Below are 72,089 nucleotides of genomic sequence, written 5' to 3'. Positions count from 1 at the left end.
TTAGACATCACCAGAGTGAATTTGGAAAACATTATTGCAATTCTGAATAAAACAGAGGCAGGTCACAGATTTCGGTAAGCTGTTTTACTGTCTACCAGATTGTGTGACCCTGCTGTATGTGTGTAAATGTTAACATCAGGTCAAAATGCATTTGATGATATATTACAGATGAGATTAGACATCACCAGAGTGAATTTCTGTAACATTATTGCAATTCTGAATGAAACAGAGGCAGGTCACAGATTTCGGTAAGCTGTTTTTACTGTCTACCAGATTGTGTGACCCTGCTGTATGTGTGTCAGTGTTTACATCAGGTCAAAATGCATTTGATGATATATTACAGATGAGATTAGACATCACCAGAGTGAATTTGGGAAACATTATTGCAATTCTGTATGAAACAGAGGCAGGTCACAGATTTCGGTAGGCTATTTTTACTGTCTACCAGATTGGGTGACCCTGCTGTATGTGTGTAAATGTTAACATCAGGTCAAAATGCATTTGATGATATATTACAGATGAGATTAGACATCACCAGAGTGAATTTCTGTAACATTATTGCAATTCTGAATGAAACAGAGGCTGGTCACAGATTTCGGTAAGCTGTTTTTACTGTCTACCAGATTGTGTGACCCTGCTGTATGTGTGCTACTGTTAACATCAGGTCAAAATGCATTTGATGATATATAACAGATGAGCTTAGACATCACCAGAGTGAATTTGGGAAACATTATTGCAATTCTGAATGAAACAGAGGCAGGTCACAGATTTCGGTAGGCTATTTTTACTGTCTACCAGATTGGGTGACCCTGCTGTATGTGTGTAAATGTTAACATCAGGTCAAAATGCATTTGATGATATATTACAGATGAGATTAGACATCACCGGAGTGAATTTGGGAAACATTATTTCAATTCTGAATGAAACAGAGGCAAGTCACAGATTTCGGTAAGCTGTTTTTACTGTTTACCAGATTGTGTGACCCTGCTGTATGTGTGTAAGTGTTAACATCAGGTCAAAATGCATTTGATGATATATTACAGATGAGATTAGACATCACCAGAGTGAATTTGAGTAACATTATTGCAATTCTGAATGAAACAGAGGCAGGTCACAGATTTCGGTAGGCTGTTTTTACTGTCTACCAGATTGTGTGACCCTGCTGTATGTGTGTAAATGTTAACATCAGGTCAAAATGCATTTGATGATATATTACAGATGAGATTAGAAATCACCAGAGTGAATTTGAGTAACATTATTGCAATTCTGAATGAAACAGAGGCAGGTCACAGATTTCGGTAAGCTGTTACTCTCTACCAGATTGTGTGTGTAACATTAAATGGCAACAGCCCCAAGTAAAAAACAAAACATTTGTGATGTTCTGGTATTTTAGAACCTATTTCGCGTTATTTTAATCGTCGCGTTCGTTTCTCACGAAGTCTGACTGCTTCATTCATACGATAGACTAGAGCGAGCGAATATCGTTAGAAACTCCCTTGCCGCGCTCACGATAATGTGCATGGGCGCTCGGTGCGGTCTCGTGTGAAAAAATTGCTAAACAGCGACCTCTGGTCACAGAATTCGATAGGTCACAGAATTCGGCACGACCGTTCGCGTGCAGCCCAAAATTTGAGACCGCTCGGACAGTGCGCGTTCAGTCCGCGTACAACAGCGCATGCACATGAAAATATTTAGACAGGACACTCCACTACAAACACTTATACAAAGGAAATAGACAGCATTTGCACACACACTATCGTTTATCTTCTTTAACTTTGACTTCTTCCAAGAACATTAAGCTGTGGAGCATGTTTGTTACCATAATGTTTGATTCCTGTTCTTTGTTGTCTTGTTGTGTGTTCTAAACTGTGTTTGCAGTGCTAATGTTTTTATGTACTGTAAATGTCGCCAAATCAGTGCTGCCCTGACGGCCTGTTAGACTAAGTATTTGAATAAGAAATCATTTGTATTACGTATATTGTCGAACGCGGCCATCCGCGTGTAGCCGCGGGGAGTATACTTCCGCAAGCCGGACGCGAAAAAAATAAGGTATACCCCGGCCTTTAGAAGGTAAATACATAGCACCTAGACCTTCATTATGATAATAAAAGCCGGAAAATTATTTATATTTTCTTTACTCTTAGTATTTGTTTTATAGGACACTGTTAAGATAGGAACTCCATTTACCCAATTATTTTGTCTAAATTAGGGACTTCCCAAAACTTGTGAACTCAGAAAATTAACTAAAATTAACTTTTCAAGAACTTTACCCAACACTGAATGCAAAGGTTAATCTAAATTAGAATTAATAAACAAAAACATAATACCAATGTACCTTAACATATCTTTGAGCAAGATAATTGTGAAGATTTAACTTTTTCCTTAGGTTCCATCCATGAACATGGATAGTGATCATATCTGTGTGTGCTGAGAAAAAAAGAACAGATCCATTTTAAATATTGCACATATTTAACAATGACTTTAATTAAACCCAACAACTCACCAGATTTGGTCATATATTTTGTTGTCAATGCAGCACGAGACATAAATGAATTGACTGCTTCCACTTCCTCCCCAACAGTCAAACCTGCATTATTAGGAAATATAAAAAATGTTAAGGAACAGATCCATCGGGGTACGAGTGGCATAGTGGTCAAAGTTGCTGCAATTAAATTACGATATGGACATTTAACCTGTCTATGAGAATAATCCAATTGCAGGTTTATCAGTAGATAATCTAAAGCAGGGGTCTCAAACCAGTTCCACAGGGAGCTTAGTGTATGTTTGTTTTTGGTATTTCCCTTCAATTAGTGACCAATTAAGATCCTAACCAATTAGTGACCTACTCAGTCTGGTACAAGGTAAAAGAGAAAACTTGCATACACTAGGCCCTCAATGGAACAGGTTTGAGACCACTGCAGTTAAAACTCACCAGCTCCCTCTTGGTTGCGTCCACCCCACTCCACCTGTTATGCATAATCATTGCAGCATTGTATCAAAATTACTCATATAATAATCATTATGTATTTAGAATTAAAAATAAATATATAATCAATACAATTACCTCACATTTGGTTGAATGACCTTTTGCATGCATAACTAATAAGAATGGTCGCATTTGCAAAAGATACTCTAGATCAGGAAAGGCCACACACACTCTTTTTAAGTATTGGTAATATTTGCACATTACATCAGTGCAGACAAACTCAGTCTTTTGTCTTGCCAAGCTCTTTTTGAAGATAAAGAGGGTATGCAAACACAAACTTCTCCATGGTACATCTGTAGTCCTGTTACAAAAGAGTTCAGAATTCTAGTATAATCAAAGACAAGAAAGTCTTGGTTAGCTTGGGTTCATCAGACTGCTGAACCTACATTCTTGTTAGACTCACTACCAGCTTTAAAGTGTGAGTTTCCACAAATGGGTCAGCCTGGTGACAATTATTATTGTTGTTAAATCATCATCATAGATCACCATAGATGACCTGTAAGTTGTACATGATAAAATTGTCTCTTATAACTGAAGCATTAATTGATCATATTTTTCCATAACTTACAGTTTTGATTTTGTCTCTAATAGTTTGCAAAAACTCTGCAACCTCTTCATTTTTGGCAAAGAAGGTTCCGTCAAAATATGGATTTTCATTTATCCTACAAAAATACAAAAAACACTGAATGGACTCTGACAGGTTTAGGTTTTGTCTTTTAAAAGATAAATTATTTTGTTAACTTACCGTTGCAATTAAACCTGTACATGTTCCTGTTCCCATCAAGAGACACTGCCACCATATCCTGACTGCAAGCTGGACAGGAGAAATGGTCATCTCCAAGAAGTGTTTCCATCTCATGTGTACAGTACGTCCATTCCAGAAAACAGCTGAAAACAGTCCACTGATATTGTACCAACCTAGTAAACATAAAATAGACTAGTTATGGTGAGAGTTGCTTAAGAAGTAACATATACATTTTTGCATTGTACTTATACAGTACAACCTGACTTCTCCTAATCATGATTCCACAACATTTCCTTTCCTTGGACATCTAGCCACAACTTTCTTATTAATAAAACAAACCTTTGTCAATGGCTATAACCCCCCTCACCCATTTATCCTCTACATTATTACATTTTGTTTAAATCTGACTTACTCTGCCAGAGCGCATTTGAGCGGCTTTGCAGCATTCTCACAAAGGCCTGTCTGGATAGGCCAGGTGCTGTGACTTTAAAGTCTTCAAAGGTACTGAACAGGTCGACAGTGTAAACTGTTTGAAACTCACTGGTTCCAGGCCAGTACCCATTTAATATAAGGTCTTTGACCTCAGGTGTCCACGATTTTAGGCAAGACTTACAGGTTACCAAAGGAAGGGAGAGATCATAGCGACCTGTTGGGTCAAAAAAAGATATTCATCACAACCATACATTCAACTATACAAAGCCTTTGTACTTGCTCTACACATTTTATAAGCACCTTTAATATTTATGAAGATAATGGCACGACCAGCATTCACTGAAACATCTTCAGCACCACAACAGCAAATCTTGTTGGGCAAAGCGATCAGTAGGAGACAATCTGGAAAAACAGACATCAATATTAATTGTAACAGTTTACACTTGATATGTAATGTAATTCAATCCATATAGCGGTCACATACCTTGCTCACTAACTACATGTTCACCAGTGCTGTCTTTTGGAACGATGCATTTCGGTGACATGGCTTTGTAAAAGCCTCCGACAAATGACTCCCTGTTGTGTAGAACATACTGGTGATGCACTGACACATCACAGTTACTACAATACAGTTCTTGGGGAGGCAGTCTCTGCATTGAATTACAGCCTCTTCCACATGACACTGTTGGCAAGCTTGTTGAGGTGTCCTTCCGCTTGTTAACATGGCTTGTAAAAGATGTGGGGCCTCATGTATAAAACTGTGTGTAGGATTCTTACTAAAAGTCTACATACGCACAAAAGCCAAAAATGGCATACACCAAAAATTATGAAGACTTTTAAAACAAAGCAATGTTCCCTTTATAAATCACAGATCACCTGCAAGTGTGCGTACATGAATCATCCTAATATCCCACCCTGCAAGCCCATTCTCCCATCAAGTTTGTTTTTTTATAAATCACAACCTTTGCGTGGAAACTTGCATGCTTTATACATGAGGCCCCTGGTCTTGATTTTTGCCACTTTTCGTCACATAGTTCATGCCGGAAACCCCTGGTCTGTATGTTGTAAGTTTCTGATGGATAAATGTCTGGGCTGTCTAAGCTCTCCTTGAGTTCTTGAATATTTTTGTCTTTAGAGGAGAGGGATAAATGGAGTTAAAGTATTTCACAGTTTTTTCCAGCCCTGTACTAAATGGCGTCAGCCATAGAATTTTCATATCCTGTAAAATACAAAATTAGTTATGTACATATATTGTATCTGACATTGTCTCTTACCAATCAATTGAAGTGTCTCCTCAAACCGTCGAGGTGAAGTGCCTGTGTAGGAATACATACAACAGGTACACAATACAATCAGCAAGAATACATGCAGTGCTAAAATGTACAACAGTTGTGCATGTTGTTAGTTATAAAAATTAATAATAGTACATTCTCACCATCTGTTGCATCAGCAACGTCTTGTGATGAATCTTCATATTGAGGTCGTGTCGACCTCATTCGACATTCAGATGTGACTGGACAATCATATGAAAACTTTAGAGAATGTCTAAAAATTCATGACAATTTAGAGGAATGCCGCTTATAATTGACATAACACTATCTATCTCTTGAGGGAGTTCGATTCTCAATAGTCAACCGTCCCAACTGGTCCCTCTTTCTCCACCGCACTGAATCAATGTTCTTGCTCTTACATTTATCCTTACATGGATCCTTCTGGAATATATGTACGGATTAATAAATTGCAGCCAAATAAAATTGTACTCATTGAATTGTATAGTCTAGTATGGAAATAAATGGCTACAGTTATCATTTTTATAATTGCATCCGTTTTGAGAATGTGTCTAGTTACATTTATTTATATTTGAGTAAATCCAGTTCATATTTGGGTTCAGATGGGTAACTTAAATCTATGCTTAAAAGCATTTCTCAAGAATATATCTGTAAAGGTTATTCATTGGAGTCTACTAAAAATAACAAAAATTGATATCTCACTAGAAAGTTGTTCCCATCATTTTTATGTGACTGTAGCCAAAGTACCTCTTAAGTACCCTAATATTAATATGCCTACGGGTTTTGAATTATGGGCCTACAGCTGTTTGTGAAACACTGATCTAAAACGCTTATAAATTGTTATTTTGGCTACCAATCTGTTTCTGTAGTCTTTTCCTTCTTGCCATGTCACGTCTACTCCAGAAATACGCAATATTTTACGTTTGCTTATTTTTAGATGTTGTCTATTCAATATATCGTTCAACTGGTTTACCTCTGGGATTAAACGCACAGTGGTGTATCTTCATATATGCCGCCCGCGTCATAGATAGATATGGCCCGCGTAATTTGCGTGTAAACCCTACTTCCGGAAAATTAGGGTTCAGGTTCAAATGGCACCATTACAAACTTATTTCGTTTCATTGAATAGCTAGATTTCTATTCTTCCAGTATTGTACAAAACATATATATATATAAAAAAACTTATGTACATTGTACAAAACACCTTACATTTACCTGTGATAAGCAAATAGGTATATTTTACAATTGCATAATTTAAATTGCGAACTGTCAACGAAACTGCTGAGTAACATCCTGGCCTGACAACAGATTACTCTGTGGTGTGTCTTCAGCCTGTTAAATCCTCATTAGTTTTTGTTGTTGCTGTAGTTTTTGGTGTTTTATTTAAAGAAGACAACCCCCTTACAAAAAACACATGAATTTCACATGTGAACGCATGTGATCACATGTGGATGCATGTGAAGTTTATAAAAACCACATGTAATTTATTGTGACATATTGCTATATTTCAACATGTGAAATCATGAATCACATGTGAACGCACATGTGAATCATAGGCTTAATTTAACCCCCCCACCCCCCGTAAATAATCAAAACTGGCCAGTGCAACCCCCCCCAAAAATAAAATAAAAATCTTATCATAATGATGAATGAAAATTATTAACTTAGATCTCAGCCCCCCCAATGTGGAACCCAAAGTGAACACGGGTGTGAATGTGAAGTGACTAAAAACCGCATGTGATCACATGTGCTTTTTCACATGTAAAATGCATTTGTTTGTTTTTTCCTGTAAGGGGCAGTTTTGTCCTCAGGCCTCTTGCCTGGAAAATCTGTCTGTTGCTAAAGCCAAACCTTCAATGGGTGCTGCCTGCTAACCCTAAGCATTGAACAATAAAGTGCATGCACAATCATGTTTATTGTAGATGATGTGCACATCGCTTCCTAAATATAAAGGAACTGGACAATATATTTGTGAGGTATTTTGGAAGTTACTCAAATTTCACTATTTTTATTGGTTTGCTAAAATGTTCAGACACAAATGAATGTGTATCTTCAGTACTGGTCACTCCGACTGAATGAAATGCATCAACTTCTGTGTTGGAGAGAACAGACGTATTCTGTAGCAGGTTGGTGGAGTTTTATGCACACCATTGTATTTCAAGATGCTAAATATCTCACTGGTAGAGGAACATTGTAGAGTTTTCCTCATTCCTCAACTAACTTCTAGAAGACTTTGTTGGCTGTTAGGTTGAGGATTATATAAATTAAAAACAGAACACAACCAATGTGAATACATATGCAGAGTGTCCACGCATAGTGGTTGAAAATACAGTATTGTTCAAAATAATAGCAGTACAATGTGACTAACCAGAATAATCAAGGTTTTTAGTATATTTTATATTGCTACGTGGCAAACAAGTTACCAGTAGGTTCAGTAGATTCTCAGGAAACAAATGAGACCCAGCATTCATGATATGCACGCTCTTAAGGCTGTGCAATTGGGCAATTAGTTGAAAGGGGTGTGTTCAAAAAAATAGCAGTGTGGCATTCAATCACTGAGGTCATCAATTTTGTGAAGAAACAGGTGTGAATCAGGTGGCCCCTATTTAAGGATGAAGCCAACACTTGTTGGAAAATGGGTCGTTCAAGACATTGTTCAGAAGAACAGCGTACTTTGATTAAAAAGTTGATTGGAGAGGGGAAAACCTATAAAGAGGTGCAAAAAATGATAGGCTGTTCAGATAAAATGATCTCCAATGCCTTAAAATGGAGAGCAAAACCAGAGAGACGTGGAAGAAAACGGAAGACAACCATCAAAATGGATAGAAGAATAACCAGAATGGCAAAGGCTCAGCCAATGATCACCTCCAGGATGATCAAAGTCAGTCTGTGACAGTTAGAAGACGTCTGTGTGAAGCTAATCGATTTTCAAGAATCCCCCGCAAAGTCCCTCTGTTAAAAAAAAGGCATGTGCAGAAGAGGTTACAATTTGCCAAAGAACACATCAACTGGCCTAAAGAGAAATGGAGGAACATTTTGTGGACTGATGAGAGTAAAATTGTTCTTTTTGGGTCCAAGGGCCACAGGCAGTTTGTGAGACGACCCCCAAACTCTGAATTCAAGCCACAGTACACAGTGAAGACAGTGAAGCATGGAGGTGCAAGCATCATGATATGGGCATGTTTCTCCTACTATGGTGTTGGGCCTATTTATCGCATACCAGGGATCATGGATCAGTTTGCATATGTTAAAATACTTGAAGAGGTCATGTTGCCCTATGCTGAAGAGGACGTGCCCTTGAAATGGTTGTTTCAACAAGACAATGACCCAAAACACACTAGTAAACGGGCAAAGTCTTGGTTCCAAACCAACAAAATTAATGTTATGGAGTGGCCAGCCCAATCTCCAGACCTTAATCCAATTGAGAACTTGTGGGGTGATATCAAAAATGCTGTTTCTGAAGCAAAACCAAGAAATGTGAATGAATTGTGGAATGTTGTTAAAGAATCATGGAGTGGAATAACAGCTGAGAGGTGCCACAAGTTGGTTGACTCCATGCCACACAGATGTCAAGCAGTTTTAAAAAACTGTGGTCATACAACTAAATATTAGTTTAGTGATTCACAGGATTGCTAAATCCCAGAAAAAAAAATGTTTGTACAAAATAGTTTTGAGTTTGTACAGTCAAAGGTAGACACTGCTATTTTTTTGAACACACCCCTTTCAACTAATTGCCCAATTGCACAGCCTTAAGAGCGTGCATATCATGAATGCTGGGTCTTGTTTGTTTTCTGAGAATCTACTGAACCTACTGGTAACTTGTTTGCCACGTAGCAATAAAAAATATACTAAAAACCTTGATTATTCTGGTTAGTCACATTGTACTGCTATTATTTTGAACAATACTGTATATATATATATTCCCCATTTATTTTAGTTTTAAAAAATCCCAAACAAAGCTACAGCAGAACTTAAAATAAATAAATAATCAATTTATTATGTTGGATAATAGTTGGGAGCTAATGTAACATTAGCCTAATAGGCTACTTAAACTTGAATTCAATAACGTAAGCTGCACATTTGGTGCAGAAAGCTATATTTTTATAATTTCTTCTATCATTTATCGGCATAAGAAATGGCCACCTTACAAATCTAAAGTTTCTAAACACAACTTATTGTCCTGACTCAACAGTTTTTAATCAAACCTCCGACACGTTATCCTATGACAAGAAAACGCTAAAACTGCCATGCGTCTTAGAGCGTTGTTAAACTCACCTTTTAATGTCGTTTTTTTGGATCTATTATGTTCAGGACAAACGTAATAGCACTGCAATAAATTGGCTATATTAGGTTAAGGACAAACGTAATAGCACTGCTTATATTAGGTTAAGGACCAACGTAATAGCACTGCTTTTATGTTGGCATGTAACGTAATTGCGATTTGCAAAATAGTTTCCTCAGAACGTATTTCATGTGATACAGGGTTGGACAAAAGCATAATACATTTACACTGAGGCCGTACTGACGTGAGTCCAATGTCATTGTTAAGTCTGACCGCGCAATGGATAGACTCTGATATTAGTTTGAAAAAAGCTGTGTTGCATACCTGAGAGTTACGTGGCTCTCACACAGGGAATTCTTTTACAGCAGCATTTGAGGAGATGTTGCGTGAATGGAAGATTGATAAAAACAAAGTCCATGTAGTTTTAAGGGACAATGCAACAAACGAAGAAGGGCATGGATCAACTTGGGGTTGCAAGTTTAGGATGCTTCGCGCACACACTGCAGCTAATTGTATACGAGGGACTGTTGTCGCAGCGTAAGTGATGCATTGTCCAATTCGAGAAAAATTGCAGGCCACTTTAAACACTCATCGCTTGCCTATTCACACTTAGAAGACATCCAAGTGGAGCTAAATATGCCACCTAAACGTCTGCAGCAGGACGTCCGAACTAGATGGAACAGCACCCAGTACATGATTGAAAGCCTAATTGCGCAAAAACTTCCAATATCTGCATATGCAGCTGGATACGACCTGCCAGCCACACTGACAGCAAACCAGTGGGGGCCTTTGGAGAAGGTTTCCACGGTTCTGGCCCCTTTTGAGGAGATGACAGAAAGGTGAGTGCCTCCTCGGCATCTGTAGCTGATGTCATCCCCATTGTGTGTGTCCTGAAACGTGTTCTCAGTCTGGAAAATGAGGCTGATCAGGGGATTAAGACAATAAAAAATACCCTCCTTGACACAGTCAACAGACCTTTTAATGATGTGGAATCTGAGCCGTTATACTCGGTGGCTACTCTGCTGGATCCATGTTATAAAGACAGGTAGGGGATTTGTGTGTGTGTGCATGCGTGTGTGTGTGTGTGTAACAAATCCCTTATACCTCTGTATAGAATTTGCACTACCATTTCGTTATTTTCACAAATCACATGTCAAGTATAAGTCTTCCGAGCTGACAAATAACTAGAGAAATTAAATAAAAGATTATTAATTAATATTTGATATATTTTATCATACCAGGTAGGTCACAAATGCAGACACTTTGAGACTTGGAAAGGAAGTATTAATGGTGGAGGTAGGAAAGGTGGAGGAAGTGTTGAAAACTACATATGAAACTACAGCCTCTGAACCAGCAGACAAAACTCCACGGATGGAGGCATTAGGCACAAGTACCAGCAGCCTTGGCAGCATCTTTAATGAAATCCTGGAGGAAAGCCAAGTATTACCTGTTCCTAGGATAACCACAAGTGCAGAAATTCTAGTGAAAACCTACCGAAGTGAGACAAATGTTCCACGATCAGACAATCCCTTGATTTACTGGAAAGTAAACCAAGCTCGACTACCCTCACTGGTAGCCACGGCAGCTAAGTTTATCTGTGCTCCCTGCACAAGTGTAGAGAGTGAGAGGCTCTTTAGCACAGCCTCAAATATTATTGATGAAAGAAGAAGCAGGCTGACGTCAGAGACCGCTGGAAAACTAATCTTCCTTAACTAGAATCTGCCCCTCATGGTTATGTGAGCATAAATACGTAAAACATGTTAAAGAGCTTGTTACAGAGAAACGGCACCTGTGAAAGTGATTTTTTTATTTTTATAATTGTTAAAAATAAAGCAGCTAGGTCAGTTAAGTTAAGGTTTAAACTGTTAGGGGCGGTTTCCCGGACCAGGATTAGCTTAATCCAGGACTAGGCCTTAGTTTAATTAGGAAATATAACTAGTTTTAACAAACATGCCTTACTAAAACATTACCTGTGTGCATTTTGAGGTAAAACAAAGGGCACTGATGTATTTTAAGATATGTCAGTGCAAGTTGTTTTCAGTTTGGAGAGCTCTTAAAAGTGTTTAAGTCTAGGACTAGTCTAATCCCTGTCCGGGAAACCGCCCCTTAAAGTTCAAGGTAAGGTTTAAATTGTTTGTCAATGTTATGTTCTTTATTTGGAAGGTTATACATATGTCTTTCAGTGTAACTACTGTGAATTGCACATAGATGCCCTGTGAGGGATAGTTTTGTATTTATTTTTGTTTATAATACTGAATGTTGCGGTTCAAATTGTTTTAACTTTGAACCTGTTGATAGCTTTAAGTACTGAAGTACTTATATTTTTATTTATTTATTTTTAATTATTTTGTATAGTTTGAATAAAATGTGGCAGTCTTTCACTATCAACTGTTGTTGTGGGCTATATTCTGGAGAAGTATTTGTTCTCCATTTGAGTGAGATGTTTTTTGGTGTCTAATTGAGCAATGTGTTTCCATTTATTTCATTATTATTAGTAGTAGTATTAGTTCAAGAATAAAATAAAAATATCGGATTGATATCGGAATCAGCAGCCAAACTGTGGCATCGGTATTGGAAGTGAAAAAGTGGGATCGGGACATCCCTAGTTAGAACTTCAATCGGTGATGTGGGGAAAGATGCAGAACCTAAACCTATTTTTTGCACTTTTAGTGGTAGAGGCAAAGGATGGTGATGCAACACCAGTAAAAACACAGGCTCTAAGGTCTTACGCCTGTGATCTTTACATGTCCAAGCAGGCCCCACACCTGCTTCCAGTACAATGCATTATTTGCAAACATGAGAAGTATAAGGTTCAGACACACAGCAGGAAAGGGGTAAAAGAAAAGTTAACACAGTGTGAAACACTCCACAACAGGGAATTGGTGGCTAGTGAAGCACGGTATCAATTCACCTGCGATCGAGATTATACCCGGTACCTCGCCACACACAAAAATGAGAGAACAGAAACTAACATAAATGCAAATGGATACAAGCACTTCTGCAAAACAGTAATTGAGGAGAGGCTGTTAAAACAATGTGAAGTACTTCGACTGTCAAAGCTGATTTTTTTTCCAAAAAATTGGAAGAAACATTGGAGTGGAGTGAACATTGCAGCTCATACAGCACACTCACTAAAGGCAAGACTTCACAAGTCTCATCCCTTCTTGAAATTCCTGAAGGCATCCACAACCTATCTTGTATATGTGGACAATCTGTCGACTGATGAGATTGTGCATGAAGGTGCTGTCTCCTCTGCTTTATATTACAATTGTTATGTTGACTAAAATCAAATAATTCAAAATTAAAATTATTTTCATTTTCATTGCAGTCAGCCTAAAAGTTAAAAATGTTTCTTGACATTTTATCAAGCAGCTTCCTGATGTCCCGCCATAAGATGCCATTTAAACAGTATTGAATGAATTCTCTGGGCTCTACTGGCTTCTTTTTCTTCATTCTTGAGTCATTCAGTACTAAAATAGCATTGTTAGATTTTTAATGAAAGTTAAAACAAATGAAAGCTGTATGTTGGCACAATTATATTTTTGAAAACTAATATGAAAATTACTATGTTTGTTCATTTATATTTTGTCTCAAAAAGGTAAGTGTCCACATTTAGATTTAAAGATTTAAAAGATCATGGTATCTGTTATTGTTTAAAATAATTTAAGAGATGCATGTCTTTATTCTATAGTAAACTATACTTTCTGTCCTAGCTTTTCTTCTTTACAGGTTCCTGTTTTACTGTGCTAATACATCAGTGAAGCAGAACAAAGACAACAGGGTTTTATTTTGTGGCCTGTAAATAAAAATATACATGTGTGTCACAATCAATTTATAAAAAAAAGTTAACAAAGCTGAAGCCAGACGTAACAGTTAACAGTATAGAATGGTTCAATCTTTTATTACATGCTGATTAATTAGACATTTTCTGATATAAATATGTGAGAGCCAAATAGGGAGACATTGTATTTGAGATATAAAAAGCCACCTGACAGCAGTGATTACCTTAATGAGCTTAAGGTCTTGTAACTGTGTGAGTTTTATTTGGTTTAAGGTGACATATGTGCATGCTAAGGACTATACCCAAATCCTTTCTAATCTTTTCAGCTGCTCATCCTCTAGACAATACAGAGGGACACTACATCAGACAAACAGCTTGACAATACTTTAAAGGAAATGCAAACCATTCATGGAATACTATTTTTGTTTGGATTTCACCTGAAAAAGATACAAATTCTTTGGCACTTAACAACATTCGTTTTACCTATAAAATGCTTATAACAGTGATTTCCTAGGATACACAGAGACATACATAATGAAAAGCATAGCTGGTGGCTAAGGCTCTGAAACAACCTGGTATAAGATGAAGCATTCTTCCTTTTCGTCTGTGCTGGACTGTATTTTTATGGTGTAACAGCTGGTGAACTGCAATTGCTTTAAAATGGGCTGCACTCCATCACGAGGGAACAGTCTCCAAACAGAACACGGTCCATTCCGAAAGGGGAGAACTCTACTGCCAGTGACGCAGGAAAGCCCAGCAGAATCTCAGTCTGATGACATAGGAAATGAAGGATGTTGTGGAAGTGACATTTATAACTCAACAGGTCAGAACAACATAAGTTCCACACTGATAGGAAGGAAATCTTTGGCAGAGCCAGAAAATGCTAGGGGTGCTTCTGCCAAACTAGGCACAAATGAGATTACAGTCAATATATTATCTCAAGCCAAAGACAAACAAGAATTAAAACAAGAGGCTTTGGGAAAAAAATGTGCAAAGAAATCAAAGAAAAGTGTAAAATTAAACAAGAAAAGAAAGGAAAGATGTTCTGTCGAAGAAAAAGTAGACTTTCCAGAGACACTTGTGGAAGCTCATCAAGCTGCTTATGGGTATCTTAACCCCAATATTACTAAATATGAAGACCTGTTGGGAATACTTGATCATGCAACCCAGACCCAGTTCTCATTACAACCCATGGTGGCGTTCCTGGTCCTACGATATGAAGAAATAAATAAAGGGCTTTTGCAAATAGTAGAAGAAGGAGAGAATATGTTTAAAAAACATAGAGACCACCTTGCTTGGCCTTGCCAAAAAGACTATTCCCTTTCATCTAGCTCTAAAAAAAAATGGACATCTCCCACCTTTAGTGAACCCCAACCAGACCTGCTACAACAACTCCTCCAGTACACCGTTCAGAGGATGCGGCTATTGGGGCAATCAGTTTGTGGAATTGGGGATATGGCACTTGGGGAGGCGGTGGAATACTTTAATTCCATTTCTGAAATTCTAGAAGAAAAACTTAGAACAAAACATACATTTGAATCAAGATTAATGCAGTTGCTTTCTCAAATTGAGGCTGCCACACAGAGAAAATCTGGCCCAGATGACTCTACGCTGTTTAGTGAAGACAGTGGTATTGGGGCAGAAAGTGACTCACTAACAGGTTCAGACAGACATTGCACATGCAAAGAAAGATGTGACTCAACCGGAACAATGTGTACCAATTTCAGTTTTACACCAGTTCATCATGCCTCAAACAGAGAAAGGTTTCTTAAAACAATGAGCAACAGCAGTTCTCTAAACTCCATAGACCCAACCTGTACTATTACAGGAAAAGAACAGAGGGATACAGAATCACTACTTGGCTATGTCTCTTTGGATGAAGGTGAAAAGGGGGTAGGGGAGAATAAAACAGATGATTGCACAAAGGAAAGAAAAAATGAAAATAAAAAGATATTGTCAAATTCTTCTATTCTGGATCTTAGGCAACCATGTCGCATGCCAGCAAAGAGCATAGAAAATCCACAAACTGTTGAAATTACATTAAAGTTGAAAGATGCCATCAGGAGCAGAAATCAGTTTGTGCCTTGTCAATCCACTATGGTTAAGACAAAACACATGAATAGCCCAAAGAGCAGTAGTCACCAGTGGACAGAAGATGGTGCCAAAAGCTCTAAAAGACCCCACACAACCGCAACTAGAACACCAAAGATAAAGACAATGGTTACTAAGCAGTGCCGGTCAAGATCAGCAGATTCTCTATGTAGTAGAAATGAAGATCTTACTATCACTGAACTTAAAAGAACTCAAAAGGAAATTAACCAAAGGCTGGAGAGGATAAAGAATGTTAAGTCTGAAGAAAAAACAAAGCAAGATTCATCTAAACAAGTCAAACAGCAGCAAACACAAGGTATTTCCTCAGTTGCTGCTGGCAGGCAGTGTTCTTTGAATAAAAATATTTTTTCTCTAAATAATCTAAGAAAGGCTGTTAAAGCAAAAGTAGAAGAGCAAGCGAATGTGCAGGAAGACATAAAGGAAATAAAAGAGAAAGTAAATGAAAAAGTAGACATAAAACAAAAAGACAAGAAAGCTCCAAAGGGTCCAGTTAAAGTAACACCTGTGCCAAGCCCCCCACCATCACTACACCAATGTTCAGGGACATACATGGGTAAGAATTCTGTTAAAAAATTGATTAACACTTTCAGTCAGGGGCTAGAGGAAAGTAGACAGATGACAGATGCAAAAGTGCTTGGACCTCTTAAAGGTGTTAGAAAGTGTGGTGTTCCCATCATTCCTGGTTTAGGTTACTCTGGCACATTAATGCTTAATGATACACTCAGAAGTGTCTCACAATGCTCTGAAATCACAGAGGATCTTGACAATATTGACAGGTTACCACCTCCTCCACTTGAGGTTCTCATGGACAATTCCTTTGAAAATGTACAGTCAAAGGACACAGGAGAAAACTTTGCAAGCAGAGGCAGATCAACCCAGCCAAAAAAGACAGCAATGACTCAGAGATTGCAAGCATCTCTGCAGTCTATAACAGTTCTACCCAGTAAGGGACATTTTCGTAAGGGTTCTTTAAGTATGTCACCAGTCCGTACCCAAGATAACAGAGGAATTGGAAAGGATGGTCACCTTGATTCCTGTCACGAAACACATATAGAAAGTGAGGAGCCTTTCTCCCTCTACAAACAAACAAGAAAAATAATTCACTTGAGACATTCTTCTAACTCACCAACAAAGATACCTACTGCTAAGCAGTGTCACAGAAAGCTCTCCTCCCCCTCATGTGAAATAGAAGTAACACAAGAGGAGAAGATAACCAATGAAACAGTACCAAATAGTGCTGACCCAACTCCTTCCACCCCACCTGTATCTAGAACACGCACCTTACCATCCACACCTCTGTTACATCGTAGACTCCCGAGTCCTCCAGTATTTATAAGTAAACCTACATCTACAACTTTAACAAGTCTTCATGTTGTTCGTAAACTCCCAACACCTCCTTCCACTGGACAACTAATCCTGCCAATTACTTCTGACATGCAGCATGACCAAAACCCCAGCGTTATGTCTGGGCTTGCCTACTCTTTTAAGGCACCATCACCTCCGGCTTCTCCAAAGGTTCAAAAGTGGTCTCTGGAAAATGGTAGCGAGGACTGTACTTTGAGGGTATTTAGCAATGCTCGATCAGTGTTTTGTCCTGCCTCATCATCATTATTTGAGGCTCAGCCTGTTTCCAGGTCTCCCCAGGCATGGGCCTCCTCTGGTAGCAGTGTTCTTCCTCGTCCCTGGGGTGAGCGTGGTTGGTTACCAGTGTCTGCTCAAGGACGTCAACCATTTATCAGACGAAGCCAGTCAGATAGGAGGCCCAGTTTGACCCTGAAACCCAAGATTCCAGTCTTTTCTGTGGCAGAGACATGTGGGAGTGAACCAGCAATTAGCACCCATGGGTGAGTCTGACACTTTTTGTGTTAAGGGAAAGGTTGATGTGTAAATGCCTACTATTGATGTAATATATGTTGTATGCATTATCTGATATTTAAAGCAACACTATGTAGTTTCCATGTAAAAACGACTTACAGCTCCTCCATGTGGTTGAAAAGCGCAACAGTGCCTGGTATCAGACAGTCTTCTGCAGGCAGGGGGAGGGGCGGGGCTGTGTGCTCTACCCTCCACCGCCACTTTCAGAGTGTGCTTGTAGCAGCTAGGAGGCTGCTCAGGTTGCAGCAACAGTACAATTTGTCCAGTTAAAAGTTGTTCTATCACTGAAATAATTTTAGAGACATTATTTAAAGGTAAAAAACTACACAGTGATGCTTTAATATAATTATAAATAGCACAATATATATCTTAATAATATGTAGATGTAGCGCTTTACTTTACAGATCGGTAATAACTGGGTAATGCTATAGTAATATATATGTAATTTCATGGTAATATTATTTTTAAACCATAAATCACAAATAATTACTGTGCAATATCCAGACAATTACTATGCAGTTTCCAGACAATAACAATGTAAATTGTGTTAATTTAAAGGTATAATAACATGGTAATAATTGTAGTAAAAATCTACTTACTTAAATGATACATGTTCAGGATTTACTTGTTGTGAAGTAATATTTCTCTAATTACACCAGCCTGATTGTGTTGGTTGTGAATGAGTAAAATGTTGGTAAGTACATGGTTACTTTTAAATGTATGGCATAATAAGTGATCAAAGAGACTTACTAAGTCATTGTAGTAGATAGATTGTAAAATGTAAACTTTTATCTGTTACTACCATGAAACAAATGAAGTAATTTCACAGAAACTACATGGTATCAGGGGTGTAAATGCAGTATTGCCTGTTCCTACTTAATTTCTCAGCTGTGTTGATATACCCATAAAGTATCCTTCTAGTGATGCTCAGTTTTAAATACATTAAATACATTTTACACACTTTCTAACTTTTCCAACTAAAAACAGAGTATATACTGCAAAATACTGTCTCATTCAAGTCAGAGTTAACTGTCAAGCATGTGTGAAAGTGAATAGCTTGTTGATCATTGTTGACTCAAGATGCAGATTGTTTAGAGATTCTCTAGTTTTGTTGTTGCCAGAATATTCAAAACACAAGCCTATGCTACTGCATAATAAATAACCTTAACCCTATTTTGAGTTGAAACTTCACAGACACATTCTGTGGACACTTAAGACTTTTATTACAGTACATTTTGTAAAAAGGGGCATAGTACGTCCAATTTAAATATAGTTACGCTGATATAAATACGAAAAGACAAATACATAATAAAACGTATTCACTCAATGACTCATTGCTGACCAGTGCTAACTGGTGAAGCAGTTTATCAACAGAAGTCTACAGAAACGTGTAAGTGTATTTGTTCATAGTCTTGTTCAATTTTAGCTCAGTCTTGTTGCGAAGAAACACTATCTTGTTTACCTTTGACTCCCGTCCTGAAATTGCATTTGTTCTCGTGCGTTCTCGCGTTTGTTTCAGTTGTTTGTTGTTGAATATTGTTGGACATGGCCAACGTGGTTCGTCACTGTCTGGAGGATAACTAGCCAGTTAATAAAACATCTCGGAAAATAGAGCAGACGCGCTTCACACAACGAGCGTGCATGCACGCCACACAGCCAAAATAAGAGCTGTGGTCCGTCACTGTCTGGAGGATAGCCAGTTGATAAAACGCGTGTCCGTGAGAACTGTAAGTGGACTTATGTTTGGGGTTTATTTAAGCCTGTTATTGTATTAGTCTATAGTTCTTGCAAATTTAAAGTAAGCTGGTGATTTTGTTGTTTGAGCAACCTGCTAGCTAGGTTGCACGTGCCTGTTGATTAAATATAATTGTTGAGCGCTCTTGCTCACGTTATTTATGTGATTTATTTACATGCTACAGTAGTTACACTCATTTAAGATAATGTAATTAATAGTGGGAAATAACCAGTTTTTACATTCTTCGCCCTATCTACAGTATCATCATTTGCCAGACGTTCTACAACATCTGCTTCAGTTTGTGTTTATTAACCCTTTAGTCTCACTTCATCACACAGCTATTCTCGTTAGAGGTATCTGTTACAGTTTTTTCCAATTGCTAACACACTAAAATGACATGAACAGCACAACTATTTAAACTGACACACAGAGAGCAACACCTCTTCTCAAGTCTCCAAAAGTCTAAACACATTTTCTGCTTTACACACATTTTGCAATTCACAATGGCACTTTTTAAATGCACTGAACACGATTCTCTGCACAAGACACAACAATCTGACATAAAGTCACATGTTTGCCTTTTCAAAACACTACCATTCAAAATGACACTACACGAGCTAAATGGCCAATATATGTGCCACCTGCCCAAACACCTGAATGGTTAATTGTTAACACTTCAATCAGGATGTAAGCACTAGAAAAGACCACAGGAAAGTCATTGGCCACATGAGCCATTATAGATGTTCCTGGCTAACGTGGTGGGAACATCACAATGTGTGCTGCCATCTCCAATATGGATGGTGTCCTCCACCGTCATGCCAACCTTGGACCATACAACACAGCCCATATTCTCACATTTCTAGAAAGACTCCACAACATTCTCATACCATCAGAGTGTATGAATGATGTAGACCAGGGCTATTCAATTAGTTTGTCGTGGGGGCCAGTTCATAAAAAGTATCTTAAATGAGGGGCCGGAGATATAACAGTGATGATGACTAAATTTTTCTACATTTAAACATATTCATGTTGTATTTTACAGTTTTTTCCAATTGCTAACACACTAAAATGACATGAACAGCACAACTATTTAAACTGACACACAGAGAGCAACACCTCTTCTCAAGTCTCCAAAAGTCTAAACACATTTTCTGCTTTACACACATTTTGCAATTCACAATGGCACTTTTTAAATGCACTGAACACGGTTCTCTGCACAAGACACAACAATCTGACATAAAGTCACATGTTTGCCTTTTCAAAACCCTACCATTCAAAATGACACTACACGAGCTAAATGGCCAATATATGTGCCACCTGCCCAAACACCTGAATGGTTAATTGTTAACACTTCAATCAGGATGTAAGCACTCGAAAAGACCACAGGAACGTCATTGGCCACAGAGCCATTATAGATGTTCCTGGCTAACGTGGTGGGAACATCACAATGTGTGCTGCCATCTCCAATATGGATGGTGTCCTCCACCGTCATGCCAACCTTGATACAACACAGCCCATATTCTCACATTTCTAGAAAGACTCCACAACATTCTCATACCATCAGAGTGTATAAATGATGTAGACCAAAGAAACCGGTATGTTGTAGTATTGCACAACGTGAGCTTTTATCATGTAGCTCCAGTCCAAAACTGGTTTGCTGACTACCAAACATTTATCGTGCAATACCTCCCACCATACTTGCCATTTTTGAACCCCATAGAAGAGGTATATGGAAGGTATATGACCACCAGCCCTTTGTGGGCATGCCTCTTTTGCAGGCTATGGAAGAAACATGTGATGAGATTGATGTTGGTGCAATTTAGGGATGGATAAGGTGCTCAAGGCGCTTCTTCCCTCGATGTCTGGCAAGGGAATATATTGCCAGTGATGTGGACGAGGCGTTATGACTTGTTTGGTGAAAAATAAAAAAAATTCAACAGCATGTGTGTGTATCTGCAAATATTTTTGTGCATGTGAACAATCTAATACATATTTTAGTATTATGGCAAAGCATACTAAAGAAAAGTGCACTTTTCATTATGCCCAACTGTGTGTAGTTGGTTAGACAAAAATCTGGTAATATGAATGAAGTGTGTTCCAATTTGTGTCAAAGTTTGATTTTGATAATGTTATATGTAGTTTCGGTTGGAGTGCTTCATTTTGCAGGATATATGTGGTATTTTGCTATTTGGGTGTGTGGTTTTGTAAATTGTGTTAAGTTTTTTGATAAAACCAGACTAGTTTGCAAAATTGTGTGTTAGCAATTGGAAAAAACTGTAAAACTGCATAACAACAAAATCAGTGCATTGTACAATAGGCTTTTTCTACAAACATGTATTTTGAAACTGCATTCAACAACATTAGTGCATTGTTAGATGTCAAAGTAGGCTTTTTCTACATCCAGACATGTTTGTTGTATTTTAAAATTGCATAACAACATAAGTAAGATGCCCAAGTAAGCTTTATTCTACATTTAAATAGGTAAATAAGATCCATATCACACTCATTGAGAATTTAACTCATTTACTCACTTCAGTGCACATAACAAAAAAGTTTATAATATGGAACATAATTGTTTTATGCTGTTTTTGTCAAAAGCTAATTAATACAGTAGCCCTTTTTAAACTACAACAGCCATCTTAATAACTGGCAAACATTAGGCTACCTTCTAATAAACAGAATATGTTTTTAGATTTCGCAAGAGCAGTAAAATCAGGTGTATGTTTGTAACAGTTCCCTGTTACTTGTGTACCAAGGAGTGCTCTCAATGCAGTTATGTAATTATTTACCTGAGCAGTAGGGGGCGATCTGTCCAGGTGAACCCTATTTAAGGTAACAAAGAAGTCAGGCAGGAAGTCTCTATCTCCTTTGGAGCAGCTTACCTCATGGTAGTTTGGGCCTTTGTACCCTGGTTGAGGAACTTAATAGTTCTAAACTCAATTGTAAGTAGCTGACCATGGTGTTTAATATGTAAATATTGAGTGTTTGTAGCACATGGTTATTGTTTATTTATGTAAATGTTTTGTTTGCAGAGGGTTTGTGTTCTAAGCATGGTGGATTTAATGCTAGCGTAAACATCTGAGAAGTGTGGAGTTGACTTACAGCATCCTCTAAAGGACCACAACATTGGACTTTAATGTTTGACACAAAACTCTTTATGATGGAATGTTTGTCATGAACATCAAGAAAACAAGTACGGTTTTTATTCTACATTTGACAAACATGGATGGTTGATTGCTTTACCAAGACTATGCAAAGAAGAACTTTATAGATAAGGCAAACCAAAGACTGTACATTGGGGGGGAAATATTGCTTTACTGTAAACTGTGGGATTGTTGGTGTTGTGATTGTTGGTTTAGGATAGGATTTGCATTTGCTGTTTAACTTTTTAATACACTTGGCTCATGAGTAAAATTGGTCTGCTGAGTCCTTCCTTCATTGTAATACTTAAACTAATTTTAATGGAATAGGTGTTACATCATTTGGCGCCCAACGTGGGGCTCTGACGAAAAATCTAAAACCAAATAATAGAATTTGAATGAATTTGTAATGGTTTTGGATGGGTCAATTTTGCTTATGAGTCATTATTTTGAATGTGTAGAAGTTTAAATGAATTTTATGGTTGAGCAAGAATACTGATGCTGAACTACTACTACAAAAACCTGAGTTGTAAATTTATATATAATGGCTAGCCCAGGTGATGAGACAGAGGGTGAGAATCCTATAGAGCCAGATTATTCCACTTCACCTTTCAGAAACCGACGAGAGCCGATGCGAGAACTTATCCAATCTCTCAGACATTTGTATTTGGAGAGTGAGGTAGATGTGGAAGAGCATGAAGAGAGTTCTCAGTACTTACCCTTGCCGCCTCCACCTCCTCCTCAAGAGGAAGATATAACCCCTACCAGTTTTGAGTTAAGGGTGAGTAAGTTGGAACATAGAATGGAAGAGTTGGAACAATCATTTGGAGTATTCTCTATGGATTTACAGCATAGTGTGACTAAGCAAGATCAGCGTTTGAGTGGGTTGGAAGAGCAGGTGCAGAACCTTTTAACTCAGCAACGGCATCACCATCAAATGATACAGCAGTTGGAGAAAACCCTACCCACTGAGCTTAAAGCTGAATGTCAACAGGTAAAAGAAACCTTAGAAAGGAGCCTACATCAAGTAGGACAAGCAACAATGGATTGTATGGCAAGGAGGGATAGTCAGCTGAAGTCATTAATTCAATCTTACCATACTGCAACGTCTACTCCACATTTTAATCCACCTATTCTACCAGAGAGTCCAACTCACCCCATACATTTTAAACCTCCAATTAAGTTGGAATTTCCCAAGTTTGGTAGTTTAGAGGGAGAAGACCCTCTTTCCTATATTGAAAAATGTGATGAATACCTTGCAGTTCAACCGCTAGGTGATACTGAGATATTGTCAATGTTGCCTTCTGTTCTAACTCATACAGCCAAAGATTGGTGGATTGCAGAGAGAAAGAGAGTACGAACTTGGAGTCAATTCAAGAAGGTCTTTATGCAATCTTTCCTACCTGATGACCATGAGGTTGAGGTTGAGAGAAGAATTCGGGAACGAAAACAGGCTGTTGATGAAGATATCAGGACCTTTGCTTACCAGTATCGTGCTTTATGCCTACGATTGAAGCCATCTATGTCAGAACGTGAAATGCTCCAAGCCATACTCAGGAACTGTAATCCTCGTGTTGCCAGCATACTTAGAGGTACTGTCTCTACAGTTGATGAGTTAGTCCGTGTTGGTACTTTAGTTGAAAGGGATATTAGTGAGGAAAGAGCATATTGGAGACAGAGACAAGCAGAGCATCAGGCAAAGTCAAATGCTAATAATAAAGGAGCAAAAGGCAGACAGTTAAACCATCACATAGCTGTAATGTCAGGAGATATGGGGAAACCACTTGACCCACTAACCTTGTTGATTACAGTCAATAACTATAGATGTCAAGCAATTTTAGATTCAGGAAGTACTTACTCTTTATTACAAGAGTCGTGCTGGAAAAGATTGAAGACAAGCTCTGAGATGTTGCAGTCCAGTAAGGGACAGACCTTTTCATTAGCAAATGGTCATGTGCAGACAGCCCTAGGAAAGGTAGTGTGGAAGTGTACACTTAATGGACATCAATACCCATTCAAAGCCTTTGTGATGAAAGATCAGGATTTGACTTTACCCATTATACTTGGATTGGAGTTTATGATGGACTCAGGGATCCAGATTGATTTTAAGGACAAGACTTACATTCTACCTGAAGAGACTGAAGTAAAGCATTCATTCATGCCATTTACATCTTCTGCAGCAATTAGTCTACATCTGGCATTATCTTTAATACAAGTGTCTCCTACCACCTTAGCAACTATTAAAGATTTGACCAGTCGAGCTGATGTTTCCAATACTCAGAAAAAGCAGCTCGAAGCACTTATGCTTGGTCGGCCAACAGTCTGCACTGACTCTTTGGGACGAACTGCCGTGATCTGCCATCAGGTTAACACCATTGATGAGATTCCAGTACGTAAACGGGCCTACCCAGTTTCTGTGTCCAAACAGCAATTCATTGATCAGGAAGTTTCCAGCATGTTGGAAAGAGGCATAATCAGACCATCAACTTCTCCATGGGCAGCTCCCATAGTTCTTGTTCCTAAGAAAGATGGTACCTTGCGGTTCTGCATTGATTATAGGGCTTTAAATGCCAAGACGCCTTTAGATGGATTTCCCATGCCACAAATCCAAGACATCCTAGAATCAATGTATGGTGCATCAATTTTCAGCACATTGGATCTTAAGAGTGGCTATTGGCAGGTGCTTATGGATGAGGCTAGTATTCCAAAGACTGCTTTTGTGACCAAAAATGCACAATATGAATTTCTGTGTTTACCATTCGGCCTAAGGAACTCCGCTGCAACTTTTCAGCGCCTGATGAATACAGTGTTAAGAGACTACCTTGGAAAATTCTGTTTTGTCTATATAGACGATATTGTGATTTATTCCAAAAACATCCAAGAACATCTTGAACATCTCAGACTGCTCTTTGACGTGTTGGAAGCAGCTGGTTTGACCCTGAACCTGGCAAAATGTAACATGCTTCAAAGGTCTATTACTTTCTTAGGACATGTTGTATCTGCTGAGGGAGTGAGTACCGAAATGGCCAGAGTGGAAGCTGTCCAAAATTTTCCTGTCCCAACAACTCTTAAAGAGGTACAACGTTTTTTAGGTCTTGCAGGGTGGTACCATAGGTTTATTTCACATTTTTCAGAGATTGCTGCACCATTACATGCACTGAAAAGCACAAATGTAACCTGGAACTGGACAATAAAATGCCAGCAGGCTTTTGATGAACTGAAAAATGCACTACAAAAAGCACCTGTGTTGATACCCCCAGACTTTACAAAAAGTTTTAAAGTCCAAACAGATGCCAGTGATGTAGGCCTAGGGGCCGTACTGACACAAGACCAAGATGGAGCTGAACATGTTATAGCCTATGCATCAAGACTTCTTCGTGGAGCTGAAAAATCCTATTCCACAGCTGAGAAGGAGTGTCTGGCAGTGATTTGGGCCGTTGAGAAGTGGAAACAGTATCTGGAAGGGAGGCATTTTGAGGTGCTAACAGATCATGCTGCTCTCACATGGGTTTTCAATCATCCCCGCCCAACTTCTCGACTAACCAGGTGGGCTTTGAGATTGCAGAGCTTTGACTTCACAGTTAAATATAGGAAGGGACAATGTAATGTGGTTCCTGACACACTATCAAGGGGTGTGCCATTTCATGAGGTAAAAGGTCAGATTGCTGTGTGTCAGGCGAATGTCAGTGGATCTGACTTACCTGTTAGTTTGGATGAGATTGGGGTTGCCCAGAAACAAGATCCAGCACTCCAGCCTCTATGGGAAGCAGCTAAGGTACCTGTAACAGACCCTACCCGAATTCACTATGTCATTCAGAATGACTATCTATTTCGTTGTGTGCCGGATAAATCTCAAGGTGAGACTATGCAAGTAATTATACCAATGTCATTGAGGGAGAAATTCTTGCAGTTCGCCCACTCTAATCCTTTGAGTGGACACCTGGGCCGAATGAAAACTTTGAGGCGTTTACTTAATGTGGTTTATTGGCCAGAGATACGCAAGGATGTTTGGAGCTTTTGTACAGCATGTCAAACCTGTCGAATTTATAAACCAAGAATCTCCAAACTGTCTGGACACCTACAATCAACACCAGTAGTAGAACCTGGCCACATGTTAGGTGTTGATCTCATGGGTCCCTTCCCAAAGAGTACACAGGCCAACGAATACCTGATGGTGGTGGTGGATTACTGTAGTAAGTGGGTGGAGTTGTTTCCTCTGAGATCTGCCAAGACCCCCCTGATCGTTAACATCCTGGTAAAAGAGATATTTACTCGTTGGGGAACACCTACTTACTTGGTATCAGACCGGGGACCACAGTTTACAGCCCAACTTCTGAATGAAACATGCAAGCGTTGGGGAGTTGTTCAGAAGTTAACCACTGCATATCATCCTCAAACTAATATCACAGAAAGGACCAACCGAACTCTGAAGGCTATGATATCTTCATTTGTTAAGGACAATCACAGGCACTGGGATAGATGGATGGCTGAATTCCGGTATGCCATTAACACAGCATGGCAAGAAAGCACTGGACTAACTCCTGCAGAGATTGCGTTAGGCCGCAAGCTAAAAGGACCTTTGGAAGGGCTCATACGAAATCCACCTAATCCTGATCAGATGGCCTATAGTACTGTGGAGAGGCAGAAGGAACTGTTTGAACGGGTTAAAGAAAAGACTAGTCAAGCTCAACAACGGCAAGCAAGGTACTATAACAGAAGGAGGAAACTTGAGTCGTTTGAAGAGGGAGATTTAGTCTGGTTACGTACTCACCCTCTGTCTCGGGCTTCAGACTCCTATATGGCCAAACTGGCACCAAAGTGGAAAGGTCCAGCTAAGGTTTTGAAAAAGTTAAACAATGTTAATTATCAGATTTTAATGTTGGATGAGTCAAAACAGGTTGAGACTTTTCATGTAGAGAAAATGAAGAGGTTCTATGGAGCTGCTTAAACAATTTTCTTAAGGGGAGGGGTATGTAACAGTTCCCTGTTACTTGTGTACCAAGGAGTGCTCTCAATGCAGTTATGTAATTATTTACCTGAGCAGTAGGGGGCGATCTGTCCAGGTGAACCCTATTTAAGGTAACAAAGAAGTCAGGCAGGAAGTCTCTATCTCCTTTGGAGCAGCTTACCTCATGGTAGTTTGGGCCTTTGTACCCTGGTTGAGGAACTTAATAGTTCTAAACTCAATTGTAAGTAGCTGACCATGGTGTTTAATATGTAAATATTGAGTGTTTGTAGCACATGGTTATTGTTTATTTATGTAAATGTTTTGTTTGCAGAGGGTTTGTGTTCTAAGCATGGTGGATTTAATGCTAGCGTAAACATCTGAGAAGTGTGGAGTTGACTTACAGCATCCTCTAAAGGACCACAACATTGGACTTTAATGTTTGACACAAAACTCTTTATGATGGAATGTTTGTCATGAACATCAAGAAAACAAGTACGGTTTTTATTCTACATTTGACAAACATGGATGGTTGATTGCTTTACCAAGACTATGCAAAGAAGAACTTTATAGATAAGGCAAACCAAAGACTGTACATTGGGGGGGAAATATTGCTTTACTGTAAACTGTGGGATTGTTGGTGTTGTGATTGTTGGTTTAGGATAGGATTTGCATTTGCTGTTTAACTTTTTAATACACTTGGCTCATGAGTAAAATTGGTCTGCTGAGTCCTTCCTTCATTGTAATACTTAAACTAATTTTAATGGAATAGGTGTTACATCATTTGTCAGCATGATACGCATAAGTGATGAAGGTGCTGGCTGTGAGCGATGGGTGACTAACTGTTACTCGTTTTAATTGCATTTTTGTGTGAGAACGATGACTCGCATAATATTTGACCCTTTGTCTGCTTTGAATTTTGGAGAAACGGCAGGATCTTTTTGTCTAGTTCACAAAATCGTTTCAACGAGTTTCCTTTATCTAACGTTAATGTCATTGTGGATAAGCATAAACATATCAGACAACAATTGTCGGAAAAGGCAGTGTTTTAAGCTGAAAATACAACAAATAAAGTTAAAACAACCATAGAGTCCGGTCTCTTAACTCACCACTGTCTGTCAGCTATCGCGTCTTGAGACGCGGGCGCGAGCGGGGGTCCGGGGGAGGCGATCGCTTTGAACTTGTGGACAAAAGCGCGAATATAATCACGTGACACAGCTGCTCGCACCAGTCACGTGACTCGCGCTCTGCAGCTAATGCTGCATGAAACAGACGCACGCGCATCAACTCGTAACTGTACGGCCCGTTGTCTAACTTACTAAATTTATTTTAGAGATGTCTTTTTTACAGACTACATAAAGGGCCGGATCAAATTACCTTGGGGGCCGGGTTTGGCCCGCGGGCCGCCAATTGAATAGCCCTGATGTAGACCAAAGAAACCAGTATGTTGTAGTATGGCACAACGTGAGCTTTCATCGTGCAGCTCCAGTCCAAAACTGGTTTGCTGACTACCAAACATTTATCGTGCAATACCTCCCACCATACTTGCCATTTTTGAACCCCATAGAAGAGTTATATGGAAGGTATATGACCACCAGCCCTTTGTGCGCATGCCTCTTTTGGAGGCGATGGAAGAGACATGTGATGAGATTGATGTTGGTGCAATTTAGGGATGGATAAGGCACTCAAGGCGCTTCTTCCCTCGATGTCTGGAAAGGGAATATATTGCCTGTGATGTGGACGAGGCGTTGTGACTTGTTTGGTGAAAAATAAAAAAAATTCAACAGCATGTGTGTGTATCTGCAAATATTTTTGCATTATGGCAAAGCATACTAAAGAAAAGTGCACTTTTCATTATGCCCAACTGTGTGTAGTTGGTTAGACAAAAATCTGGTAATATGAATGAAGTGTGTTCCAATTTGTGTCAAAGTTTGATTTTGATAATGTTATATGTAGTTTAGGTTGGAGTGCTTCATTTTGCAGGATATATGTGGTGTTTTGCTATTTGGGTGTGTGGTTTTGTAAATTGTGTTAAGTTTTTTGATAAAACCAGACTAGTTTGCAAAATTGTGTGTTAGCAATTGGAAAAACTGTAAAAACATCAAAGTCATTACAGTTTTTCTCGGTTGCTTAAACACATTTATTGAAACTATGCTTCATTTTCTCAAAACAGTAAACACAATATCATAACGCCTCACACAATTCTCCAAACATCATATTTTCAGGTCAAAATGAAGTTCTACACTCAAAACCATTCACTCTTACTGAAAAACCAACATTTTCCCTCAGTCAACACATACAAGCTTTCAAAAACACACACACACACACTACAACATAGTCTTACACACTGGTGCAATAAATTCAAAACAATATACCAAAACTGGTAAGTTGCTTGTGGTTCTCCCCCTCAAAAACCTTTTCACATGACCAAAAAAGACACAATCAATGTATGCATTAGCACATTTTTATTAATTCATGTGCTACACAGCACAACTGTAAAACATTTTTTTTAAATGATTTCACCTCAACATCCCATCTTTGTTCTGGGTCAGGCCAGAGAATCTCATCCACATCACAGGCTATATTGGTCCTAGCCAAACAGCAAGGGTAAAATCCTCTTGCATGATCCACCCCTGGCATTCATCTACTAATATGTCGATCTGTATGGAAGGCAATTTGATGCATGTCTTTATTCCAGTCTATGCACACTAAAGTTATTGTACAGAGCAGTCTTACAGTTTTTTCCAATTGCTAACACACAATTTTGCAAACTAGTCTGGTTTTATCAAAAAACACAATTTACAAAACCACACACCCAAATAGCAAAATACCACATATATCCTGCAAAATGAAGCACTCCAACCGAAACTACATATAACATTACCAAAATCAAACTTTGACACAAATTGGAACACACTTCATTCATATTACCAGATCTTTGTCTAACCAACTACACACAGTTGGGCATAACGAAAAGTGCACTTTTCTTTAGTATGCTTTGCCATAATACTAAAATATGTATTAGATTGTTCACATGCACAAAAATATTTGCAGATACACAAACATGCTGTTGAATTTTTTTTATTTTTCACCAAACAAGTCATAATGCCTTGTCCACATCACAGGCAATATATTCCCTTGCCAGACATCGAGGGAAGCACCTTGAGCGCCTTATCCATCCCTAAATTGCACCAACATCAATCTCATCATATGTCTCTTCCATAGTCTGCAAAAGAGGCATGCGCACAAAGGGCTGCTGGTCATATACCTTCCATATAACTCTTCTATGGGGTTTAAAAATGGCAAGTGGGTGGGAGGTATTACACGATAAATGTTTGGTAGTCAGCAAACCAGTTTTGGACTGGAGCTACACGATGAAAGTTCACGTTGTGCCATACTACAACACACCGGTTTCTTTGGTCTACATCATTTATACACTCTGATGGTATGAGAATGTTGTGGAGTCTTTCTAGAAATGTGAGAATATGGGCTGTGTTGTATCAAGGTTGGCATGACGGTGGAGGATACCATCCATATTGGAGATGGCGGCACACATTGTGATGTTCCCACCACGTTAGCCAGGAACATCTATAATGGCTCTGTGGCCAATGACGTACCTGTGGTCTTTTCTAGTGCTTACATCCTGATTGAAGTGTTAACAATTAACCATTCAGGTGTTTGGGCAGGTGGCACATATATTGGCCATTTAGCTCGTGTAGTGTCATTTTGAATGGTAGTGTTTTGAAAAGGCAAACATGTGACTTTATGTCAGATTGTTGTGTCTTGTACAGAGAACCGTGTTCAGTGCAATTAAAAAGTGCCATTGTGAATTGCAAAATGTGTGTAAAGCAGGAAATGTGTTTAGACTTTTGGATACTTGAGAAGAGGTGTTGCTCTCTGTGTGTCAGTTTAAATAGTTGTGCTGTTCATGTCATTTTAGTGTGTTAGCAATTGGAAAAAACTGTAATGTAAGTATATCTATCTGTTTTCCTCTCTGAAGGCTCTGAAGATGGAGGCAACAGTGAAGCGACTCAAATTAGGCTTTACACATTGATCAACCTCGCTCATAGTCATACCATGGACAAGGACATGGTCAGCTAGAGTGGCTCGAATTTCATCTGAGACTGCTTGTCACCTTGCCCTACATCTCCCTCCTCCTCTTTCACCACATCCTTCTCCTATTCCTCCTCTCTTACCATGTCCTCCTCCTCTTTCTCCTCCTTCACCATGTCCTCTTCCTCCTCTTTCACCATGTCATCCTCCTCTTCCTACTCCTTCACCATGTCCTCTTCCTCCTCTTTCACCACGTCATCCTCCTCTTCCTACTCCTTCACCATGTCCTCTTTGTCAGGATCGTGTATGTCATTATGTGTGTTTAGTCTTGTTTCTAGTGCCAGGATCCTGACACCCTCATATAAGTGTTCTGTGTTTGTCTGGAGAGTCACGTGACCTATGTGTTATGTGTGGCACGTGCTCTCCTGTGTTTAGTCTTAACCTTACCCTCCTGTTTCCTAATTATGTATAATTAGTTTCCTCACCTGTTTGTTATTGTCCCCTAATTAGTTCCCCTATTTTAATGCCATTGTGTCTCTTGCTTTTGTGGTATCATTGTATGTGTGTCATGTGTGACACCGTCAAGACCTTGTCTTGTTTTTGCCCTGTCTTTTATTTCATTCTTGTCTTGTTTACCCCCTCGAGGAAGTTTTTGTTATATAATAAAAGTCTTTTTGGTTGAGAGCTGTCTGCACTTGGGTTCTGTCTTCCCCATCCCTGACACTCTTCCTCCTCCTTCACCATGTCCTCCTCCTTTCCGTCCTCTTCTGCCTCCTCCTCTCCCTCCTCCTCTTCCTTCTCCTCGACCTATTCCTTCATTTCTCTGTGGATCCATTGTTCCGAATGTAATGGGGTGAGCTTAGAGGGGCGTGTCATTTGACTTTGTGATGGAGCCGGACGGAAGTTGAGCGCACGGACCCTTTAAAAGTGGGGAACATTCCTTTCTTCGGGTTCTTTCTGTTTTGGGAAACTGGCTGCAGTGGAGGTGTGTAACGACTCCCTTACCTGTGTAAGCACGAGGTTTATACCTTTTCCGGACCTCTCTTAGTCGCGCTGAACACCAAGGTAGTTCCCGCATCAAACTTTTATTTAATCTGCGTGACATTGTCCGCTATTGTGCATCAGAGGAACGCTGATTTTCTGCGCTGTGCGTGGGCCTGTGGGTACTTCCAAATCATTTACAGTCGGTATGTATCAAATCAATTGGTAGTGTTAGTTTACTGATTGTTTTCATAAAAAGCGGGTATTTTATGGAGGCTCGTTTATTTAGTGTGATCCAGATTTGTGAATGGTGCGTTGACATTGCTGGGGGGCCTGATCAAGGTGCGCTACAGGTATGTGGTGTTATTATTTTATGAATATTAAGTTTCAGTGTTATTTTAGTTAGTAAAAAATATAAGGTTGATGGCGAACTTGTGTTATAGAGGGCTGCTGTTTCGCTGCTGTGGAATTTACAGTCGTTGGACATTCCTGTTGATGCCCTCAATCTTCTGACGTTTCATCCTGTGTGTGTGTGCGTGCGCGCGTGTGTGTGTGTGTGTGGGTGTGTGTGTTTAGCAATGATGTGTGACTGTGTGGAGTATTAGGTTTAGCTGTTAAATTGTGTATTGGTGTTTTGTTTGTTTAACCCCATGTGTGTATTTTGAGAGGTCACACGGGTATTAGACCATTTATTATTCTGTACATCTGACTCATATAAGTGACCTGGGGAATTTGTATTGCCTATTTCATTTATAATCTTTTTTTTGTTTCTTTTTTTTTTGTGTGGAGGTTGGTTTCTTTAATTGAAATGGTTTGTTTCACTAACTGGAAGTGATTGGTTTTTTTACTTTGTGTGTGGGATTTTCTTTCTTTATATTGGTACCAATTATTATTATTATTATTGTGTGATTCATTACCTCAGGGTATCTATGAGACAAATGGTCTAAGAACTAAGTGTCCCCCACATATGGTATGGACGCTGTGTAGTGTGTTTACGTCTTTTATGTGAAAGTGGATGTTTGTATTTTTATACCACTAAATTAAAGATTGAATAAGCACACCCTTGTTGTCTTCCTCCATTTGGTTGGGGGGCCTGTTGTAAGGGGAATTGAATATTAATACCCCTTTGTTACATATAACTTGACACTGTCACACAAAGCTCAGTGAACTGATTCAGGCCCTTTTATCTATCTATTGAAGGATCTGATTGATGTGTGTTCAATTTTGACTCTTAGTGTTTCCACCTTGGTAACTGTTTGCTATTTGAGCCTAAGCTGTGCTGACTTGAGTGAACAGTATTGAATGCCTGTGCTTTCCATATGACCAGATGATGTAAGCACTGAGAAATGTAGGGATTTGTGTGTTTTGAAGTAACAGTTCACCAAATTTGACTCATGTGTTAAAGCAGAGGAATCGTGTTTATAGTTCAGCAAAATGATTGTGCTTCTTGAAAAATTGCGTTATGGTTTTGAAATTTTAGTTAAAAAACCTGGTTAAAGTGTTTTAGCAATCGAGAAAACTGTAATAATCTAGTATGTGTTCATTTTCTGATGTTAATCTGGAGTACCTATAGAGTAGTATTACATCCTTTATATCTCTGAAGAGTCTTTAGTTTAATCAGATTTATAAAAGAAATATTAGCTTTACCAAATCTTTCCGATAACATACGAAAAAATGAAGAAGGAGGAGTTACTACCGCGGGAGGAGCGAGTACGAGTCATGCCACACTATACAACACTGTTTAACTTATGATTCACTACATGTTCGTGTCATTTATATAATATGCTGCGCCTATTTCCAACATAAGACAGAAGTCTTACTTACCGCATGCAACTCATGACCCGGTTGGGAAAATCCAGCGCATCAAACACACAAGGAAAAATCTGCTGCTACCCCGGAAAATATACTATATCCATTGTTTTCATAAGGCTGGCTTTCTTCACCTTACATCCAAAAACACACTTCTTCTTTAGTGCCATTATTGAGTTTTAAAAAATTAAACAAAGCTGTGTCGCGTGATAAGATGTTTGCAGGTTCTAGCGTCTCCCGCTGATTGACGGGTGGGTGGGGTTTTCCGAGGGAAGTGCCCATATAAAGAAGTGATACATATAGAAAACCCCTGAAACATCAGCTGGACCTGTAATTGAAAAAAACTTTCCGAAACTTGTACGAACCCTCGCGAAGTGCATTCAGCACGGAAATACTCTGTAACACACCCAACTGCCTTTTTGACACTTTGCCTACGTTTAGCATGAGGAAACAACTCTATAACTGTGTTAATAAGTCAGAATGATTGAAATACCATTGAACCCCCCCCCCTTGAGTGTTTTTAAAATATTTTCATTTTCATCATGACGCGTACCAACCAGATCTCACGAATTTCCGTGGCATAGTCACGGAATTTTGTGCTCATTTTTCCGTGGCATTCTCACGGATCTCCGCATTTTTCCGTGGCCCTGCTACGGATTGTCTTTTTCCGTGGCATTATCATGGATTGGTTACTCAACTGTTTTGTCCTATTTTCTTACCATTTTCGCTTTGGTTTAGGGTTAGATTTACATGAAATGACATCCCTACCCAAACCCAACTCTAACCCCAATGCCAGGCGACAATTGTTTAAAGTTTAGAAAATATAAAAGAATAAATCAGAAAAAATAGTATAAACCAATAGTTACATACTAATGCAAACACCAAATCTAACCCTAAACCGAAGCGAAAATTGTTTGAAAATAGGAAAAAGCAGTTGAGTAACCAATCCGTGAGAATGCCACGGAAAAAGACAGTCCGTAGCAGGGCCACGAAAAAATGCGGAGATCCGTGAGAATGCCACGGAAAAATTAGCACAAAATTCCGTGACTATCCCACGGAACTTTGTGAGATCATGTTGCGCGTACGCACCGCCCCAATGCTAATAATCTCCACACTATTTCACCATCCACGACAGCATCAATTACTTTTCCCATTGGCTTATGGAACTGTCAATCTGCTGGCAACAAAGCAGTTTCATTACAGCTGTTGCTTCACATTCTGGTCATTCTGTTCTAGGACTAACTGAGACCTGGATCAAACCAGAGGACACAGAAACTCCCGCTGCCTCTATAACAATTATACATTTCCCCACAGTCCTAGCACTACAGGAAGGGGTGGAGGGACCGGTCTACTCATTACAAACAACTGGAATTCCAAAAGTTTTCACCCTCATGTGAAAGCAGCTCTTTTGAGTTGCATGCTGATACTAAAATCCATTTTTTAGTTATCTATTGCCCCCCAGGTCAGCTTGGACATTACCTAGAGGACTTGGATGTACTTCTGCCTTTCTTCCCAGAGGATGATACTCCTCTAATAGTACTTGGTGACTTCAACATCGACCTAGAGAAATCACAGGCAGCCGACTTCAACACCCTGACTGCATCGTTTGACCCAACTCACCTTAATGGCTGATGATTTTGCTTCTGTCTTTGTGAAGAAAACAAACTCTATCAGCAGTCAGTTCTCTGGGCTGCCACCTCTTGCACATGCTCAAACTCCTGATGCATGCTCGCTCCCCTCTTTTTTTCTCCTATCTGAAGTGGATGTTTAAAAAATCTTTGCTTCAAACACCCGACTACTTGCCTGTTAGATCCCATACCCACCCATCTCGTTCAGGCCATTTCTCCATCGGTTATCCTGCTCTTACCCACATTATCAACTCATCTCTTTCCACTGGTACATTTCCCACAGCTTTTAAAGGAGAACCCTGCTGCTGAAGAAACCCACACTTTAATCCTGCAATGTTAGAAAACTACAGACCTGTATATGTCTTCTTCCCTTTATTACCAAGACTCTTGAGCATGTGGTGTTTGACCAGCTCTCATCCTTCTTCACACAAAATACCCACACAGCAAAAGGACTCCGGCTTTTGGAACGGACCCGCGAAACGGACCCGCGTCGGCGTCCACTTGCGCTAAATGACGGATGCGCAATGAAGGCGGATCGCGGACCCGCCGTGGCCTCGCACTGCATCCGCTCCGCATCCGTGGCGCAAATTGATTCATATATCCGCTGCGGACCCACAATTGAGTCTGACTCAAGCTCCGGGACAGATCCGCAACGGATGCAGACCGGAGCTACTGACTTCGGAGCGGTTCCGTTACGGATCCGCCCCGGAGCTTATTGCTATCAGGACCGGGTCCGTTTTGGACCCGTTTATTTCACTTTCAAATTCAAAATCCCTTCTGTTCTTACTGTATGATAAAATAGGATAAACTAAACTAAAGGATAAAACCAAAACTATCACTAGGCCTGGCTACCGCAGCAATATAGAACCTTAAATCTGCATTGCCTTGTATTTTTAACCTCACAATATTGTAAATAGGCCTAACTAATAGTTTCACTAAAATATATCAATTTAATGTACAAAAGTAATTACTACTCAATGGAAATATAAAATTGCCATTTACATTTATGGACAGTTATAGGTTATAGCATATTCTGTTTTTGTTAAAAAATATTATTTTTGTGGTCAAAACCTAATTTAGTGCTTTATAGACCCCTTCACGGTTCACGTCACAGACTGTTCCCACTGCGCATGTCGGGGTCAGAAAAGTCATTACAGCAGATTCAGTTGCGTATTATTCGGTATCGTCAAAAATGCCTACTTACGTCGTGGGCTGTGAAAATCGCACCAGGTCTTCCGTTAAGTTTTCGCGAGTCATGCAGAATCTCAAAAACAAAAAAATACAACATCTGCGTCTGCAAGCAATTAACGTGCAGACTGGGACAATGCAAAGATCAAAGAGGCTTGTGTTTGTAGTGCTCACTTCATTTGAGGTAAGTCATCATTTTTCAGCACTGTTAGATTAAATTATAAAGCCTAAATGGTATGAACAGTTCGACCCCGTGCTGCGCGCGCACCCGATAGTCATTTAATGTTTACAAACCTTGAAGGGGTCTATAGGCCCAGGTCAATGCAAACATAAAATACTTGATCAATTAGGCTACAACTTCAATGAAATGCTGCACTATGCACAGCTAAAACATCTGGCAATGAATAACTGGAGAAAGACAAGTTGTTCAACAAAAATGTTTTTATTATTTAATCATTTCTTCCATTACACGTCTCCTCGTTGCCCGATCTGTTGCCAGGTTGAACACAGCACCTGTAATCAAACAGACAGATATGGGCCCGGTTCCCCGATAACGCTCACTCTTAGCACGCTAAGAAGGCTCAAAAAGATATATCTTAGCAAAGTTGTTTATGTTCCTAAGTGTGTTCCCCGAAGTGTCTCTTAGGAAGCTTCTTAACACGCTGCCTCTAAGTACGACGTAACAATGTCGCTGTCCCAAGTTAAGGTGCTGAATTATTTGCGATCGATCTCTCAGGGATCGATTCTCCACTTCACGCGAAGGTGCATTACGGCGTTAAGAAAGACAACATGCTCTATACAAATGGAACATTACTCAAATTATTCCAGTAACATTTATTTTAACATAGTTTAAGTTATCCGTCAAATATAGACTATTAATTAAATTATAAAATTGTCAGTAATACGGGTAGACGAACCGGGTATTCCTCGCTAATCATCCACGTTAAACATGGGTTTAACGACTTTAAAAAATATTGAATACCCTTTTATACTAATGGTAATGTACTACGATCAGAATTGATTGGCAAGCAGCTGCAGTTACTTCAGTTTAATGCGGTATTGCTGGCCATTGTTTAATGTTTTCAATAAAAAGCAATATCTACAATGAACAGAGAGAGAGAGAGAGAGAGAGAGAGAGAGAGAAAATTAGATACAGAATTATGATCTGAGAAGATCCAGCAGCTCCATAATGGGTTGTCTTGGGAGGCAATTTTTTTTATTTAGCCACGTCAGGCAAATTGTCAAAAGGTTTTAAGTGTTGCCGAATAAAAAAAATTGGCATGGACTAAACGTTTACAGGGTTACCGGTGTTGTGTGAAAGTCTGTTCCCCCTGTGTTTCCCTTTAGTTTAGTCTTTTTATCGCGTTTTTATCACATTATATGTTTATTCTTTATATACATTGAAAGTTTTAATGGCTACTGAGATGTATATGTGTGCATTTATGTAATGTATCTTGACTGTTCTTGATTGTAAGTCAATTATTTTTACAGTATGAATCATATTATATGTATAATATATATTTATTATGTTTGGAAACATAACAGTTTTAAATCAAACAGTAGAGAAAAAAGAAAAGAAAATGACAGGCTATATGTTAAAAGACATAAAACTGTCAAATATGAAATATTTAATAAATTGTGTAATAGAATACATGATATTATTGCTTTTTAGTATAACCAATTGAAATCTTTGATCTTTCTAAATAAATTATAAATGTAACGTGATGAAAACGTTATAAACATAGAGGGAACAGACTTCAATGAGGAACAAACACCGGCGCCGTCTTTGATTCATTAGTTCTGATACCAAATAAAGTCAACTGCATAAATAGTCCTCTATCCATTGCAAACATATTTTATTATAAGTCTTAAAAATGTCCATAACATAAAATCATTGTCAGCATACCATAGTTTGACTTGTACTGCGCTGCGCTGATTTCTAAAGACTGCGGCGATAGGGTTTTGCACTCAAACAACGCTAAGAGAGAGCTTACGAATGGTCCAGACCAACCTTACGAAAGTGTGACTTACAGAAGATATACTTAGCGTACGAACGTTTTGGGAACCGTGCCATAGAGTTAAGAGAGAGGTTAAGGAATAGGTTAAGAACTACTTAGCGATAAGAACGTTTTGGGGAACCGGGCCATGGTATGTAGCATCCAAAGTCAAGTATGCTTATCATAATAACGCCACCGAATGAAGTAAAAGTACATTTTTTTTCACTAGAAATGTACTTGAGTAAATGTATCCTTAAAAATCACTTTAAAAGTACTAGTTACCCAAAACTGTAAATGGAATTCGTTACACACCTCTGGTTAAATCACCCTGTTAACAGACGCTCAAAATAACAGACGACAATATTGTCTTTACCAACCACACAGTCGCTCTGACAGTCACACGGGTTTGGAGACTTAAACGCGGATCCGCATAGGAGTTTCCTGCTGTGTGGGTAACTTCCTTGACAGCAACCAGTCTGGATTCAAGAGCGGTCACTCCACAGAAACTGTGCTGTTCTCAGTCATTGAAGCCCTAAGGCAGGCAAGGACAGCCTCCAAATCATCTGTACTGATCCTTCTGGATCTATCTGCCGCTTTTTACACTGTCAATGACCACATCCTCCTATCGACCCTCATGGCTATGAGTGTCTCTGTCGTGAGAGGTCTACAGACACTCGGTTTTATACTCTCTTTTTCAGAGTACTTACATTTTACTTACAGTGGCAAGAAAAAATATGTGAACCCCTAGGAATAAACTGGTTTTCTACTGTGATTTGCCATAAAATGTGATCTGATCATCATCTACGTCACAACAATAGACAAACACAATGCGCCTAAGGTGACAACACACAAATAATTCTAGTTTCTTGTGTCTTTTTTGAGAACCCCCATTAAACATTCATAGTGCTGGAGGAAAATGTAAGTGAACCCTTGGATTTAACAGCTTGTTAAAGAGAAGGTCATTGTCCTGTTGCATCAACTAACTTCTACTGAGCTTCAACTGGTGGACAGCCACCCTGACATTATCCTGTAGGATTTTTTTAACTGCCATGAGGCAGCAAAGCAAGCCCAAATCATGATGTTCCCTCCACCATACTTCATTGTTGGGATGATGTTTTGATGTTGGTAAGCTGTGCCCATTTTGCGCCATAACATTTTTCCCAAAAAATTCAACTTTTGTTTCATCAATCCATAAAATATTTTCCCAGTAGCACTGGGGTTTGCTAAGGTGCTCTTTTGCAAACTTCAGGCTCACAGCAATGTTTTTCAGGAGAGCAGCAGCTTCCTCCGTGGTGTACTGTCATAGACAACATGCCTGTCCAAAGACTTGCGTATGGTAGACTCAGGAACTGAGCTGTGTGCCCGTTCCAATGATGTCTTCAAGCCTTTAGCTGTTACTCGTGGGTTCTTATTTTCTTCATTGAGTATTCTGAATGGTGTCTTAGGAGTCATCTTGACTGTGCGCCCACTTTTAGGAAGGGTAGCTACAGTATTTAACTGTCTCCATTTATAGACAATTTGTGTAGACTGTGTAGACTGATGGAGGTCTAAATATTTTGAGATTGTTTTGTATCCCTTTTCAGCCTTATGGAGTGCAACATCTCTTGATCAGATATCTTTATAAGAGCATGGTTCAGAAGAGCTGATGCTTCTTAAGGACAGCAATCTTAAAATGTGTGAGTGTCTTAATATCAATCAAAGTTGCACTAAACCACACATTTAAACTCATTTTATTAATTGGCCTCCAGTTTGCCAGCTTCTGACAAAAAAGCTTTCAATAAAGTAATTAGTCCATGGGCTCACTTACATTTTCCTCCAGCACTGTGAATGTTTAACGGGTGTTTCCAAAAAGACACAAGAAACTGGAATTATTTATGTCTTGTGAGCTTATGCACATCGTGTTTGTTTATTGTCGTGACCTAGATGAGGATCAGATAACATTTTATGGCAAATCACTGTAGAAAACCAGTTCATTCCTAGGGTTTCACATACTTTTTCTTGCCACTGTATTTATTGGTATATAAAGACAGTTTAAACAAATTTCGAATTTTTTTTTTTTTTGACTTTTTAGGCTTAAACCTGCCTACTCTGCCATTAAAGTATCCTGGAGAGGTGACGTCTTCAAACCCCAATCTCTCAGTATCGGGGTACCTCAAGGCTCAGTGCTCAGACTACTGCTTAATTCTATATACATGACATCATTGGGGTCTGTCATTCAGAAACATGGCTTTTCTTTTCACTGCTATGTGGATGACATGCAACTCCACTTGCCGTTCCAGCCTGGCGAGTCCATTTCTTCAAATATTTATTGGGTTTTCGATTGCATTACAGAACAATTAAACTACTGCAACACATTACAGATAGAAGTAATAATAGTTCCACATGCACACACACACACACACACACACACACATTCTGGTTTCCATGTTTTGTGGGGACATTCCATAGACATAATGCATTTTATACCGTACAAACTGTATATTCTATTCCCCTTACCTACCCCAGTCCCTAACCCCAACCATCACAGAAAACGGTCTGATACTTCACATTTTCAAGAAACATCATTCTGTTTGATTTATAAGCTTGTTTCCTCATGGGGACATCAAAATGTCCCCACAAGGTCACAAAAACACTGGTATTCCTATCTTTGTGGGGACAATTGGTCCCCACAACGTGATAATTACCAGGTACACACACACACACACACAAACTTGCACAATCCATATTTCAATGTATAATTCTGTAAAATTAAAATCAATGTAAAATTTTGTAACAGAAAAAAGTTACATTCCAGATTCTATAATGTTCATACATGGTTCCCAAAGATGAACAAACTCCTTCTGTTTTCCCTTAGTCTTTTCAGACAAAGGCATTCTAAAAGTTCCTTTATCCACTATTTCATAGTTGACAAACAATTTATAATATCTTTCTAAAACTTTTGAATCTTTGGACATTCCCATAAACAGTGAAGAATGGTTCCCTTATTATCCAAACATTTCATACACGTATCTGGAATGCTACCAAACATATGGTGAGGGTTTGACAGGAGTCATGTACGTCCTGATCAACCATTTATATTGGAGGAGCTTAAACCTTATATTTGTTGTTTGTGTTTGTGCCTTTATACAGGCCCCATTCCAATCTAATTCAGTTATATCTTCTTGTCATGTCATCTCTCCAAGCATTTAACATATCCATTGCTGAATCTTTAGAAGTACATATTAATAAATTATAATAAATAGAGAGTAGGTGTTTCCTTCCCATGTGCCCAAGGGAGACTTTTCAATTGTAGATACTGAGCTCGTTTACATGCACACTAATAATGCAATTATAATAGGATTTTGTCAATACTGCGATTATACTTTACCTCATGTAAACGCAATAATTCGATAAAAATAATGCGATTAAGCTCATAATCGCAGTAAGTATAATCGCATTAAAAGAGGTGGCGTACGCCGTTTATAATCGCAGTATGCGTCCATGTAAACGCTTTAAACGCATTTATACCGCACTAACTGAAGTGCGCGTGTGTTTTAGTCACGCACCTTCAGCACAAATTCGTTTTAAACTTGACAATAGGAAGTTTTATGTGAACTCTGCCAACACGACTCGCTGTCAGCAGTCTGTCTTCATTCAGAAATAGCTCAAATAACACGACATCAGTGTATTAAACCATTAGGGACATAATAATGCTAACGATAAATATATTAGTGACCACATCATAATGATAACTTCATGCTAATTCGCTCAACCAGCGCGGCATTACCTAATATTGGATATTTCTTGTAATACAATTTTTTTGCAATTGTTTACATGTCACTGAATATGCTGTTCTTGTTGCATTTACACAGCGGGAAACCAGCAGATGTCCTCAACTCGCTGTGTTTCGCGTAACTAAACAATGAATGTAGTAGTGTGTAATAATATCTTACCTTTTGGCGTAGTCAGTGTGGTAGAAAAATCATTAAGTAGTGAATTTCACAGCAACTGCATCAGCACTGGATACCTGAGGTAATTTTATGTTATAGACCTTAGCAATGAATGAGTTTTACTGCATTTAAGTGCGGGTGCACTTCAAGTTAAAATAGATTTGATTGGCTGTCAATGGTTCATCGTTCATCATGTGCCAAAATCGCTATCGTTATAGTTGTTGTGTGAACTCTGCTATTATCTTTAATATAAAACGATTTTTAAAACTATATTTTTATATCGTTTTAATGTGAACGCCCTTTACAGGCACTGTCATATTTATATCCTTATCATGGCACCGGATAATGAAATACATCCAATGTGTTTGTCATTTAACGTAAGTAAATTAAAACAGTGGACCAAATACAGTATGTGAGTTCATCATTTGTGCTCTGCATTGGGCTATGTGTGAATAATCCGCCAATAAAAACTATTGGAAATAATCGCATTATTGGTGTGCATGTAAACGAGCTGATTGTAAATGCTTTGGAGGAATTTGGTATTTTTAATTGATTGAAAGTAAGCAACACTCCATCTGTATACAAATTCACCAATCTCTGAATGCCTTTGGCATGCCATAGTTTAAACCCCCCATCTTTTTACAATGTGTGAATTGCTCATTACCCCAAATAGGGGTGAACTGCGAAAGTAATACAGTCCCTCATATGTTTTTATGTGCAGCATACCACACTTAAATCATGTGTTTAGAAAGAGATTTTTTTCCGATGTTTTTTAAGTCTTTTTTTAATCTGAAGAGTATAGATAACTATGTAAGGACAACTGTAGAACTGATTCTTGTTCAATTCTCACCCAGGATAGGGGTAAGTACAAAAATAATGAGTAGCTGATGTCAACTGGGCTGCTATATAATACCATTTGAGATTTGGAAACTGAAGCCCCCCTCTCTCATAAGGCTGATATAGTAATTTTATGTGAAGTCTAGCTTTTTTATTGTTCCAGATGAACTGGCTGAACACGTAATGGCAGGGGAAGTGTCTGGAAAAATACAGAAATTTAGGTAAAATTGATTTGTTCATTTATTCATCCTATCATGGATATTGGTAAATTAGACCATTAATTTAATTATTTGGTGACTTCATCTACCAAAGGATTGTAGTTGTTTGGGATTATATTATTGAGTTCTGGGGTGGTTTTAACACCTAGGTATCTAAAACCCTCAGTAGTTGTTGTAAATGGTGTTGATATGGTGGGGTTTGCCCTCTCTTCCTCATTTAGAAACATTAATACAGATTTTGTATTATTAATTTTGTATCCAGATAATTTTCCAAAGTCTTCTAATAATCTTGTCAGATTCAAAATACTGTTCTTGAAAAATGGGATGTCATCTGCAAATAAAGAAATTAGATGGTCTCTTCTACCAATTCTAATGCCTGATATTCCCGCATGTGAACTGACCCCTACAGCCAAAGGTTCTATTGCTAATGTTAAAAGTAGTGGTGGAAAGGGCATGAAATGTTGTTATTAGTTAAAATTTGTGCTTAAGGATTTGTATATAATAGGCGAATCCATTGGAGAAATGATTTACCCAGTCCATATCTTGGAAGCAATTCCAGGAGGTAATTCCATTCTATTCTGTCAAATGCCTGCCATGCATCTAAAGTTAACATTGCTGTATCTTTAGTGTTGTGTTTCTCATATAATTTATTTAGGACCCGTCTGATATTATGATAACCTTGTCCATTTCTATAAAACCTTGTAGGTCATCTGTTATCAATTTTTGAAAATATTTATCTCCTGGCCAGAGCCTTGGTGTCACATCCCATGAGACTAATTTCCCTATAGCAGGGGTCTCAAACTCAAATTGGCTTGGGGCCATTTCTGAGATTGACATTTAATCGGAGGGCCGCAGAGCTATTTTAAGGTTAAAAAAGTACAATATTTCTGTAAATTGACTGATAAAATTATATTATTTAATGTATAATAAAAGCAGTGTTTTTTTTAAATATACATTATTTTATGTAAGTAAATAATTTCTTAACCTTCTCTTTATAAAAAATTACCATCAGTAAGTGTTTGTGTTTTGATTTATTTTGGATTGTTTACAGTCATAGTATTGACTTTATTATGTTCCATCTTTGTTATTCCACAGTTTTAATGAATTTGCTATTATATGTGGAAAAATATGAATAAGTGAAAGTGATCCTAAAACTTCTAAAATGGGTAGTCAATGTTAAGCTAGTTAAACAGAATAAAATATATAATACTGCTAGGTGTAATTGCATAGCAAGCTACATAATAATATATTATACTTCATTAATATCAGTATACATACTTTTATCCTCTGTATGTTTCTCCTCATCTTTCCTCTTTTAATCTGGGCACTTTGATGGCGATTTTTCTTATCTGTAGTTTATGTGTTGCATTTCATCTACGGCTCTGCCTCATATTATGCGGTGTCTCCATTAGAAGCTGTGCTTCTTAATGTGAGCCCCACCGCAGCTTTTCTCTGAGTAACAGCTGATATTCACCCGGAAGTAACAAATCTTCTCTGGACAAACACTACAAAGTCCCGAACAGATTAACTGATCGGATGGTGAAAATGATATGATTGACGCGAGGTTCAGATGAGAAATTAAAGTCCGATCACGCATTCCGTTATCCTCGCAATCACGGAGCGCGCGCGGCTCATGGCTGCGTAGCAATGGGTGACGCGACCCACGCCACGGAACGCAACTTCCGCTCCCGAGCACTTTAGAAAGTAAGAAACGCCTTGACTCGTTTTAACGCGCGTTGTTAGACGCGACATGTGAACGAACCCTTAAACGTTTAAATTAAAAATGGAATAAATATGAAACAAAGTGAATAAAAATCTTTCTGCGGGCCAGATTATGTTATATTGTTGAAAGGTGCCGCGGGCCGCAGAGAGGGGGAGGGCGGGCCGCAAATGGCCCGCGGGCCGGGAGTTTGAGACCACTGCCCTATAGGAAGAACATTCCGTTGGGGATTTATTTAGTTTTAATAAAAGAGTTATAGTAGCTACTCTCAATGAATTTGGAAGTACACCCAGGTCATATAATTTATTATACATGTCTAGAAGTGGCTGTACTAATTTCCTTTTAACCCTCTGGGGTCTAAGGGTTTTTTAGGGCCCTGGGGAAGTTTTGACATGCACTGACATTTGTGCTTTTTCAGTTGCTTAAAAACATATAAATGGCAAAATTCTCATAACACTGCGTTCAGCACAAACTGGGCTACGATATTATATGATCAACATGTATGTACATGTTTGTATTTTTGAGAGAAAAATGTTTATGCGTGGTTTTTGAAAAAGCTAAATTTTTAAGTCACTGATACAAGTCCACAAAACTCATTCTAAACATGTTTTCCCAAGACTTTTCAAAATATGATCTAGTAGTCTAGAGTTTTTTCTTCAAAATGATGTGAAAATCATCCGGCCGGCTCATTAACCTAAAACAATATATTGATTTACAATTTCTAAGACACATTTGCTTGGGAAAGGCTTTATGCGTAGAGGCGGGAAAGCTCCTGAATAATCAGTGATTGACAGCTGGAGAACAAAAGAGTTGAATAATGAGCCACATAATGAGCCTTGTGGGGATGTTCAACAGGAATGTAACTTTCTCTGTAGTAAAACCATGATAAGGTTTACTTGGGAATTTATAACAAAAAAATATATATATAATGTGTGTATATATAGAAATATTTTCTATTAATTTTACATGTATACCTTTAAAAACCATAGTAATCATAGTAAAGGTACTGTTTTGGCCATCGTAAAAATGAACACGGTAGTGTTTGGTTGGCCAGCGAGAGTTTTACTTTTGTGCAGTTAAACAGCTCAAAATAAAAACTGCCTATCGTTGTCTGGACTCTTATTTGTGTTTTTGTAATCATTATAGTAGAAACACACAGAGGTGGAAAGAGTAATAAAATATTGTACTCAAGTAAAAGTAAAGTTACTTTAATAATATTTTACTTAAGTAAAAGTAAAGTTACTTGTCTAAAAATCTACTCAAGTAAAAGTAAAAAGTAAGTCATTTTAACTTTACTCAGAGTAAAAGTTACTTTTTTACAGCGGGTAGAGGTGGAGGATTCTAGTATAGTTCAAAAACGACAAGGGAATATACATCTCAAACTAGTTGTTTTTAATTGTAGGAACATCTTTACAATTAAAGTGCAATAACAAAAAGTTGATAAAATAAAAAGCTTTTTTAAACTAAGAAACATTTATGGAATTGTTTAATGATTTTTACATGTGAGTTATGCACTTTTGAAAATGGTCAGCAGCTAGTAAATACAATCACTATAGTAAGGTTGTAATTGATGCATTGCTGGTAACATACATTATTTTATTAAACTATATACCTAGTTTAAATGAGCATATAATGAGATTAGTGCCATGTCATACTTTTGACACGTTTATTGTCTTCTAAAATCCCTGACCTGGATACCTGATATCAGACCTTTATTCTCTCTCTCTCTCTCTCTCTCTCTCTCTCTCTCTCTCCAATGTCTAATGACCTGCGCATTCTCGAGGACGTTCTTAAGTTTTGTTTGACTTGACGCGAAGCTGCTAGACCTCGGAAGATAATGCGCATGGTATTAAAAACACGTCGTGCAAATGAGGGGTAAAACTCCGGTCGGCAATTTCCTACCTTTCATAGGAATGAAACACTCGCTTCGCGTCAGTGGAAAGTGGTCGCTTAAATATGACCAGTGGTTTCTTTCATAAGATTTGAACTGAGGCGAGTCTGCATTAGCGCGCGCCTGTTTGTCCGTCTCCATGGTTCTTTTTGCGCGTTCCCCCACCCATCAATCATCCGTTGCGCGTCTTTATCAAATTGCTTTTTTACAATATTTTTTTTACTCAGTAATGGATATGATTTAAAATGTAGCCAAGTACAATACTTTAAAAGTACACAAAAAAACTACTCAGTTACAGTAACGTGAGTAAATGTAATTCGTTACTTTCCACCTCTGGAAACACAACAAGGGACAAGCGTGTAAAAACTTATCAATGTTTGTTTACAGCCGCCGCCATTACCTCACGTGTTGATCATGAAAGCAGTAATTGTGCACACGCGAGTGATCCTGTGTTTAATAAACTTGCTGTGCGGAGATATGCGCTTAGACACAACTAAATAAGGATTGTATTGTTTGCAATCGCGTATTTTATAAGAATACCAAAAAGCGCGTCAAGTTTCCTGACTCGTGTGTTTGTGTATGTGTGTTCCCATCACGTGAAATGTTTGACGGAAGAACAAAGAAAACACTTGCGTCTGGAGATACTGACACACATACGCAAGTAAATAAGGATTTAGATGTCGTGTTTGGTGCATTCGGATGAAACAACAAGGAATGGAGAGACTGGATTGTGAATTGCGTATCCATTGACTGCAGGAGGCACGAGTTATGCATATGGATGTTTCTGCTCGTTCACTTCAATGGCGCGGGGGTGTGGCGATCTCATCTCATTACAGATAATTAGGAAACAGGAGAGAGACGGTACTTCTCCTCCTTCTCACAGTTTACACCGAATGACAATACATGTTTTCGATCTCACTTACATCATTTAAAAGCTGACATTCCAAGCATTATGTAGACATTTATCTTTTGTTTCTATGACAAGTATACAAGTATGAAGTATTCGTTAAGTTACAGTTTATTTTTCTGACGCGTTTGAGAAAGGACTTCACTGAGGGAGAGAGAACAAAACGCGCATCATGTTTATTTTCTTAATTTTGCGAAAAGCACAACATTCTGTTTTTATTGGGAGAGGACAGAAAAAAACTAGACACTTCAACATTTTAAATGATGTATAAATCATATCTGTATGTCCAAAATCAGCAGAGTTATCTTAGTCTCTTTGCGGAGTGAATGAAAAATAAAGAGAAAATAAAGAGCCCGCGCCGCAGTCGACCCCAGAGTGTTAAATTCTTTATAAAATTCTATTTGGAGCCCATCTGGCCCATGTGCTTTACCACTATTCATATCTCCTATAGCATCTATAATGTCTTTTATTGTTAGTGGATTATCAACTATTGCTTTATCTTCCTCTGATAATGTCTGAAATTGTAATTGGTCAAGAAAAGTATTCTGATTCCCTTCATTTCCATTGTATTCAGATTTATAGAGCAGCTCATAAAACTCTCTAAAGTTATCATTTATGGATTGTCCTTTAAGCCTGTGTTTTCTTAATTCGTCAGGCACCGGTTTATCTGCTTTTTAACCTTGGTCATAAAAAACCTTGGTTTTCAAAACCATGGTTATTTTGTTGTTACCATGTTTATTTATTTTTTAGTTTTAACTGTAAGGGAGTAAACGCTGTGCACAGCACACACCGTTTTTATTCATTTAAATATCCCGTGTGTCTCAATCAGCTCCCTTGTTTAGTAGTCAGGGCACTGATCAGGGAGTCGGACATTTTAAGGGCTGTCTCAATCGCAAAATCTGTCCAGTGCACTGGAACGTCCATTCCCTAAAAATTCCCATAATGCAACGCAAAAACCAGTGAGCATCGATGGTCCCTATGTTCCCTTACCGAATCACGTGACCTTTTCTAAAGCTCGCCAACCGAACATCACGTGATCCAACTCAATAAACTTTATGAAATGTGACAGAACTTTTATAAAGACAAACGTTTGTTTTAGTTTTAAATATAAACACACATCGCTACACAGTAAGGAACCACAATCTACTCATTATTTAAAATAATAGTATTTATTTAAAATTGTAAAAAAAATTATACATTTAAAACACAATTATATTCCTCCAATTTTATGCACGGATATGTAAGAGAATAATGACATCGTTTTTCACAATGTACTGTTTAAAATTAAGTCAGAGATATGTTGGTTTTGTCGGTTGTTGATAAGTGACCAACAGCTGTGAATGATCACAACGCGCTTAAGCAGCCATGTGACAGAAAAATAAGTGAACATTGTCCCAATGTCAAGTGAGCTAGGGTCCTTACCAGTGCCCGAACCTGTGTACACGATATACTGATTCACGACCTCGGGAGCTAGGGAACGAATTGAGACACAGGGATCATCCACAAGGCTATGTTCGATTTTGTCATGTTTCACTTTAATGCAGGGAATCACTGAGAAAAAAATTATAAACAAATTACAAAAAACGCGTGATCTGAGCTACTGATATACTCATATCATTTACATTCGATAGAATTAACTCAATCGACATATTTAACTTAATCTTGCCAAATTGCTTGTGACTTTAACACTTACCTTAATGTGTTTGCGCAAGTTGGATGAGGAGTTATTTTTAGGATATTTCCTCATTCTTGGAAAGGCAGAGCTTGCAGCTCATCATGATGCTTTGCCCCTTTTTGCTTTGGTAGCTGATTATTTGAGAAAGACAAGGCCAGGATGCTCATCACCACCACTAGAGCTATCGGTCTCATCTGCAGCTGTAGCCATTTCACTGTCTTTCCCATTGAATCCACTCAAAGTGGCGCCAGATCGTATATTTATTTTGAAAAACACACCTTTTCATTGGCTAACGCATTTATTGGCTCATAAATCTTACTGCACATTATAGTTTTGAAACAGACATGGATAATTTTTTGTACTTTTGGGAAAAAATAAATGTAGCGAAGTTGAATACATCATTTTTAATGACTAAAAGTAAAAGTATCCCAATGTAATTCACTCAAAAAGTAGAAAAAAATTAACTAAAGTACTATACAAAAGTATTTGTAACTAGTTACTTTCCACCCCTGCTCCCGGTACACAAGTTCCTTCTCTTGGAAATTTAAAAAGTGAGCAAGCACCGCTCTGTTTTGATTTGGTTTCCTCGTGGACAGTGTGTGATGAACCCGCTCCAATATGAATGATTTTTCTGGTGGTAGTCTCACCCATCTTGGCAGCATATCAGTAATAAAGTTAAGGAGAGTTTGTTCTCCCTCTATTGCCTCTTTTAGGCCAAACATGCACAAGTTCTTTCTCCTTCCCCTTTCACGGGGTGACGAAGAGGTGAAAGGACGAAAACGAAAGAAAAAATGAAAGCGGAACAATTTTTTATAGAGGCAGTTTTCCCGCCGGACCCATGTCTGTGAAACACCTGGCCGGTTCCAGCTGCTCCGACGGGGATTTTGATGAGGCAATGGGCGTCTGGTGTGCAGACAGCGTGGCGATCAGTGATTGGGGCGCACAGGTGGAAGAAGGCGGATAAAAAGCAACCCATTGAGAAGAGCAAAAGGGACGCGCAGAGCAGTGAGTTTTGAAAGACACTGAAGCGGCTAGCGTGGGGGGGGCGAGAGAGAGCACAGAAAGGGCGGAAGTGTGGCAGCAACAGAGCTTCATCGGCTGGAGAGAGGAAGAGGAGTCGCTGCTACAACGAAGGACTTATGAGAGACGAAGAACGGACGTGGACATACCTATTGGGAATAAGCTAAGTGCCACGGTTATCGTCTATATTGTTCTTCCAAGCTTGGGTTTTCTTTTGTAGATGTGAGGATTGGATGCTTGTGGATATGAAGCTAAATCCTGTGCAAGTTTGAATACTTTATACCTGTATGTTGGCAGCAACCCTTTCCATTTGTTGTGTTTGAACTTTTATCTCCCCTCGAAGCTGGAAGTGCTGTACTTGTTCCCTACAGTTTTGTGTGCTTGTCCCCTCTCTCCCCCCACACTGTTGTGGGTCACTTCAGTGTGTGCTGTGTGTATAACTACACGTGTGGACTGCTGTGGATTGGTTCGACTATTATTGGAGTGTGTGGAGCACCTGTCCGCTGATGTCCATGCCCCTGGCCATGAGTACTGTTGAAGTGGCAAAGTGAAGCATCTTCTTGACGAGTATTGGATTATATATATATGTTGCAGGATTGGACGAGACTGTGTCGCAAGTCTCCCTACTCACCTTTGCCTACCTGGAAAGGAATACCCCTTGAAATACTTTTACATGCAAGGAACTATTTTAACTAATTTAATAAAATCTCAATTTGTTACATTTTTAATTACTAGTGTCTGTATGTTCTTTGGGGCCTCTGGGAACTCCTCGGGGTGGTCCAGCATAAAGGGGCGGGGTCCAAGGCTCCTGCGGCCCACCCCGACCTGTGACATGTTCTACAGGGTGTCTGTTTTGGCCTCAAGGAAAGTGACTCGTTTGGTAACCGATTCCAAAGCTGTCTCCAGTGCCCTCTCTGTCTGGTCAATGCGAGTTTCGGCTTCTTCCACACAAGCTGTATTAGTCATGACGTCTTGTTTTATCTCTGTTACTTTACCTTCAAGTGTAGCCAAAGCATTCACCATTCCGGTCAGTTTTGTGTCAATATTATCCAGCTTCGATCCAAAGTCCAACCAACCGTAATGATTTTAGCTCACTTAGCACCTCCGTTATGTTAGCCATATTAGCAACATGCTTTGTTTTACAGTTTTACAAAGCATGTTGGCAGCACTGCCCGCTCTTGTAGATTCATCCTCTACAACATTAGGGAAATTAGACCTTTCCTATCTGAACATGCTACACAAGTCCTAGTCCAGCTGGCTCTTGTCCTGTCCAGACTGAACTATTACAATGTGTTACTGGCCGGACTCCCAGCCTGCACAATCAAACCCCTACAGTTGATTGAAAATACTGCAGCAAGAGTGGTCTTTAATCAGCCAAAGAGGGTGCACCTCACTCCTCTGTTTGTCAGGTTACACTGGCTTCCTATAGCAGCTTGCATCAAATTCAAAGCTCTGCTCCTGGCCTTTAAAACCACCACCGGGTTAGTACCCCCTTGACCTTTAATCGCTTATACAGACGTATGTACCTTCTAGATACCTGAGCTCTGCCACAGAGCGACGCCTTGTGGTGCCATCCTAAAGAGAAAAATACATATTGCGTTCCTTCTCTCGTTCTGTTCATCATCTGTGGAATGATCTGTCAGTTACGACAAGATCTGCTGACTATGTAGCAGTCTTTATGAATCGGCTAAAAACCCATCTCTTCTGCCAACACCTGACTTGTTAATATCTTTTCTTCTTTTTTCTATCTTTATCTTTCCATTCTCTGTCAAAAAAATACTAACCCTTGGCTATGTATGCTTAATGAGACTAGTTCTAGTGCACTTATGTATTGCTGTTCTTGGGTTGTTATAATTGCTTCTATTGTTACCTCAGGGGTCTTCAACGTGTTTGGAGACGCGAACCACTTAGATGAGAGTGGCATGAAGCAGGGACCACCTGATACTAAATGTGTAAAATAGAGATATTTAAGTAATCAGTAAGGTACGAGAGGCTGTTTTTTCGTAGTAGGCACAAACAGAATCAAGGACTTATAAATAAATAGAAACAAATCATATTGTCACACAGCTGTTGTTGTACATGCATAATTTTCTGTGTGTATTTTTTTGTTAAAGTAGATTTAGTTTAATTATTATTTTAAGGTATTTGCAGTGTAATACATTTTCATTTTACTGTGAGATGGGCAATTACACATTTACCAGAACCTGGGCTTTCAGTTTATAAAGATGATTGATCATGGTGAATGGCACAACGACTCTCTATTCTGGTGGGGGTAGAGGTTGTGCTGCTTTGTAATTCTGAGGTCCGTTGCCTTTCATGTGGATCATTATTGTCACGAGTTTGAGTAATGCAGGTTTATTTTCCGCAAAGGATCATATCAGACTCAGGAGAACAACATGCAATGAGTCCGCAGCATCTCTTTGGGGCAACTTTTTGAGATGCGGATTTCAACCGTACTATGAATCTTGAACAAAGCACCATCACGGCGCACGTTTCATTGATTTTTAAATGCAGACGCGGTGTGGTGTCATTTGCCTATTGAATTAGTGCTTTAGCAATTACAAATCTGAACAGTGTGAAACAGACGTCCAAGACGTCCATTTAGAAATGTAGATGAGATAACACACACTGATTCTAAAATAACATTCTGAAACAATGACACACGTGCCTTTATAATGTACCTGTATTGTGATGCTTTTTCTGTCGATACTGCTGCTTTCTAAGTGGACATTTATAATCTTCAAATATAATTCATAATTTTGATCAGCTGGCTAACCTGGCACTGAACATTCACCTTTAAGCCTATCCGGCTGCGCAAGTGCGCAACTTAAAGGGGACATGTTACGTTTTGCACATATATTTTACGTTTTTAGCAAAAATTGCTTGTGATTAAACATCATTTGGCAGACCCCCAGTTGAAGACCCATGTGTTACCTCATTTGTAAGTCTCTTTGGACAAAAGCGTCTGCTAAATGACTAAATGTAAATATTATTCTGATTTATTGTTACAGGTTTGAAGATGGTTCTAATGAAGAAAACACACAATGGAATGAGCAAACTGAACTCAGAGGTGCAGTTAGGTCTGCCTCACACCCAGACCTGTGTGTCGTGGGTCAAGGTTTACAGTGGAAATAAAAGAAATGCAGAAGTATGTTGGATTATGAATTACAAAGCTATTCCTAAAAGCCCTTCTCATTATCACTAAAGTCATTTTTTATTTTTTGAGATGCAGGGCTAGTTGTGTGTTTGCTGTAAATGCCATATTATGTGGTCTTATCAGCTAAGATTTTTCAGATATAAATATTACTTACTATCCATTTATATTTTTATCTCTTAATAAAAATGCATGACAGATCATTGACTTTTACTTGTCTTTCTTTATCATTTTTGTATTTAAAAAAATCTGTATTTTTGAGAACTAATATAATTATGCATTGTTCCAAGGATTTCAGGTTCACAGTCAATTATGGTCCATTATTTACACGTACACGAGGGTCAGTGTACAGTGTGCGTGACACAATTTTTCGTCATCAGAAGAGTCACAATCAGAAGAGTGCATGCGTACTACTACTATACACGCACCGTTGGATTTTTGATACCCCAAATACATTGTATGCGTATGTGGCAGAGCGGTATAGCTTTGTAATAAAAGTACAAATTTGATATTAAAATTCCAACTACGCCACCCTGGGACTTGCACCCAGGGAAATGTTCTTTACACCCAGAAGGGCGGTAAAGCACTGCAAACACAAAAACAAAACAACTGCAAAATTAGAGTTAAATAGAAAGAAACAATTAAACAACAGGGCTGAGGTTCCCAACAGGAGAAAGGGTCTCTAAATCACGCCTTGGGTTCACGGAGGCACACACATACCCCACTGTGCACTCAAATTAAATAAACCACACATAATTTAACTAAAGAAAAGAAAGGATTCAATAACTAGTCACATTGAATCCTATCCAGAAAGACAAATAAGCAATAACAATAGAAAAATAATCACACAAAAAGAAGACTCAGTACATAAAAGCAAAACAAAACCAATGGAAGGCTACTCACCCCCCCCCACACCTCTAATTTAGTAGAAGTAGGGCGATACACAACCAAACCAGACAGTAGCCTATGCAGTCCTCATTAAGTTACGTGGTAAAGACACTGGCGCTGTTACGACTTTACAAACGGCAGGGCACGAAGCGGAAACCGCAGTAAAATAACAGCAGAGAACAAAAATAAACAACCATGGCATTACCAAATCGCAACAGTGGCCTTACAATAATAATTTCATGGTAAACAACACTTACCAAACAAGGATATAAATTATGCACATAACCTTCTACAGGCACAGGTTCAGCACAGCCAGTACAGGAGACCACACATACACACATGTTACGTGTTGGCCCAAAATGCTACCCCACCCACTCTATATAACAGTGTGCTTAACAAACATACCTGAAGGTGAACAGTTGTAGCATCCACTTAAAGGAGTAGTTCACTTTAAAGATGGGGCCCATTGACTTACCATAGTATTTTTATTTCCTACTATGAAAAGTCAATGGGCACCATCTTTAAAGTGGACTACTCCTTTAAGCAGCGCAACCAGGGCACCACACAAAGGGCAAAAGACACACTGAAAGCAACAACCGAGATGTTTTAAATCCCAGCACAGATAGTACAAACTGTTAGCGAAAACACATTAACAACGCTTACCTGCCACTATTGTCAACACACACACCAAGAGGAACATCGGACTTGACGTGTCACAGGCTGCAGCCAATCAATGCTTAAAAAAGGGGCTGCCCCTCCGTGATAGGTGATTTCAGATGTCACTCACTGCTCACCTAATCCGTTTACAGGTAGGTCACATATGCGGCTACAGGGAAATGTAGTATGTAGCCCAGGAGATGCATTGCATTTTGTCGCAATGTTCATGTTCAATAAACTATACTTTGCATGGATCTGCATTTGAATATTCGCATATGTTTGTGTACATACTATACTCCTGGCTTTATTAAGTCATTATTACAATGTCATTGTTACTGTAACAAATTTATTATTTGACCAATCACAGAGTCTGCAGAAAGCTCATCCAATTTTCTGAAATGGTTGAAAAGAAATTGTATTGTCCCCATAATCTTTCCTCTTCTATTCCCAGCCTCAGTCTGACCCAGCTTTTCGTGCCTCCTCCGTTTATTATTATCATTATCATTATCATTATTATTATTATTATTATTATTATTATTGCTATTATTAAAACACTTTAAAAATATAATATCGACAACGTAACCAAAATATAGGGCAAGTGTGGCGTGTGTGCTGGCAAGGGCTTTACTATGACCTGGTTCGGCACTGCACATCACACTGTTTTTAATGCACTAAACACCAGTAGATTTCTTGATCGACATATTAATTCAATATCAACCTAATATTACAAATATAACATAGGGTAAGTGCGACGTGTGTGTTGACCTGACCACTACCCGGGTCTGGATCTCCACTGCATGTCCATTTTTTTAAATGCACCACACATTAGAGGTTTTCATTTATCATTATTCAAACAAAACAGGGTAGGCCTGAGGTTGGAACTACCCTGTGGGACCATGAGGGGCTGCTCCTTGGGCCCGATGCCACATCTGTCCCCAATACCTCAAAACACACAAGGCTAGGTGCTTGTGGTGTATGTATTTTCCTCATCTTTCAACCCCTCTGTTTGTGCTACCTCCCCCCTTTTTATTTATTGGTATATATATATATATATATATATATATATATATATATATATATATATATATATTTTTTCTCTTTCTTTCTTCCTCTATTCTAACCGTATGAATTTATCTAAATGTATCTATTAATTGGATTACCTACTGTTCAACGTGTATGCATTACTCTAAATATCCCCTCATTCTTTACACACACATATACTTACAACATATTATGTATGGGCAATGGCTGTATTTATTATTTGTTTGTCTTATCTGTTTTTTTTTTTTTTTTTTTATGTTTTCAGTTTTGTTCTATTCATTGTTATTTACCACATGTAAATAGAGTCACTTTCTGTGTTTGCACTATATACATAAAAAAAAAAGAAAAAAGAAAATAAATTGTATTTTGTAGGGGTATGCCGGACTAAGGATTTACATATCCGAATCAGAATTGTCAAATCTTGCCTATAGTCGACTATAGTGTGTGTGTGCTGACCTCAGAAAAACACTCCCATAGCGACACCTAGTGGCCATAGTCAAATTAATGTTTTAGTGTGTTCTTCTAGATTTGTCGTAGTTAGTAATTTCAGAGGAAATTCATCTGAACACTCTACCATGCAGTTTTACGTACAAAGGCCTCAAAAATATATGTCTGTGAGTATTTCGTTCATGTGTTTCTTTGTTAATAGAGTAAAATGCAATTTAAAGCAGGATGTGTTTAAATTGTGTCCCAAATATTGAAGAGCTGGTTTGTAAGGCCATCTGTATGGAAGTAAACATGTTAAATATGTTATATTTTGAATATAACAATTGGATTATTCCTGTCTTCAAGTTCATCGGCACATACATCACAGAGAGCCTCTCTTGGACTAAATACCCAACACATGGACAAGAAGGCCCAGCAGCGACTTCACTTCCTGAGAGTACTCAACAAAAAACACCTACTGCTGCTCCATTGAAAAAGTGCTAGTAAATAAAGTAAATAACACTCAAACGAAATCTGGCATCTGAGTCTTTTTTGGAGGAACCTGTTAACTACAGTATCTGCCAAGCTAGTCAGGCTCGAGCACTTGGCCAATCATCCTAGTAGGGGCAGGATAGTGAGCATGGGTCGGGAGGGGGACCAGACCAGGTATAGTCAACAAATGGGTAACTTTTATTTTCTTTCAAAACAGCACACAGAAACAAGTGATAATGTGTCCAAATCTGCCTTTCAAGTAATGAACAAAGACAAAACTAACAATGCATTTTTTTTTTAGTTAAAATGAAAGGCGATACTGCCTTTATAGCCTGACACAATACTGAACGGAGCTAATGAATTCAGAACTGCAGAAGTAGAAGTCTGCAAATTCTCTAAATATAAAAAGACGTCATCTGCATACAGAGAGATTACATGTTTTCCCTTTAATTATAATTCTGGATATATCAAGATTGTTCCGGATAGACTTTGCCAAGGGTTCAATTAATAACGTAAATAATAATGGTGATAGGGAGCATCCCTATCGCAACCTCTGCGTACTGGAAAACCTATGCACATCAAACCGTTTGTATTGACAGAGGCAATAGAGTATGAATAAAGATGCTTAATAACATGAATTGTTCCAAAACCAAAAACAAGAAGTGCCACTCCACGTCGTCAAAAGCCTTTCCGGTGTCCAAAGAAAATATTATTGAGGTCTTTTTCTGAGTATGGAAATAATGTATAGAGAGAATTTTTAATTGGTTCATGTACTTTATTCTGCCTGCTGCCATGTTGATTCCAAAATGAGGCTGTGAGGGATGGACGTCCAGGGACGCGCTTTAAACCTATTGTTTTGTACCTGGATGCTGATCATTCAGCCATCAAAACACAAAAAAAATAAATGGTTTTACATTTTCACAGGAAAACGAACCTCAGAAATCATGGATTGTGAAAATGAGAAAGAACATATGACCCGAAAAGAGCAGCACAATGTGTACATCTGTTTTGTTATTAACCTGTTGGCCAATCATTCATTTCTAATGTTGAAAGCATGCTTACTTTTCTTTAAAACATTAATATAGTCCTATAACTAAGTAATATATATTCAATTCTTACAGATTACAAAAAACGCAAGGCAAGGCATGGATATGTTAAAAACTTTTCTCTGGTAAGTTTTTTTAAAGGCGCTCTAAGCGAATTCACGTGTTTTAGACCATAAAACATTTTTTGTTACATACAGCAAACATCTCCTCACTATCTGTTTGCTGCCTGTCCGCTGATCAACCTGTAAAAAACGCGATCTCTGTAGACATCCCAGGCTCCACAAACTGCAATTCAAACAAAGTGGCCAAACCTACAAACAGAAACCATAGCAAAGTGTTCCAGCCAATAAACGACAAGAAGAATTTGAGGGTGGGGGTTGGGCGCGTTAATGAAAGCACGGAAGGGAGGGGGAGCGGGAGGAGTTAGCTACACTCCGTTTGTTTGAAAACAGTTCAACAAAAAGTGACGTCACACAGATTCACTTAGAGCGCCTTTAAGCACACTGACCGGAATCAACGCAAGACAGTTATACTTAAAGATATTTCTACACAAGATGCGTATTTACATGAGCTTATGCAAAAACAGCAACCTTTTCTTATGGATGAAAAACAATGACATATGTTTTTGAAATAAAACAGCCTGTTGAATTGTACTACTTAAAAAAAATATGCATTGTATTAACCTTGCTTGAATTTTAATGCATTGTATTTTTAGGTCTTGCATTTTTAAGGGCTGAAATTCAACATGCGTGTATATTTTAGCTGTGTATATTTCTCTTCAAAACATTTCAAACACATTTTCTGTATTAAAAAAAAAAAAAAAAGATTTCAACATTTAACATCCGGGAACTGCAGGAAAAGCAGTAGAGTACCGAGCATAATCTTCATTTGCTGTAAGTCGACCTCACTTGCAGGTGGTGCAAGCGCGTGTTCACCAAGACATTGGCTGTTTCTCAATTTCAAGAATGCAAAGAGCGGACTTGCGTTCTCGTGGAGATTGGTCTTGCCAGGCGACCTTGGAAGAACTAACTCAGAAGGTCACAAGAACACAGAACGATCTCTCTTTTGGTCACCTGACCTCCCCAGATTTCAGTGCGCAAGCCTGCACTTGATGCATCCTCGATATCAAGAATTATTTAAGAAGTATAAGAAGTATTTTTATGCGTCCTCTGTACTTGTGTTCTTGAGAATTGGAATTGAACTTCGACAGTTAATGATGACGTAGAGCGAGAACACAAGGACGCAAGATCGCTGAAGAACGCATATTGAGAAACATGTAAGATGATTTATCCACTGCAACAGCGATGAATGATGGCTTATTCAGTTTTGGTAAAACAACTGTAATGGAAAGAGACTCATACGTATAAATATCACAGAGGGATTTTAGGGATAATAAGTAATTTTTGCACTAATTTTTAAACAATTTAAAGAAGGGATATTTTTGCTCCACTCACATTTATGTACAGTTGAAAGAAAAAGTATGTGAACCCTTTGGGCTTACTTGGATTTCTTCATAAATTGGTCATAAAATGTGTTCTGATCTTCATCTAAGTCACAACAATAGAGAAACACAGTCTGCTTAAACTAATATCGCACAAACATTATACGTTTTCATGTTTTTATTGAACACAACATGTAAACATTCATAGTGCAGGGTGAAAAAAGTATGTGAAACCCTAGGCTAATGACTTCTCCAAGAGCTAATTGGAGCCAGGAGTCAGCCAACCTGGGGTCCAATCAATGTGATGAGATTGGATGTGTTGATTAAAGCTGCCCTGTCCAATAAAAAACACACGCCAGTTTTGAGTTTGCTGTTCTGAAGAAGCATTGTCTGATGTGAACCATGCCTCGCACAAAAGAGCTATCAGAAGACCTACGATCAGGGTTCTAAATTAACTTTTTTGATCACCAGCCAATGTGGCTGGTAACTTTTTAAACTTACCAGCCAATCAGCATTTCCACTAGCCAAATTTTTTCCGGTGAAAATAAGAGAAATTATGAGTGCCACTGAATGCATCTGATAATTTTATTAACATTGTTGGCATGAAAACATATATAATTGTAAGGCTTCTCCCAACAAGGCCCTCTTCAACAGTGATGGGCAGTAACGTGTTAGAAGTAACGCGTTACTGTAATCCGATTACTTTTTTCAAGTAAAGAGTAAAGTAAGGGATTACTATTACACAAACAGTAATTAGATTACTGTTACTTCCCCGTAAGCAGGCTGCGTTATTTTTTAACCTTGATTTTGTTTCGTGAGACTGTCTCGTGTCATGACATGAGTAGATTGACAGTGACGTATGAGCGCCGCGCGCCGTCAGTCAGTGTAGTGTTGAACGTGAAAAGACAATATGGAGCGCGGAAGAGAACAAGACTATGCAGCGTTTAATGCTTGGAAGTACCGACATTACTTTGAGTTTAACCCAGTTAAAGGTGACAAAAACATCAGCATCCGCTGTACACTCTGCGTGGGAATAAAACTTTTATCTACAGCAAAAACTTTCACCTCAAATCTGAGCAAACACCTAGCAAGCCCGGCACAGGAATGTGAAACTTACTGAAAAAATCCCTGAACCCCCAGCTGACATGACCGCTGCGGTTCCATCTCATACACGTTCACGCGAAATCTGATGTAAAACAACAGACTATATGTCTATATTTCATGGATTATACACATTTGTGGACAAGTTGACATGACCGCTGCGGCTCCATCTCATACACGTTCACGCGAAATCTGATGTAAACAACAGACTATATCTGTATTTCATGGATTATACGCATTTGTGGACAAAAATGGTCATTTGATGAATTCTATTAGATTGATTTCATGGGTTATTCACACATCTGAAACAGACTGGATTCGACTCGTGATCTTTATATTAACACCAAGGTAAGAAGTCCCGTTTATATTCTGCATGTTGTCATCTGGACTTCTGTAACAAAATACTACATTTATCATGCTAGAGCATCTGTATCTCAAAACAGAGACCATACATTGATGCTAAACCCGTAGACCTTTTAAAAGATGTATAATGTTATTATTAATATTATATAATGTTTGTAGACAGTAGGCTATATAACGTTAGATATTGTTAGCAGCGTAAAAAAACGACGTCATCACGCCCACGAATTAGTGCGCGTCGAGAGGTTAAAACAGAGAATGTTCAATTTTAGATGATGGAATATGCAGAAACAATAGAATTAGGCTGAAAGGTTTTGGCCCGGTTGGATAAAGCACCTTAGGTTTTCCCTTAAGTATGACACTTATAAATTTCCCTTACCTACTGTAAGAGAATATTTGAGGGTGTTGCATACAGTATAATCCCTTTAATGGTTCTCTTAGTTAAGGGTAATCTTTAAATGTTTCACGACAGCGACCCAGGTTTGTTGTTATAAAATACTATTGTTGCCGTGGAGATGCAACAGAAAAAACGTACGTTTTTTTTGCAACACCCTTAAAACTTCTTAACACGCACCGGCCCGGCGGCGGGCCCTAGGGGGCGTTTTTACGTGTTTTTGTACTTTAGTTACTTAACTTGCAATCTCATTACTGATTGGCTGACTTTGCTGTCACTCAAAAAATGTAGCCAATTATTTTAAAGTGGAAGGGCAGTTAGATGCCTGTGATGTCATAAGCATCAGTTTTTCAGATTGGGCTGTTTTCTGGCTGACATTTCTAAAAGAGGAATTTCTATGAGACTGAGATGTTTAGCATGTTTAGCACTTTTTGTATGTTTGTGAATGTGGGTAGACTACCATTATTCAACAAAGACAAGGTAAAAATGTTTTTTCATTCTCTGTCCCCTTTAAGAGAAAATTACACTTAAGGTGCTTTATGCAACCGGGCCCTGTTGCTTTATACTGTAGCATATTCAGGTCGTGCATCATGTTTTTGAAAAGTAATTAGTAAAGTAACTAGTAAAGTAACTAATTACTTTTGAAAATAAGTAATCAGTAAAGTAACGGGATTACTTTCTTAGGGAAGTAATCAGTAACTAACTACTATTTCCAAGTAACTTGACCAACACTGCTCTTCAATACGACCTGTCTTGGCAGTTTTAATTAACGTTAGGCTCTCTGATGACTTCGGGCACTCTCATGGTCCTTTACTGCCTTAACTTTAAAATTATTAGTTCCCACCACGAAATTGTTCATTTCATTTTTTCTTGTGGTATGCGACAATCCTGACAAAACATAACGATATTTTTGTAATCAAACATAAACTTTCTTTGTTTCTCTGTCTATATCCTTGCCTCCTTTCGCTCCCAAAAGTCTCCCTCATCTTCATCATACCTAACATTATCAACATGTTTGGAGGCATAAATGGCATAAAATATTTGGAAATATTTTCAACATTATACAATGATAGCAATGATTAATAACTTATTTTTACAATAATATTTTTACAATATTTTAAGAAACCAGTCATTTTATAACTGCTATACTAAAATAATCTTAGTCATAGTTACTGCTAAGTGTTTATAGTGTCCTAGAGTTAAATATTAGTAAACTAAATATTAGTTTCATATCTGAAAATACAGAACAGTGTAAGACATACAGATGTGGCCTTTAAAAACGCGCGTTTTCTCCCGCGGCATTCGCCAAATCGTCTCGCAAACGGTTTGGAAAAGGAGACGGGCCGACTACCAAAACACACTTATAGCCAATCAAATCAAATCAAATGCAGGGTTGCGTATGTGTGGGGCGGGTCTATCAACAGAAGGTCCAGATTCTATTGGGGTAGGGGCGTGTTTGTTTAGGTGATTTCAAATATCAACATTGGCTTTCAAACATCATGGACTCCGCCTTTAATGTGTTTTGCTTCACAGAATACCCACCAGGTGGCGCATAAAAAACTAAATTTTTATATACTTTGTCATTGCGGTTGTTTCCATAAGTTGATTTAAAATATCCATTTAAACAGCAAAGTGACTTAAACCCCTTCTTGCCAGCATAACAGCGCATACAACTATTAAGTTGACTGTAAGTGCAATGCGCATTTATACTAAGTGCAACAGAGAATTTAGTGTGAGCCTAATACACGTAACTCTAATTACAATGAATATCTTAATTATTTGTTGTCGTCGAATTTTGACAGTTTCATTGTTTGTTGTTTGTCATCGATGGGAAAATGAATTCCAAAGTTTATCAAGACATTTTGCAGGAAAACTTAAGACCATCTGTCCGCCAACTGAAGCTTAACAGAGGATGGACGATGCAACAGGACAACGACCCAAAGCATAGAAATAAATCAGCAACAGAATGGCTTCAACAGAAGAAAATACGCCTTCTGGAGTGGCCCAGTCAGAGTCCTGACCTCAACCTGATTGAGATGCTGTGGCATGACCTCAAGAGAGCGATTCACACCAGACATCCCAAGAATATTCCTGAACTGAAACACTTTTGTAAAGAGGAATGGTCCAAAATTTCTCCTGACCGTTGTGCAGGTCTGATCTGCAACTATAAGAAACGTTTGGTTGAGGTTATTGCTGCCAAAGGAGGGTCAACCAGTTATTAAACACAAAGGTTCACATACTTTTTCCACCCTGAACTATAAATGTTTACATGTTGTGTTCAATAAAAACATGAAAACGTATAATGTTTGTGTGGTATTAGTTTAAGCAGACTGTGTTTCTCTATTGTTGTGACTTAGATGAAGATCAGAACACATTTTATGACCAATTTATGAAGAAATCCCAGTAAGCCCAAAGGGTTCACACACTTTTTCTTTCAACTGTATATGGTATTTACCCAACATAATAATAATGTTTAGCATCAAGCACCTCTTTTAAGAAAATCCAACCACATACACCAAAATCTTTTAAAATGAGTATTTGTACCAACATCTAACCAGCTATAGAGGTCCTTCCAAAACTTAAACGTAAGAGGGCAGGAAAAAAAAGAAATGCTCAATAGTTTCATACTCTTTTGAACAAAAAATATCAGGCTCTACTTCAAAACAAAATCTTCTACGTAGAGGTTCAGCAGCTGGGTATACATTATTAAGAATTCTAAACTGCATTTCCTTTATTTTTGGAAAAATTGGCCATTTAAGGTACACTGTAAAACATTTCAAGCTGGTTAAATGTAGAAATAAAAGTTCATCTGCTGCCTTAAAAATGTGAGTTAAATATACCTGAAGATATGCTTTGTTTCAACTCACAAGTAGACAATGTGTAACTTTACGTTTAACTTTTTGGAAACTTACAAACAGGAGTTTAATATCTAAAACTTTCCATGATTATTTGAATTTAATAGAAAGAGTAAGTACACATAACTTTCATGTTTTACAGGGTAGTTACAATATTTTTTAACAAACGTCGTATTTGTATTTTGAATTTAGATGGTGTGTTAAAATCATAAAATATTTTTTGTTTTAATACATTTCCAATTTTTTTATTGTTACACTTTTTATCATTCTTGCAAAGATTCCCAATCTTTAACTCAGACAGTTTAACAAACACCTTTGAATAAATAATAGTATTTTGTATTAACTGTTTTAGAGAAAGCACTGTAAAAAAATTCTGTAGAAATTACAGTATTACTGGGTTTTACTGGCAACTAGCTGCCAGTAACTTACTGTAGATTTTACATTTATGTTATTTACTACCAACAGTTTGTTTAAAGTTAAATGAAAAAGAAACATTTTCAATCTTTATCTTCTACAGTAAGTTACTGGCAACCAGCTGCATAATTACAGCAAATTTTTTACAGTGAGTGAAATAGCTCTACACACATTTTTATATTCTCTAACAGAGCATGTTATCTTGAATTTTGCAATGAGTAAATTATAATCTATAAAATTACCTGTTTCATCTAACAAATTAACAACAAAAATAACTTTTTTCTCAAACCACTCTTGTTCAAATAATGTTTTCCTACTTTATGTTATGGTTCTGTTGTTCCATAAGGTAGAGCCATGTGGTGAAAAGTTGTGGGTAAATAACTTTTTCCAATAATGTAATATCTGTTTGTGGAAATAAGACAACTTAATAGGCAATTTAGAAATCTCAAAATCACATTTCAACAAAAATTCCAAACCACCAACTCTTTTAAAGATACACTTTGGAATATGAAACCACATAGAATTTGGATGTGCTAAATACAATTTAATCCAATTTACTTTAATTACTCTTACCATTGCTTCAAAATCAGTGGTTTTCAGGCCTCTAATGCTGTATTCTTTAATCATCTGGGGGTTTTTATATAATGAGTTTATTTCTCCAAATAAAATTAAATAACTCAGAGTTACCCTTTTTCATAAGTTGAGGCAAAACGTACAAAGAGTAACAAGGGTATACTGTATAAGTTTAGATCCTTCTGCTTTGGTCAAAATGATTCTGCCCATTATAGACAAATCTCTCAGAAGCCAATGATAAAGTGATTTTCATGTCACTTATTCTGTCTTCAATATTAATTTCTTCTCTCTTTTTAAGATCTTTAGTCATGTTCAAACCTAGATATTTAACTACAGATTTTACAGGAAATTATTCCATGTTTTCTTCACTGCGAGAATACAGAGGTAACAGTTCACATTTTTTAAAGTTCAAACATAAACCTGATGCTCTTGAAAATGTTGAGATAATGTCTAGAGATATACCTATTATTGATTTATCTTTAAGAAAATCACGGTGTCATCTGCAAATTGACTAATTCGATACTCATAATAAAAAACTTTAATACCTTTCAAATGGGTATGGTTAATTACTAAATAGGCTAACATTTGGGTACAAAGTATAAACAATTTGGGAGAAATCTGACAACCTATAATTCCTCAATAAATTTAAATTCTTGGAGTTAAACCTGGATTGAGGGATATATAACTATAGATGTTATTATAAAATATTTGAATAACCTTGGAAAACCTTTCTCCAAAACAGGCGCGGAGCTATGGGCGGGCCAGGCCCGCCCAGATTGACAGCTGGCCCGCCCAATCAGAAATGTAAAAAATACTACTCTGTATAGTTAGACATGTATACTACTTTATGTGGTGTAATTTATCTATTGCATGTTATGTTAAAAACAGTAAAATTATAAGTAAGCCTGATAACTATTTAAAAACTATTAAAGCAGTTGAATGTTGCGTTATAATGAAATATTCCCGAGCAGCTTTCAGCCATGATCACTTTGAGAACTTTTTTGCAAGCAAGTAGAAAACGTATTTTGAATAACAACACGTTATAAATATGTGCTGCGGGCTTTCCTCTCAATAACATAAACACACAACAAATATGACAGCGGGGTAAAAAATAGAAAGAAAACATCTGATCACAGTGATGTTGTTTGATATAGCGATATAGCAGCACTATAAGTCACGCCACGTTTATTGCTACACTTTATACAATATAGCCTATTGCTTTTAAGCAACAAATAGCCTATCATAACAACCTATAAGCCTACTGTGTAATTGAGACATTAATTTAAGAAATGCATTAAAGCAGAAAGACGTAGGCTGCGGAAATATAGTGGGTTCACTTCAATCCACACCACAGACGTTCTTGGTTTGCTTCTTATTTATTAAATCGAGGCAATTGTTTGATCAAACATTGATTAATATTAAGATACAATTTATACAAAACGAAATTCACGTTAAAGAAAGTCTTTCTACAAAACAAACCTCGCAAAATTGCTTGCCCGACGTCCATTCGGCTATGGCGAATTCCTGTCGGGCTAAAAAAAATGATGCGCCTTGGCCGTCGGGCGGAGGAAAAAATATTGTAATGTGTTTGCATTCTCTCAGATTTAGTTAGGTAATTATGTTGTATGTAATTCGGCGTCATCTTGTTAGCCATTACTATCCTCACTAACAAGTGAAACTGTCAGGAAATGAAGTGAAAGCTTTAAATCCATTATTCCTTTCGTTCACGTCTGATATGCGCGCTCCTCGGCTCCGCTCTTCACGAGTAGGCTTGCTCTTGTGCTCGTCAAAAAGTATATTAAATGTTTATTTATTTGTCATTTCGTTTAACCCCAGAGTCTAACATTATTCTAGCAATTCCCTTTTTCTTTCTTTATTTAGTAAGTTAACTTAAATATGTGAGAACGAAAATATATTTTTAGTGATTTGCATGAAGAGAATATGATGTTAGAAGCTTCATTTTAAGCATTTAGTAGCCGTATTTATTTAAACACTTTAATAGGTTATTTAAAAAAGTATAAGTTTTTTTTGGGTTGATTTATATTTCCTGTCACTGTGTGCAGGTTCTTTTTTGTAGGCTATGAGAGCCCAATTTTTTTTTACCAAAAAGGCTTAATAAATGTCACGTTGCATTACAATTTAAAGTATCAATAATGTCAAAAATGTGACGTGCAGTTCGGGTGTGTGTGTATGCTGTTTAAATTAGTGTTCTGAAGTTTTGACGAATTTTATAGACTTGTTATAGTTTCTTATTCAAAAGTGACACCCATAGATTCAGGCCCACCCGGACTTAATCCATGCCCACCCATATGTCACGTTCTGCATCCGCCACTGCTCCAAAACCAAACATTTTAAGTGTTTTAAATAAAAAATTGTGTTCCACAGTATCGAATGCTTTAAAGAAATCTTTGAATAAAATAAGACTATCTGAATCAATCATATCCAAATTTAGTCTTGTACGATTATGAATATATCTTTCCTTGATGAAGGCTGACTGATATTCCTTAACAAGTTTTCTTAATACAATTTTGAGACGATTAGCGTATACCATGGCTAATAATTTATAGTCATTGCATAACAAAGTTATGGGTCTCCAATTGTCCAATAACAGTAACTGCTTGTTTGGGTAACAATGTGATTAATCCTGTTTTTATTGTATTTGAAAAAAAACATTTGTTTTGAATGCATTCCAAATAGACTTTGTGTAGTAGTACTCTGATATAATTTCAAAAGTGTTTTAAAAATTCATTGTTAACCCATCTATTCCTGGAGCTTTGTCATTTTTCATTTTTTAAGGGCATCATCCACTTCTTCTACTGTTATCATCATCAATTAAATATTTATCTTCCTCGTTTAATTTCTGGATATTACCTTTAACATTTTCAAATAACAACTCACAGTCTGCTTCAACATAGTTAGATTTATAGATTTATAAAGATTTTGATAAAAGCGCCAAATCTCTTCATGAATTTCTTTCAGATCTTCTACTATATTTTCATTAAGCTTTGTAATGTTATTTTTGTTTGTCTTTGTTTTTTAAAGCTAAAAAATATGATGAACTTTTCTCTCCTTTTTCAATTCATTTAGCTTTTGAACTCCATTAGCCTTCTCTGCCTGCATATACTGTACATCATCTAGTAGGGTTTGCAGGGTTTTTAATTTTTCCAGTGTTTTCTGGTGTTAGTTGTGTATTAACCATCAAGAGGTTTATTTTCAAGTCCAATCTTGAACATTGTCCATTTCCTGCAGGATTAAACCAAGTATATTCTATATATTTATATAGTATATTGTATATTCAATGTACTCCAACAATCAGTCACCTTTGTTGTTGAGCAGAGTTTCAATAATGTGTCATTATATAGGGAATGCCCAGTTCTTTGGGATTTTCTGTCTAACCATAAGTCATGGGCTATACTAAAATCACCTCCCATTATCACATTTTCTGACTTATATATTATTTTCCAATCATTAATCAATTTACCAATCTCCTCAAACTGTTTTCTATTTGTCACTTTGTTGTTATATCCATAAACGTTTAGTAAGATATATCTAATATAATTTATTTCCACAATCACCATCAACCAGTGACCCTCCGGATCCCCAAAAATTTCATCCAGATCCCAAAATTTTCATCCCCCAAAACAGAATGAGTTTCTTGTAAAAAAAAATACAGTTTGTATTCATGTTTTCCTTTACAGTCAGCCCAGCCAACGGAGGTCCGAACCATTGTAATTTGAGGACTACTTATCATGCTTGGAGATGATGACTCCTCTTTCTTCAAGTCATGTTTAGTAAGTGCATCTGTTCTTAACCTGTTTACATTAACATAACCACCTGTGCTCCCATTAGTCTAAGCATTTGACAAGCATTTGAAAATAATGTTGATTTTAAAGCATTAGTTTACCCAAAAATTGAAATTTGCAGGAAATGTTCTCACCTTCAGACTATTCAAGATGAAAGTGAGTTTGTTTCTTCATCTGAAAAGATTTGGAGAACTTTAGCATTACATCACTTGCTCACAAATTGATCATCTATAGCGAACAGGTGCTCACACTCATTCAAACAGCTGATAAAAACATCACAATAATCCACAATTAATCCACATGTTCGCTCTTTGGACTCTTACTTACAACACCCATTCGCTACAGAGGATCAATTTGTGAGCAAGTGATGTGATGCTACAGTTCTCCAAATCTTTTCAGACAAAAAAAACCTCTATATTGAATGGCCTGAGAGTGAGTGCATTTTCATGTTTGGATGAACTATTCCTTAAAAATACAAATGTGGCCAAGTCTTAATAAACATCATTTATACTGCATACTTAAAAAAAAGTATTGTGTTTGCTGGAAACATTTTTATAAAGTCAAATGCATACTTGTCCATATAATTTGGGATTAGGGTTAGTGATTTGTGTTTTTAATAAATCTAGTGCACGTTCTGATAAACATGCGTTTCCTGATCGCAATACTCTTTTTATGCCTGTTTTTTCACTAGGTGTCTGATCATCGCGACTCCATCCTTGATGTGCCAGTGGGCATCTTATTTGAGGACACTGATCTCCAGCCCCCCAATTCCTTGAATTTAACTTCCACGATTGGGATAATACTTAAAGGTCAAGTGGTGATGGAAAAAATGCAGGACCTCCCACAGGCTATTTGTCTCCTCTTCGGTCTGATCTACGCACTAGACCTGAATTACCCAAAATCATTTGCCAACACATCTGATTTCCTCCAGCGTGTGCTAATGTCAATGGGACAGAATTCTCTCAAGCCTAAATTGCAGTCTCTGGCAAACCAGCTTTTTGTTTAAAAAAGCTTCACTGTGAGACTTTAAGACAACTGTGAGAATGTTCTACAAATGATTTGCAAGAGATAATATGGTATATTGTTACCATTGTTACTACCTCTTTAGTTGGTGACCCAGAAAATTTTTGTTTAAAAAACATCACTGTGAGACTTTAATATCACTGACAATGTTTTGTGTTTTCCCCTCGATTTACTCACTGTAAAAAATCCAATTAATGAAATGTTGGAAGGGCAAAAATATATAAGTTAAACCAATTTTATTGTTTGGGCTTAGTTGAGAAGACATATTATTTTAAGTCTACATAAATCTGTGTTTAAAAAATTAAATGAATGGTTATTTTCAAATTCAGTCAACATTCAGAATGGCTATGTTGACTGAACTAATTAAGACAAATCTGGTAAATTTCTGGACTTAATGACAGCTACAGTATTGTTCAAAATAATAGCAGTACAATGTGACTAACCAGAATAATCAAGGTTTTTAGTATATTTTTTATTGCTACGTGGCAAACAAGTTACCAGTAGGTTCAGTAGATTCTCAGAAAACAAACAAGACCCAGCATTCATGATATGCACGCTCGTAAGGCTGTGCAATTGGGCAATTAGTTGAAAGGGGTGTGTTTAAAAAAATAGCAGTGTCTACCTTTGACTGTACAAACTCAAAACTATTTTGTACAAACATTTTTTTTTCTGGGATTTAGCAATCCTGTGAATCACTAAACTAATATTTAGTTGTATGACCACAGTTTTTTAAAACTGCTTGACATCTGTGTGGCATGGAGTCAACCAACTTGTGGCACCTCTCAGCTGTTATTCCACTCCATGATTCTTTAACAACATTCCACAATTCATTCACATTTCTTGGTTTTGCTTGAGAAACAGCATTTTTGACATCACCCCACAAGTTCTCAATTGGATTAAGGTCTGGAGATTGGGCTGGCCACTCCATAACATTAATTTTGTTGGTTTGGAACCAAGACTTTGCCCGTTTACTAGTGCGTTTTGGGTCATTGTCTTGTTGAAACAACCATTTCAAGGGCATGTCCTCTTCAGCATAGGGCAACATGACCTCTTCAAGTATTTTAACATATGCAAACTGATCCATGATCCCTGGTATGCAATAAATAGGCCCAACACCATAGTAGGAGAAACATGCCCATATCATGATGCTTGCACCTCCATGCTTCACTGTCTTCACTGTGTACTGTGGCTTGAATTCAGAGTTTGGGGGTCGTCTCACAAACTGCCTGTGGCCCTTGGACCCAAA

The 72,089-nt window shown here is 38.0% G+C and overlaps 2 protein-coding genes, 2 long non-coding RNA genes and 1 pseudogene across 4 annotated transcripts in view; 3 read left to right on the top strand and 2 right to left on the bottom strand.

Annotated features, from left to right (window-relative positions):
- The window catches only part of LOC129416924 (uncharacterized), a 9,957-nt gene extending 7,240 nt beyond the window's left edge, over positions 1 to 2,717 (bottom strand). The window contains exons 1-2 of the long non-coding RNA XR_008635629.2: positions 2,504 to 2,717; positions 2,336 to 2,427 (exon numbers count right to left, since the gene is read on the bottom strand). This is a non-coding gene — a long non-coding RNA (uncharacterized lncRNA). The remainder of the gene's footprint in view (positions 1 to 2,335; positions 2,428 to 2,503) is intronic.
- A 489-nt stretch (positions 2,718 to 3,206) lies between these two features.
- Positions 3,207 to 6,235, bottom strand: LOC141362521 (uncharacterized). Its single transcript, XM_073864720.1, has 6 exons — positions 5,438 to 6,235; positions 4,648 to 5,292; positions 4,464 to 4,565; positions 4,144 to 4,377; positions 3,732 to 3,904; positions 3,207 to 3,287 (listed from the first exon to the last, which is right to left on the bottom strand). The coding sequence occupies exons 2-6, from the start codon at positions 4,817 to 4,819 to the stop codon at positions 3,207 to 3,209; spliced, it is 762 nt and encodes a 253-aa protein (XP_073720821.1). The 5' UTR covers positions 4,820 to 5,292; positions 5,438 to 6,235.
- Positions 6,236 to 13,870: 7,635 nt separating this feature from the next.
- Positions 13,871 to 54,884, top strand: LOC129416907 (photoreceptor cilium actin regulator). Its single transcript, XM_055171339.2, has 2 exons — positions 13,871 to 17,471; positions 54,187 to 54,884. Exons 1-2 carry the CDS (start codon positions 14,176 to 14,178, stop codon positions 54,308 to 54,310), a joined length of 3,420 nt encoding a protein of 1,139 aa, XP_055027314.2. The 5' UTR covers positions 13,871 to 14,175; the 3' UTR covers positions 54,311 to 54,884.
- On the top strand, positions 32,198 to 33,408 carry LOC129447359 (uncharacterized). Its single transcript, XR_012368291.1, has 3 exons — positions 32,198 to 32,562; positions 32,646 to 32,709; positions 32,800 to 33,408. It is a non-coding gene; the product is annotated as an uncharacterized lncRNA (long non-coding RNA).
- On the top strand, positions 50,994 to 53,248 carry LOC141362516 (uncharacterized; annotated as a pseudogene).
- Positions 54,885 to 72,089: the final 17,205 nt, after the last annotated feature.

This window comes from Misgurnus anguillicaudatus, unplaced genomic scaffold, assembly GCF_027580225.2.
Source record: "Misgurnus anguillicaudatus unplaced genomic scaffold, ASM2758022v2 HiC_scaffold_28, whole genome shotgun sequence".
Classification (NCBI taxonomy): Eukaryota; Metazoa; Chordata; class Actinopteri; order Cypriniformes; family Cobitidae; genus Misgurnus; species Misgurnus anguillicaudatus.
Note: the sequence above shows the minus strand (reverse complement) of the source record. Positions and strands in the feature narration are given on the sequence as shown.

Excerpts from the sequence above, each read along its gene's own strand:
- LOC141362521 (XM_073864720.1), bottom strand. The coding sequence starts at position 4,819 with ATGCAGAGACTGCCTCCCCAAGAACTGTATTGTAGTAACTGTGATGTG. Across the intron at positions 4,566-4,647 it reads ACATGTAGTTAGTGAGCAAG|ATTGTCTCCTACTGATCGCT; the intron begins GTATGTGACCGC and ends CTGTTTTTCCAG. Across the intron at positions 3,905-4,143 it reads CTCAAATGCGCTCTGGCAGA|GTTGGTACAATATCAGTGGA; the intron begins GTAAGTCAGATT and ends TATGTTTACTAG.
- LOC129416907 (XM_055171339.2), top strand. The coding sequence starts at position 14,176 with ATGGGCTGCACTCCATCACGAGGGAACAGTCTCCAAACAGAACACGGT. Across the intron at positions 17,472-54,186 it reads CCAGCAATTAGCACCCATGG|GTTTGAAGATGGTTCTAATG; the intron begins GTGAGTCTGACA and ends TTATTGTTACAG.